At 49.0% G+C, this 67,809-nt stretch overlaps 3 protein-coding genes and 1 pseudogene across 7 annotated transcripts; 2 read left to right on the top strand and 2 right to left on the bottom strand.

The window, feature by feature from the left end:
• Positions 1 to 7,562: 7,562 nt before the first annotated feature.
• On the bottom strand, positions 7,563 to 20,528 carry GUCD1 (guanylyl cyclase domain containing 1). 4 transcript variants are annotated; one of them, XM_032876033.1, is made up of 6 exons: positions 20,310 to 20,528; positions 15,270 to 15,354; positions 14,280 to 14,445; positions 12,743 to 12,834; positions 10,636 to 10,888; positions 7,563 to 9,952 (listed from the first exon to the last, which is right to left on the bottom strand). In XM_032876033.1, exons 1-6 carry the CDS (start codon positions 20,347 to 20,349, stop codon positions 9,572 to 9,574), a joined length of 1,017 nt encoding a protein of 338 aa, XP_032731924.1. In that variant the 5' UTR covers positions 20,350 to 20,528; the 3' UTR covers positions 7,563 to 9,571. The 4 variants fall into 4 exon arrangements, with proteins under 4 accessions (XP_032731924.1, XP_032731921.1, XP_032731925.1 ...); XM_032876030.1 differs by having other exon boundaries at positions 10,636 to 10,759; positions 20,310 to 20,461; XM_032876034.1 differs by having other exon boundaries at positions 9,736 to 9,949; positions 10,647 to 10,759.
• A 705-nt stretch (positions 20,529 to 21,233) lies between these two features.
• On the top strand, positions 21,234 to 37,941 carry SNRPD3 (small nuclear ribonucleoprotein D3 polypeptide). 2 transcript variants are annotated; one of them, XM_032876036.1, is made up of 4 exons: positions 21,234 to 21,365; positions 22,993 to 23,136; positions 35,491 to 35,683; positions 37,726 to 37,941. In XM_032876036.1, the coding sequence occupies exons 2-4, from the start codon at positions 23,011 to 23,013 to the stop codon at positions 37,785 to 37,787; spliced, it is 381 nt and encodes a 126-aa protein (XP_032731927.1). In that variant the 5' UTR covers positions 21,234 to 21,365; positions 22,993 to 23,010; the 3' UTR covers positions 37,788 to 37,941. The 2 variants fall into 2 exon arrangements, with proteins under 2 accessions (XP_032731927.1, XP_032731926.1); XM_032876035.1 differs by lacking the exon at positions 21,234 to 21,365 and adding an exon at positions 21,372 to 21,536.
• Positions 37,942 to 47,346: 9,405 nt separating this feature from the next.
• LOC116878321 lies at positions 47,347 to 47,988 on the top strand (annotated as a pseudogene).
• A 9,988-nt stretch (positions 47,989 to 57,976) lies between these two features.
• LRRC75B (leucine rich repeat containing 75B) lies at positions 57,977 to 66,089 on the bottom strand. The gene is given in 6 exon segments (XM_032876029.1): positions 57,977 to 60,051; positions 61,477 to 61,592; positions 62,920 to 63,048; positions 65,577 to 65,817; positions 65,819 to 65,901; positions 65,903 to 66,089. Coding segments are annotated over 6 exon segments (1,263 nt in total). The 5' UTR covers positions 66,071 to 66,089; the 3' UTR covers positions 57,977 to 59,525.
• Positions 66,090 to 67,809: the final 1,720 nt, after the last annotated feature.

Below are 67,809 nucleotides of genomic sequence, written 5' to 3'. Positions count from 1 at the left end.
GAGCACTTCTTAACTCATTGAGGCCAAAATTGTATTAACATCAAAGCCAGATAAAGACATTGCAAGAAAACAAAACTGTGGAGCACCACCCTTTGTGAATATTGATGCAAACATCCTCAACAAAGTACAGTTGAACAATGCAAGGGTTAGGTAGGGGCGCCGACTCCCTCATAGTCAAAAATCCACGTATAACCATTGACTCCTCAAACCTTATAGCATACTGTTAACAGAAGCCTTACCAACAATAGAAACAGTTGACGAATACATATTTTTATGTTATACTATATTCTTAAAGTAAGCTAGAGAAAAGAAAATATTAAAAAATCATCATGAGAATACATGTACAGTACTGTACTATACCCACCCCAAAAAAGTCCATATATAAGTGGGCCTGTGTGGTTCAAACCTGTATTGTTCGAGGGTCAACTGTACTAATAAATTGAATCCAGCAGCATATTAAAAAGATTAATGGCTGAGTTAGTCTTATTTCTATTGTTTCCTTTAAGATAAGTTCTAAGAAATAGAATTCACTGTGTTAAAGAAACACATACATCTTGTCAAGAACTGGGAAGAATATGGGGCGCCTGGGTGGCTCAGTGGGTTAAGCTCTGCCTTCGGCTCAGGTCATGATCTCAGGGTCCTGGAATCAAGCCCTGCATCGGGCTCTCTGCTCGGCGGGGAGCCCGCTTTCCCCTCTCTCTCTGCCTGCCTCTCTGTCTATTTGTGATCTCTGTCAAATAAATAAATAAAATCTTAAAAAAAAAAAAAAAGAACTGGGAAGTGTCTGAGCTCTTACCCTGTTTGGAAGCTGACAACTTAACTGACCTCAGTTTCGTGGATGCTAGCAGAAGACATAGCACTTCTCAGAGACACAGGAGTTTAGGACAGCAGTAGCAGCAGCCAGAGTACCAGCACTGTCTTACAGTTCCCTGAGCCCCAATTCCCCCAGGACAAGACAAAAGAGGGCCAAGCAACTCCTGCATGCACAGTGGGTTGCAGTAAAAAGAGGAAGGGAAAGGGGGAGAAGAGCTTAGAGAATTGGAATCTTTTATACTGGAAAGTAAAGCATGCCTGCCCCTTGCTCTGGAGGCAGACACTATCTCTATCTACCAAGGTTGCAAGAACATCTGCACTTCACTCCAGAGGGAGACTTAGTTCCATCTTCTAAGGTTATTGGCTCTGCAAACATCCTTGGAAAGACAGTCCAGGCCAAAGGGCATTCATGGTTTTAGCTCATGCATCATGCAGAAATTTGAGAAAATGAGAGACCTATAGCAATAACTTCCAACCAATATCCATTTCTCATTTCTGCATCATCTTGACTTGTGGCAATTTCCCTGTGAGTGTACTACTCTATCAGACACTGATTAATTTGACTGACAGAGAGGCTGGACCAAATCAGTTCAATTTTTCTTGTAGGATTTCATCAATTTTATCCACAGAACTTCAAGGAGCGGAATGAGCCAACCTGAAAATTAACCTCAGTCTTACTTTCCAGGATCCTCAACCAAACAGGATGGCCAGATCCCATGAACCATAAAGGTCTACCTTAGAAAGTCAAGTGGCTGTCTCAAATATTGACCTTTCCACTTTGCCTAGGTTGTTAATCCGGGTATGGCAGGATATTTTAGATGCTGCCCAATCTTCACCTTGGTCCACAGGGAAGTCTAGGCAAGTCTGTTATCTATACCAACTTAGCCAGTGATCTAACACTGACCTGAAATGCCCTCCAGCGCCAAGATGGAAGGAAAAACCCTGATTGCTTTGGCTAAAATCAGGGGCAAATGTTGCATCACCTTTTCTAAACAGATGATGACCATCATGGAGATATCTTCTCACAGAGTGCACATAAATAACGAGTAAGTCACTGGTTCACAAAGCTCTCCTGAATAACTAAGGCTACCTCATTTTAGCGAGATCACCATTGTCTGTGGGCGACCTGATCTACTGGTGGTATTGGTTCAACAGTGTAATGGAACAAAGTCCCAAGTGTAAGAGCTAACACTATACAATTCCTAAAAGAAAACACAGAGAGAAATCTTCATGACATTGGTCTTGGCAGTAATTCCATGGATTCCGGCCCATGACCAGCATGAAAATGCAAGACACTATTCTGGGGGAAGTTGGCAGGTTACTGCCTGGCTTCCATACAAGAACAGTCATCAGGGCACACGTGGTGCCCCTAGAAAGTGTTCTTTGCAAATACTGGGGTCCCCCAAGTAGGACCTATATCAGGGCACAAGTTCATAACATCTCTGATGTGGCCTCCTGACCAGCTGGTAGGCCTTTGGTTTCCCAGTTAGTTTGCATAATTGAATCTGATGCTTGTTTTCAGAAGGACTGCCGGAGGGTAGTCAGGCCAATCTGTCCTCTTTGACCCTGCCACCAGATGGGTGACATTTGTCTTCACAGAATGGCTGAATGAATTCTATGGGGATGGGGTTGGGAAGACATCTGGCGGTATTGTGGTTGTTTTCCTGGGAGATGCAGGATCCAGGGACATCCCTGAGTTGTGCTTGCAACAGCCTTCTGGTAAGGTTAATGGGAATGGTGATCAAGCTGTGGTCAAAGCCATCTGGTTAGGAAGAAAGCAAATGCCTGCAATCAGTTCTATTTAACATGCTTACAAAAGTCTGGGTGGGCCACACTGGAGCATTTTTCATAATGAAGCCTCTAGAAGCAATTATGAAAGACAAAGATCTTTAATGATTAGTGCTCCTCCCTGCCTAGCTCCTAGAATCTGAGCTTTTTCCTATCTAGCTGTCAAAGTTGCTCTTCTTCCTCCAAAGTCATTGTGAATTCCAATAGCTGAAACATCCCCTCCCCTCCCCTGCAACCCCCAGCCCTTGTTACCCCTTTCTTAAACCCCAGCCTTTGTTTGGAAGGGCCAGGGGCAAGAGGAACAAGGGCATTTTGATAAAATGCAAGAAGACCTGTTATTTTCCAAACTTCCTCCCACTCGGGCCACCATAGGGGGTCTCAGCAAGCAATGTACTCACCCAAGTGCTCATTGTTCTTATGACCTACCCTTGTGTCACTCCAACAAGAGAATCCAAGTGCCTGAACCAAATTCAAGTTTGAAGCCCTAGGTCTCCTTTCAGCTGGGCTGTCACTTTATTTATTTATTTATTTATTTATTTATTTATTTATTAAGATTTATTTATTTATTTGAGGGAGAGAATGAGTGAGAACATGTGAGCAGAAGGAGGAGCAGAGGGAGAGGGGGAGAGAGAGAGAGAATCTTAAGTAGTCTATGCCCAGCGGGGAGCCCAAATCTCACAACCCTGAGATCATGACCTGAGCCAAAATCAAGAGTCGAACGCTTAATGAACTGAGCCACCCAGGTGCCCCCAGGCTGTCACTTTAGAACATGTGGCAACCAGGCTGGCCTGGAGTTGCTCTTAGGACAAAGAAAAAAGCAACATGCCCAGGAATCATCAAGTCTGAAGCCCCAAATCACTGTATGAGAGAGTGCGGACCAGGAAGGTGTGAAGAAGGTAGGCTCAGAGACCTTTTCTTAAGTTGATTCTGGAGGAGACTTTCCTGTGTTGGTCCCATTTCTCAATATCAGCTACCTTCGTCACCACTGCATACCGACCTGGAGGTTAGAACCCAAATACTGGTCGGTACTTCTTCTATGACTTTCTATGGGAATTTGTCTTGTGGGAATCTCTCTAAGAGGACCAAAGCTCTTTTCAGCAGCCTGAACCCACTGCAAAATAAACCTCTGGACCTCTTACATTTGTCTCCTAGTGGAGTTAAGGCTGGCATAAGAGAAGGCAAGAAACACTGAGCCGGCAGAGGGCCAACTGTGCGATTCCTCCTTGGCAAGTACTACACACTCCAATCCCTCATTGCTCAAGGAAACTGGCCAAGGTTCCAATGATCCACCTGCTTTCCTCCCACAGCTGTTTTCAATCTCCTGCCCTTCAGGCTCCAGGTAGGTCTACATCTCTGTAACTATTTGTTTAAAAGTGGTCACAACCATCTCCCCACCCAGGACCAGACTTACTACTAGTTCTTACAATGGGGCAGACATGAAACTGACCACAAGATGGTACAGGATGCCTCCTGCCCCTGGGAAGTTAGCAAGAACTAGTGTACCATCCAGCTAACTGTCCTGGGATCTACTTGCAAGGACTAAGTCTGCAGCCCCCTCCCCAATTCGTCTTCACTAACAGGCAATAGAGTGAAGGACTATTTATCATATGATTGCCATGCAAGTTGGGGAATAAGGTTTGCAGCTGCCTCTCATGGACTTCCCATTAATTGGCTTGTGAGGCCCTCATTCATCTTCCAGAAAACCATGTCTCTGTGAGCATCCCTTTGGTGCCAGGACCGTCAAGATCCATGAAGGGCCTTATTATCAAGTTGGCCTGTCACAGTTTCATGGGTGCTAGTCGAAGACAACATTCCTGGATCAGAGCAAAGGACAGTTTATTACAGCAGGAGCAGTGGTCAGAGTACCTCATTTTCTTGCAGATTCTCCAAGTCCCAGTTCCCAAGAGAGCAAGGGACGCAATGGGCTCTGTCGTAGGAGACGAACCCTGGGTTGAAAGAACCCAAATCTTTTATAATGGGCAATATATCTGCCTGTCTGTGGCTCTGAAGGGAGACACTTTACATCTTCCCAGACTACTTGCTTTACAAACATTCCTAAAAAGCTGGTTCAGAATAGTGCCTCTGCTCATGAGACATGCAGAAATATAGCCCCTAGTTGGTGGGGGTTCATCCTGCCACTCATCCTTATAAGAGTGTCTGCTGAATTCTGCATAACATCATAGGTTCAAATGCAACCTTCCCCTGAATCGTGACCTCTGATTCTGAAAAGTACAAGAAAGCCAGTAAAACGGGCAGCATTAAAGATCTGCCCTTGACCAGTCATTGACATACCTTATCAAGCATCTACTAGGTGTCAAGGGCCAGGGGCTACAGTAGTGGAGACAGGTAGACAGCACCACGTGGCTGAGGAGTGCAGAAAAAGGTACTCCTTTAAAAGGGGTGACACTGACCAGAGCTTGAGGAAAGAAAGGGCTTTGGCAGGTGAGAGGTATAGAGCGTCTGTTGTGAGCTGTGGACATCAAACCCTTGTAAATCAAGGGACTCCGAATAGCTTGGGGAGACTGACTCACCAGATCCCCTGGGGCTGGGGGAAACCCAGGGGCTGGGGGCAGATCCTCAGGAAGCAGTGGTCCGGATGCATGTTGGGGCAGGCAGCCAGAGAGAGACACAGAGGAGGGAGATAAGAGGGGGCGGGGGATGGGGAGGATGGAGAAGTCACCGGAGAGACCACTACTCTGGGCCCGTGGGAGTCTTAGCCTCCATTTCCTGGCACTGAGGTTTTCCCATGAATACTTAAGTCCATGCTGGTCCCATCCCTTGGCCCCTGGGACCCGTATCTTCCTGGTTTTCTCAATTCTGTTCTGATGCTGAAGGGTAGGGCAAATCCATGATGTGCGCTCTTGGATATTGTAGCTTGAGGCAAGTCAGCAAGGAGTGCAGGATCTGTGCTCTTCCAGAATATTGGGGCCACATGCCAGGCTTTCTACCTGGGAAGGAGAACCCCAGAGGCATGTGGCAGCCCATCTCTAGCTCCAGAACTCAGAGTCCACTTCCTGGCTCTTCTGGCATGGGCTGGGCCTATAGGGCCACCAAGTTTACGTCTGACTATAGTCTGGGCTGAGGGTTGGGAAAGCAGCAATGGTGGGCTGGGATTTAGCTCTGTCTGTAGCTCATTGAGTGATGACTTTGGGCCAGTTGCCCCCCTCTCTGTGCTGCACTCTCCACCTTGGACTAGATCAATGGTTACCCCAGTGTCAGCATATTTCACAGAATAACAGTATTACACAAGAACAGCTATGGCTAAGGGATTTGGGGAAACCCTAAACGAAGGGGGCCCCCTTACTGTAGGATTACACAGAGCCTTTCTGCACATCTTAAATCCCCCAGAGGGGACTGTAGCATGCAGTGTTTGCCCAACTGACCTGACCAGGACACCCCATGATACAGAGCTTCTCACCGTTCTGAAGGGCACGCCTCGGGATGTGCTAGACGAGATGTCTCCAGGGGCGTTTCCCAGCTCTGTTCTGAGATTTCAAAATATTTTGAGATTTAAAAAATGTTGCCACCAGACTTCCAGTGGTCCTTGCCTCCTGATGTATCCTGTGTAGAATCCCCAGTGTATTTTAGATGCAGTCTAAACATCTAAATAGAGTATTGTAGAAATGATAGGATGGCACTTCTGAGACTTGCTTATTAAAAGGCTGTGGCTTCTACTGGGTGCTTGTTTTCTCCCTCTCTCTGCATCTGTCCGGCTGCACCCAGCTCTCCCTTCTGCCCTGGCCCCTTGGCTCCTAGTGGGGCCCCTCCCGGGAATCCTCAGCCTCTGCTATCCTCACCCAGCATGTGCTGGGCGGCCGACTCCGCCCAGTACTCCAGACCTCACCCACATTTGGCCTTCCTATTTCAACAGGTCCCGCATCGCCATTTTGCCTCCCATAATTATATTCAGTATATAATTCGGGGCCGCTGAGAGGCCCCAAACCAACCTTTCCCATGCCTGTCCCAACAACGGTATGCCCATTCAGAATGGGGGCCTCTTCCCCTAGGAGGGGCAGAAGGCTCCCGATAAAGTGCAGAGAGGGGCAAGCATTGTTGGTTAGGCATGTAGCTAGAACACCTGCTAGGCTGCCTGGCGCACTCTAGCAGGGCGCCCCCGCCTCAGTTGGCCAATGCCCGGGTTGAAGGCATGTCTGTAGGGCTGCTCACCAGCTTGGAGAGGGGTCTAAGATCTCAGTCGCAGCTCCAAAAATATCCCTACAGTGTGGGGCTTGGGGAGGGGCAGAGCAGCAGTCAAGTCAATGAGAACAGAGGCCAGAGACTGGGACCCTACCCAAGAAGCCAGCTCTAGCTCTGTAAGCTCCCTGTGGGACCTGGGGCATGTCTGAGACTGCCGGATAAGGCAGGATTTCCAAACACTTCCTTTTTCAGAAGTAGAATTCTTATCAAATATAACACTAGATGAGCCCAATAGCTAGCAAATAAGGGGAGCTGCTGGTTGGGGGTGGAGGCACAGGGAGGATTGGAGTTCTGGCTGCAGGATTCCCCACTCTATTGCCTCCTGTGGGCCCCCACTGCCCCCTCACTCGATTCTGCACCCCCAGCCCCTCCTCCTGCCCAAGGCTGTGTGCCCTCCATGCCCTCTTCAAGCCATCAAGCTCATTTCTGAGGCCCTTCCATCTCTAGCACTGCCTACCTCAGCCCTGTACAAGCATGAGGGAGGCAGAACTGAAAAGCAGTAAACAGGATTCTAGTCCCAGCTAAAACCTGGTCTGGCAGGTCAAGGACCTGGAGTGGCACGTGCTTAAGCTGAGAATTTGGGAGGGAAACGAGAATTCACAAAGGCGGGCCAGAGTGCTGCCATGATTTTGCAGTGAAAATGTTTATTGAGAATGGCTCATTACAAAATATATATATATATATATATATATATATATATATATATATAATCTCTGCAATGCAAAAGATCCCTTTTGTCCCTGTGTGGCTGGAGTGAACAAAACCAACTGTCCAGTGTGGTTTCGCTGGGCCCCCAGCATGTGGACTGGGGTCACGGGAGCCACGTGCTATGGGCACTGGTTCCTGAAATCTGGATTCTCCAGCCTTGTTTCCGTGACGTGTGCGAGAACGCCTTTGCGTCCCACCCGTGACCCTCCAGGGCAGATGGCACCATCTGAGGCACAGGTAGCTTTCTTGTTAATCTTCTAGACAGGTGACCTCTAACTTGTGGCCTGCCCAGGGACTGAGCGTTTTCCACACATCTCGTGTGAAGGACTGAGGTGCTGACTGCTCTCTGGGCCAGCTGCTCCCAGTGACAGCCCCACCCATCATCCGAAGCTTCACTTCCTCATTGCTTTTTCCTTGATGCGTCTATTCTCACCACAATTTTAGCCAGATCCTTCCTGAGGAGGCCCAAACCCCACGGCTGCCACACATGGCATTCCTGGGCATGCAACCAGAGCTCCCTGGGATCCTCAGCCACCGACATTAAGGCAAAAGAGAGAAGGCCAGTCTGAAGACACTGCTCGTCTCTGAAACCAGGGGGGCTAACCTGTTGGCTAAGCAGCTAACAGCACCTCCCTTGGGGCCAAAGGCTGGATCTGGTGTTGAGGAGCAATACAGCTGAGTGGTCCGACAGCCCTTGTGCGCAGAGCCCACCGCCGCACCTCAGAGAAGCCATGGTGGGGAGGCATCAGCCAGCTGGTGGGAAGAGATGATGAGCAGGGTTTGCAGGCCAGAGGCGTAGCACCTGCCACCAAGTCATGCCTTGGGCAACAGAGGACCAAGACACTGGGGGACAGGGACAGTGTGGCTGCTGGCGCAGCCCTGCTCCTTTGCCAGGAACAGCTCACGAGGGGGTGGGTGTTCTTGGCCCCTTTGGGAATGAGCCAGTTCCCTTAGTTTTCTGGTGCAGACCTGGGTTCGAGACCCAACCCCACCATAGTCCTGGGCAAACTCTCCCCAGACTGATGGCCAGATTTTGTCTGTAAGCTGGGGGGCCCTGGCACTCAGCCCACCAGCTATTGAGTCCCTTTCTCTTTGAAAGACAACTTGGGCTGGCTGATCTGCTCTGTGCAGAGAGGTGTCAGCGGCTCCAAAGTACCTGCAATCTTGCTATTATTGTCTTACTTGAGAGGGACTCTCACTCCCCACAAGTGAAAAACTTAAATCTCAAAAAAACCAAAGCACCCCCTACACCTATAAGAAAGAAAGAAAAAAAAAGAAAGAAAGAAAAAGAAGGAAACAGCTCTAGTCTATGTTTCGTGCTGTGCTGTGTGACCCTGGGCAGGTACCACCCTTCTCTGTGAGGACAGAAGAGACCCAACATTCGGTGCAAAAGGTCCCGGCATGAGTATCAGGATGGGTGGGAGGCCCGGACGGTCTCCCACCATTGCCTCAGGAGTGCAGGCCCCAGCATACCCCGATACCCAGGCCTATGAGGCTTGGGGCTTCCCACACCCAGAGAATGGGCCCCACTGTCAGGGCTTAGGCTAGTGTCAGGAGGGCTCACAGATTGGGGGGGGGAGTCCTTTGGGACCCAGGCAGCTGCACCTGGCCCTCTGGGTCAGGTGTTCTTGGAGTATGCTCTGCACAGCCAGCTAGCAAGAGCCGGGGCCCCGTCTACGACCCAGATGGCCCTCCAATCTACAGTGCTATAGTACCTGGAAGCCGAGGGGTGGGGGGGTTCAGGGTCCTTTCAGCCTGAGGCCCAGGCCTCTCCAGAGCCCAGAAGCCTAGAGGCCTCACCACCAGCCACAGGAATGTGGGTCCACTGGGAGGCAGGAAGGAGTGGCGGCATCCACCAAAGGGCACAGGGAGGTCCATAGTACTTCTGGGGGATAGGCGGGTTGGCTACATGGTCTCCAAATACATGGACACCATCCTGACAAGTGGCATCTTCAGAGCTCAAGCCCCAGGTCTGTGGCGAGATGAGCTCAGGTTCTCCCCTGCCCTGGGTCTGGTTTGCGGGCAAGAAGGGCACCCACAGGGCTGGAAGTCCCCTGGGCATTGTTCAAGTCAGGTTTAGGATCCTGGGGGAGGCTCTACTCAGATGCTCTGGAGATGCCTCCAGCAACCAGCAGGTGCACAGGGTAAGTGGCATGACAACAGGCACAATGCTGGCAGACAAAGCATGCAAGCCTCGGGCTCCAAGAACACTCTGGGGCTTTGTCACATGGGCCGAGGCTGCAGCTCTGCATCCAAGCCCCAGCAGCTTGGGGCCTGGGCCAAGGCCTCCTGAGTTGGCCCGGCTAGGGTGGGGCAGGGTGTGAGGGCCTGGGCACACCAGCCTCCCGCTGTCAGCTGTCCAAGTAGACAAAGAGGATATCCTCATCTGTGCCATAACTGGTTCTGGCTTCCTCGAAGTTACTGATGCTGGTGCTGCACATTCCTGCTGGGGACAGGAAGGGCAGAGTGGGGTCAGAGGGTGAGGGGGGGAGGTTATACCTGCCTCAGTGACACCCAGGGGAGCTGAGGGAGGTCTGACTGTGTCCCACCTGCTCGGCCACCTTTTGCCACTCATTTTCCACCCACAGGAAGCCTTCCTTGCCTATTTTAGCCTTCATGAACTCATTCTCTGACCCTCCCCCAGTTTAGCAGATGAAAAAGATGACACCCAGAGGGGAACAAACAGCTTGAGGACACATGGGGTAAGTCTGCTAGAGTCAGGGCAGTGGGGAGCCCTTGCTGCCTCTGGAGCTGGAGCTGGGACTGGGCAGACTTCCCTTTCTGATGAGTATGCTTGCTGGCTGTCCTAGGAAGGTTGAAGGAGGGAGATTGGGGGCGGGGGGAGGAAACCGCAAAATAAGACTGAGGTGGGCCCTGGGCAGTGGTGCAGGGCTAGTGGTGTGGGAAGGACAGATGGCCTGAGCTGGTGTGGCAATGACCAGGGTGTGGAGGCCGGCTCGGCCTCCAGTCTGTGGTTGGTCTGTGCATGGCCAGAGCAGCAGCATAGATTACAGGAGCCCAGGAGGAGCAGAGGCTTTCGGGGGAAGGCAGTGAGGGAGTGCAGAGGAGTCACAGGACGGGACAGTGAATGCAGCCTGCCACCCCCTCACCGCCGCTGTCCCTGCCCACCCAGCACTCACGGTCGGCATAGGCTGGATTGTTGTAGAAGATGCAGCCGGTGGCCCGGTTGTAGCCACGCAGCACGATGAAGTGGCCCTGGTAGTCGGGGCTCCGGCAGCAGCAGCGGTGGCCACTGGGGGCGAAGCAGCAGTACTTGACCGGACTGGAGCAGAGGTCGCAGTGCAGTACCCCAGAGTTCACCAGCACGATGGCCACATGGCCCTGTGCCAAGTGCTCCTGGATGTCCTGCACACTCACTGTGCTGTGGGCAGGAGAAGGGTCAGCCAGGGTCGCTGGGCCCCGTTCCCCACCTCTCAAGTGGACCCCTGCTTGGATCACAGAGCTTGGGGGCACGGCTCATCTTCCCCACTTCCTGAGCTCCTTGCAGGGAGGGAGATGTCCTGCTTTGTTCCTGTGGCCTGGGTTCAGCCCAGGATTAAGCATGGCACTAGTGCCAGGGTGCGGGGGCGGCGGGTAGGAGGACTCTGAGTGTGCCCAAGGACAAGCCGGCCTGGTCAGGTCCTTCCAGGGGTGGCAGGAAGAGGCCACTAAAGCAGCACATGGGACCTCACCTCCCAGCCTGGCTGGTGAATTCTTTTTTTTTCCTGCTGAGCACCTTCCTTGGACAGTTACCCTAAATCACATGGGGTTTGCATTGGAAGCTGTGGGTCCAATTTAATCCCCCAAATCTGAGCCAAGTATGGCTTCGTCAGTTTCAAAACCACGTTTCTTTGAAAGGACTGGTTTTCTTTTCTTTTCTTTTTTTTTTTTTTTTCTTGAAGGCCCTAAGGCAAAAGGAATTGTCCAGGAAGGGGGAGGTCAGCTCCCAGGGGATCCCCAGTTTGGCAGAGCCGGCTGCTCCCCGAGGCAGACTTGTAGGCACTGCCCTATTCAATGCCCCACAGAAGGCAGTACCCTAAAAATCCTTCAAACTAAGAATCCAGAATGGGCAAGGGGCTGTCGGTGGGGAGGGTCCCCTAGGCTAGGGGCCTCTGTCCTCCGCAGTCTCCGCAGGAGTGGCAGCATGAGCACGACGTGGCTTGGCCCAACTCCAGCCCACAGCCGAGTCATGTGGCAGTTTGGTTCAGTTGCCTCAGCCTGGGGAAACATGCCATTTTTTCATTTGGTCTTTGAAATGAAATACCTGGCTGAGTTCCCAACGGTACGTAGCAGCGCGGGATTTCAACTACAGGGAAAAAGCAGGGGCCTGGGCCAGAAGGAAAAGCACTGTGCTCCATGGAATTAACTGGGTGCGGAGTGTCAGGTTTGGATCACAGCGTGGCCGAGCGGCCGGCGGTGACGGTGGGCAGCTCAAACTATTCTTCCCATCCTCAGTTTCTTCACTGGATGAACAGGGACAGCACCAGCTTCCCACTCAACTAGCCAGCAAGTGGCACGTGCCACTAAATGAACATTTGGTGGCTTCCCTCCCAGCATGTGCTCATGCAGTGGATGGATGCGTGGAGACTTCCCCTGTTTTCCAAACTACCTATTGTGTGGTAACATTATGTTAACAATGAAAACAGAAGTCATTCAAGAACAGGGAGACCTGAGAAGAGTGGTCTAGGGTAGCCCAGTAGGGATCTAAGCTGATGTGCCTGAGCCTGGAGAAGAAAGTCATCAGCATCTGGGAAAGTTACTCCCAGGTTCTGCCCAAATTCTGCTCTTATGTATAGGTAAGAGGGGAGACCAGCATAAGGTCACGGCAGTCTGTGGGGAGATCTGAGGGCCAGGCCTCCCTAGAGAGCCTTCACAAGGGGCTGTCCTCTGTCACTCTCCATCACTTTGCCAGCATGTTCCTTACGCTGTCCCCATTTCATTAAGGGTTCCTGTGTTCTGTCTCAAGCTACCATTCTGTGAGCAGCCTGAGGGCTGGCTAGAGTCTGTCTGGTTCACGTGTCCCTCCAGGCCATGCTTGTGATCCATCTGAGGCCACAGTTTTGTATACTGTAGTTCATGTAGCCCCACCTGTCCTCATTTTATGGATGGAAACAGTTAAGGCTCTGGAGGGCAAGTCCATGCCCTTGGCCACCTGGGTAGGATACTCCAGTTCTGCCTGACAGTAAGTACGTGGGTGAGCGAGCAAGCACACAAGGAAGAATGAGGGGAGTCTCACCATTTTTCCACAAGCACCTTGCAGGCCTTGGCTTGTGCAAACAGCTGGTTCACCCGGGTCTCCTCTGTGTCAAAGTGCTTCCTGTAGAAGGACTAAAGAGAGTAGGGCCGGTTGGAGGGGCCACCTGTCCTGGCTACCCTCACCCCCATTTGGATGAAGTACAGGGCATGTGATGGAGTTAAAGATGGTGAAAGTGGGGAGGAGCCCAGCCTGCTAGGGGCACGTGATGGCACCTGAGGCATGCCTGGGCAGAATGCTGCGTGTGTCTTGAACCGGCAGGGTGGCTGGCCAAAGCACACAGGACCACACAGAGGCACAAGGACGACACTCAGGAGATAGGTAGGCAGCCAAGCTCAGGTCAGCTCTCCCACTCCCCCAGCAAGGCTGGTCATCCTGGGTTGTGTTTCCTGTGGGCACCATCAGGAGTCTGTGGTAAATGAGCAAAGGGGGGTGGCTAAGCCCACCCAGATGCTCCTCCACAGTTCAGCTTAGCAAGGTGAGGTCCAGGGAATATACTTTGTTTGGTGTAGGGGACTACAGGGGGCTAGAGCCCCTGTCTGTGGGGGAGGCAGGAGAGACCCTGTTCTTGGGCTCTTTTCTCTGCCGTGCAGCTACAGTGATCAAGCCAGATCCATTAGCCTTCCTCCCCTGGCCTGGAAGATTCAAAGGAGAGTTAGGTTGACTGGCCCCGGCCACCATGTGAGAACCCTCTTGCCAACAAGGCCAGCAGAGCCCCTGCTCTGCCAAGTTTTGGAACCTGGGCCAACATGTGCCTCTACAGCAGGTAAGGCTGGCTCTGACTACATTGGTTGGCAGGGGTTGGGGCGGGGTGGGGTGGGGGAGTGGGTTGTGCACTGGTATCACGGTGAGGCTATCGTTTTCTTTTTCAAAAAGAAAAAAAATAGGGAAGATGGCATGCCAGTTTTTCTTCCAGAATACCAATTAGACAGCTTGAAGCCATCTGTCCCTATGACAAGAAAGAACATGGGCAAGTGGGGGCAGGGTAAGGTCAGAGCAACATTCTCCAAGGCCCTGGGCGCTGAATGACCGGAGGGAAGGAGGCAGAAAGGCAGCCTGAGATGCTCGTCTGTACACCATCCAGTGCTCTCGAAGGCAGGCTGCAGGAACCTCACTGCTCAGATGCTTTGAGCAGGCCGGACCCCAAGGTCACCTAGTCTGGCTAGATCAAAAGTCCTACCCATAGCATCTCCGCTGCTATTCCCTGGTCTCTGAGCACTTGTGTGTCCACTCAGGTGTCTGGGCCTTGACCATACCCCACTTTTATTTATTTATTTATTTATTTATTTATTTATTTATTTGATAGAGATCACAAGTAGGCAGAGAGGCAGGCAGAGAGAGGAAGGGAGGCAGGCTCCCCGCTGAGCAGAGAGCCCGATGCGGGGCTCGATCCCAGGACCCTGGGATCATGACCTGAGTCGAAGGCAGAGACTTTAGCCCCCTGAGCTACCCAGGCGCCCCGACCATACCCCCTTTTGATTACTGGACCTGGGTGAAGGCCTGGTGACTGGCTGCCCACCTGGTTCTTGTAGCCCTTGTCGACGCCCAGGGTCTGAGTGCAAAAGCGGTGCCGCACGCCAAAGTGGCGCATCAGATAGGCCAAGTCAATGGTCCAGATGCTCCTGGTGAGTCGTAGCTCCCGCAGGGCACTCTCAAACTCACCATCGTCCAGCGGGCCTAGGTACCTGTGGGTGGACGGGCTGCTGAGGTTGGCTTGCTTACACAGGGAAGCTGGTTGGGGTCACCCTCCTCCCAGGGGCCAGATAGCCACTATCAAGAACTCCCACTCCCCAGAAGATTCCATCCTTCGTCAGGAAATCCTGTATCATCTACTTCTTGGGCATGACCTGACGCTGCCTGGGGTACCATGTTGGCCCTGGAGTTAAGGATTCTGCTTCTTGTATCTCCTGAAGGTCGTGTAACTTTGGGTAAGTTGCCAACCTCTCTGGTCTCACTAGCTTCATTTCTAGGATGAGATGCTTGGATCACATCAGTGGTTTCCTAAGATTTAGGCACAGAACCCTTTTGCTGAACACTATCTGGCCTGGATTTCCAGGATATAAGACAAGTAAGGGACAGGTTACTCTGGGGTTCCTGGCAGTTGCCTGAAGTCTCCTATAAGGAGATGGCTATGGCACTCTATGCTCTGATGGTCAAGGTGCCTGTGATATTCACACAGCCTTAGTTCAACAGTTGGCTCCCTAGTGACACAGTCTTGCGGGAGCCTGAGGTTGGACGGTCCTGTGTCCCAGTGATGGGGTCACTCTGTGGACCAGGCCCAGGCACCTAGGACTTCTATGGCTATCCCCAGAGCCACCACCTGGAAGGCCTTGTCCACCTTTTGCCTGCTCTTTTGGATGCGACCAAGTCTGGATGGAAGCTGGGCCTCCTGTAAGGCCCAAGCAAGAAAAGCCGTATGGATGATGAATCCCACCCAGGTCTCTCCCTGTTTCTCCTTCCAGCCAGAGCAGATGGTATGGATGGGGAGGACCTAGGCCTGCCCACTCACCGCAGCACCATCTTGGAGCAGGCCAGGCCGCAGTCCCAGTGGTAGAGCTGCTGGATGATGGGCACGGGCAGCTGCACAAAGTCTCCTATGAGGAAACACAGGGAGGTCACAGACCCTTGACATTGTGCCTGTCACTGCCACCCCCCACTGAGGCCACAGTCATTGGCTCCTGCCCAGATCCTATAGGGACTGTTCAGGGGCCAGCAAACAGCCTTTCAGGTGCCCCAACCCATTCTCCTTACAATAGCAGTAATCTCTCCCAAACACCAGTCAGAGTAGGTCAGCCCCACACAAAATCCTCCAGTGGGTTCGTTCGTATATCTCTTAGAACAGTGCCTTCATGGTTGCTGCCCCAGCACCCTCTGCCTTCTTACCTCCCCTAGTCCTCACTGGGCCAAACTCTAGGCAGAACCTTTTCACCTGCTGTGGTCCCTTATCCCCCAGGGCCCTTGCACACCTCATCCCTCTGCCTGAACTCTCCCAGGTGCCTGACCTAACTCCTGCCTTTGGCTGTCACTTCTCCGTCATGCCTAGCCCCCCACTACATGCACTCCCAGCCCTACAGGCCTCTCTTTGAGAACACTCTTTTTGGTGGAACCTCCAAGGAGGCTGGCACAGGGCAGACCCGTGGAGATGCTTAGCAGATATTCATGTCTGAATTCGTGAGGTTCCTGGAGGTTTGCCCAACTCCAAAGCCCCCGAGGGCCACCAAAGTGTGAAGTCCACAGTTAGAAGGAGGGGAGACTGTCATGTGATCTGTGTATGTGCGACGTTAACCTAGGTGGCCTCTTGGTCTGTTCTTGCCAAATGTGTGGAGGAGCAGAAGGGGCCTGACTTCGGCGCTTTAGCCCCAGCTCTGTCACAGCCTGGCTGTGGGCTGAGCAACTGACCTCACACGAGACTGAGTCTGGCTATCTCTGAAGTGGGGGACTTTGGTCTGATTCAGTCATTCAATCAACAAATATTTCCCAAGAGCCTAGCACCTGGCATGTGAACTGAAGATGTGGTGGTGAGTGACAAGAACAGACTCCTGTCCTGGTGGTCAGGAAAAACAAGCAAGGGTAAAAGAAAAACAGAGGGCTAGGCTGGGAAAATGGTGGGGGGGGCGTGTGCCTTAGAGAGTGAGAGTCAGGGAACACAAGACAGAGGGGAACAGCATAAGATGAGGTGCTAAAGCGGGGGCCAGCTGGAACGTGGCCTACTAGAACCTCCTACTCTGGGATCCCACGAATCTGGACAAAGTTCAGAGTCTGAAAAAATGGGAGAGACTCCCCTTCAGCAATCACCACTCACTGCTCGTTCATGACACTCACCCAGCATGTGAAAACCCAGCCCACGTTGTTTCCGCATCTCAGGGGGCGGGGGTGTCTCTGGGGTCTCTCTTGAATCCACAGCTTTCGCTGTGCAGAGCTGCCCCAGAAGCCAACTTGCCATGCCAGGCCTGGTTCCCACTGCAGACAGCAACCAGAAGGGCCCTGATGTCTGTCCTGGACTTTCAACCTGCTGGCCTTGTCTGGGCAGTGCCTGGAATGGAGTCCCAAGCTCCTACTCTCCTTTGTCTAAACCCTTCCCAGCCTTCAAGGCCTGGCTCAGATGCTACCACTTCCAGTGCCTGCTCTGCTCCCAGGCTAGCCACGCCCTTTCCCTCATCTGTGCTCTGCTAGGCTGGAGTTCACTCTTCGGTTCACAGGTGAGGTCCTTGCCTGGAGCTTGTTTGTATCCTGTGGAGCTGTCATACATTCCCAGCACGCAGGGACCTGTAGCTGCTCCTTCACTGCCTTGTGCTGGCCTTCCTCCCTCCATTCCCCACCTCCAAGGGCATGCAACAGGGCCTGCAGATGGCAGGATGGCATGGGTGAGTATAGGCCGTCTGCTGGCTGAGTCACTTGAGGAGAGGCACTTGGCCTCTCTGTGCCTGCTTCTTCCTCTATGAAATGGACCACCATAGATGGCAGCCTACAGAGTGTTATGAGCACCCGGAGCAAGAGTGCATCGCAGGTGCTGACGTGAACCCTGCCCTCCATCTAGAGGGCCCTGGTGCCCTGAGCCCAACTGGGCTGAGGCTTTGTTCCCTCCTTTCCCTGACCCCAGATGCCTCTAAAAGGAACCCAGGCCATCATTCAAGGCCTTCCCACAGTTGCCTCTTCCCAGGGTTGTGGATTCAGTTCGGAGGGCTCTGTCCAGCCTGACTTCTGCCTATCCTCTTTCCCAAATTCCACCCCCAGCGACTCTCCCATCTGTACCCAGTAGCCAGAGGAATCCCAGTCCCAGTTTCCCACTGCTCTTAGGATAAAGTTGTCACTCCACATCATGGCTTGCTGGGCCCTGCCCAACCCAGGCGCCACCAGCCTCACCTTGGCCCTTACACTTCACTCACTCAGTTCCAGTTACTGTGGGAAAACCATTAGCCTTCATTCTACCCCTCTGTGCGTACAGCTGCCTCTGTCTGGAACTTTCTTCCCCTGCAGCTCTTGAGGCTGCCCCTTTTTGTCACTGGTCCTAGCTCAAATGTTTCTCCTCTGAGAGGCTTTTTTCTGACTATGCCTTTGGGGGGAAGAGTGTCCCCCTTCCCAGCATCCTGGTTGTTACCTTCACAGTACTTGGCAAAATGAATGAGAAAAAGAAAACAGAGCTACTCTGTCTCCCCACAAGACTGTAAGCTTCCTGAGGACCGGGAATTTGCTAATCTTGTTCACTGCTACTGCCAATGCATAGTATCTGAAGCTTAGCAGTCACTCAACGAACATTTCTTTGAAGAAACGAGCCTATTTTTTTTTTTTTTAAGAAATAAAATTATTACGCCCTCAATGTGTGCTATGGTTTGGGGACACTAAAGATGACTAAGTCCCAGGTCTTGCCCTCCAGATTCATATGCTAAAATAAACCCCCCCAATGGGCTAAGTGGCAAGAGAGCTCTATGCAAGGTACTATTTATTCTCTCATGATGAAATGCCTCCCTTTTGAAGAATCCTTCTCTGTGGCCAAAAACTGTCTTTTTGTTTCTCTCTACACAGGCTGTTTACTTCCCAGCCTTTGCTCTTGCAAGATCCCTTAGTCTGGAATGTTGTCTCCCATTTCTTTTTTTTTTTTTTTTTTTTAAAGATTTTATTTATTTATTTGATAGAGAGATCACAAGCAGGCAGAGAGGCAGGCAGAGAGAGAGGAGGAAGCAGGCTCCCTGCTGAGCAGAGAGCCCGATGCGGGGCTCGATCCCAGGACCCTGAGATCATGACCTGAGCCGAAGGCAGCGGCTTAACCCACTGAGCCACCCAGGCGCCCCTTGTCTCCCATTTCTGAACAGCCAAATGCTCTGGTCTCTTTCCGTCTGAGCCCTTCAATACGAGTATTTCAGGGGATCGTGTCTGCCTTCCCCACTGGACAGAAAGAATATCTCAGTGGCAGGCAGGGACAGGGTTGTATGTGCCTTGCCGAAGCCCTTGGACCAGAGCAGGCACTCAGACATGCTTGATGCATGGAAGGTGTTTTTCCAAAAAGGCCTTATCCCTTGCAGTGCCCAGGCCTACTTGTCACAACAATGCCCTAACCCCTCCCCCAAATTCCCCTCCCCCAAGCTACCAGACTATAGCCCCTCTGTTCATGGCTCCCTCCTTACTCTGAAGCCTGGGCTCTGGCACCATCTAGCTGGGTCATCTTGATGGCCAGGCTTTGACTCTGTCTGTGCCTTTCCCTATTCCCAGCTGTAAATGTGGCACAGGACAGCTGCTCCCAAGGGTCCTTGTGAACTCTGCTGCACCTCCTCTTCTTGCCCTGATCCTAGATAGATCCCTTGATCTTGAGGCCCTGTGAGGCTAAACACTTCCACATGGCCATCCCCAGTCTTGGCATGGGCAGGTCAGTTCACAGGGATCCAGAGATACTCCTGTGGGGGGCTGCAAAGGAGAGGCAAGGCCTTCCGAGCCCAGAACTACTGCCAGATGTTGGTGCCTGGAGCCAAGTGACTGTCTCACCTATATGTAGGGTCTGCCTGTAAGGCCCTGGCCTGGCTTCATCTGGCAGCTGTTGCCAAAGAAGGCAGGCCCTGGATACCTAACTCCTTTTAACTCTATCTGCTCCTGTGCAAAAGTGCAAGTAACAATGGTAACCTACTTTACAAAAGGGTCCTTATGAGGATTAATGAGGCACCCCATGTAAACAACTTAGCAGTGTCTGCTCATGGAAAGCTCCCTGTGAATGTGAGCTATTACTTCTGTGGGACTCAGGAAAGGCAAATGTCTGGTCCAAAATCACAGAGTTAGATAATTGGAAGAGTAGGGATATAAATCCCGGGATAGCATCAGACCCTATGACCTGCAATATTCACAGAAGAGACCACTCCCTGGGCGTGACACCAAGGTCCCTGATGTCTTGGGGTGAGGTCCCACCTGCTCTTGACCTCTCCGATGAGTTGGCACCTCACTTTAGTTTACTAGCACTTTCTCTTTCTCACCAACCCTAAGAGCTGGAATCATTGCTTTCCCCCTCCCCCACCCAGAGAAGCAAACTGAGGCCGAGGGCACTGAAGGTCAGTCTTGGTTTCTGCCCCAAAGGAACTCAGGCCACCTAGGGGCAGAAGGAACCCAAGGGTCAAGAACTACAGTAAGACAAAATGCTAAGTCTGGGAGGCCAGGGTAAGGGGCACATCCATTGCTCTATGCTCTCAGCCAGTTCCCTGTCCTTCTAGGCCTCAGTTCCCCCACAGTTCCCCGGAAGGAAGGTGGAATCTCCTAAGGCGCTCCAGCAGGACTTTTCGCTTCTGGGGAAGGTGCCGCCCTTACCCCGCAACCAGGACCCTCCCACCATAACCGACTTCAGAGCGGACTGGGGTCCCAGCCCTAGGACTATCAGTAAATCCCAAGTGACCCGGGCTGAGGGTTGAGCAGCCAAGGCGGGAGTGTACACCTGGCCAGGTATCGCTCAAAACTCGACAGCCCGGCCCGTGGCAGCGGTCGACCCAAGGTCGCGCGGCTGGACCCTGCCTGCACTAGGGCGGGGTCCCCCTCGTTCCCCGGGGTGAGGGCCGGGCCCTGGGGAGACACTGACCAGGCTCGAGCTGCGGCCCCGCTGCCTCCTCCGTCCTCATGACCCGGACCGCGCGGGGCGCCCATGGCCCCGGCCCGGCGCCGGCTGCAGCTTCGGCTTCGACTGGGGCGGGAGCCGGGCTGGTGCGTGTCAGATTCCTCCTCCGCTGCCACCGCCACCGCCACTGCCGCCGCCACCACCGCCAGCGCGGTGGGGAGAAGAGGAGGCGGCGGCAGGGCCGCCCCAAGCCCCGCCCCGCCCCTTCCAGGCTTCGGCTCGGGGCCCCGCCCCTTCCTTAAACCCCACCCCTTGCTGGGTCTCGAAGAAGCCCCTCCCTTTCTATTCCCCGAACTTCTATTCCTAGAGGTCCCCAGCCTCCGGATCTAAGCGGGTCCTGGCCATTGGCAGTCCCGGCTTCTGGTAACCCCGCCCCTTCCCCCAGCCCCTCCAACTCTTCGCGCAGACGCGCAGGCCCTTTCGCGCCTCCGCTCCCCGGAAGCTCCGCCCCTTCGCCTTAGCGCGGCCTCGAAGCCCTGCCTTTCCACCAGCACTGGTTCCCCAGAGACTCTTCACCTTACCAAACTCCGTCTCTGCCTGGCGGTACTTCTCGGCCACCCTCAGGTCTAAGGCCAGGTCCAATCGCACACCGCGGGGCTCCGGGAGACCTAACACTACTCGGATTTTTTTGAAGGACGGCCGTAGGCCTGCTCCCGCTCTATTCTAAACCGGTTTCTCTATCGGTACGGTGAGATACCTCGCCTTAAGGAGGACAACCTCTTACCTGGTGGTGCCGGGTTCCAAAGGTTAAATTGTGAGGGTAGGTCCTGGCCCTCAGCCCCACTGCCTGCTGCCCCCGATCCGCGGGCCCAAGCCCCAGATCCCCGCCTTGCCGTCCAGCCTGTCCCTGGTGTTAGGTGCTTGGAAACGCGAGGCCCCCGCCCCCGCCCCCGCCTTGACGGCCTGAGGATCAGTGTTTCCGGCGGCACTTGGGCCCTGTCACCAGGTCTCTCTTCCGGGGTCGGAACTATCGGAGCGGAGTCAACGTTTCCCAGCCGGAAGAATAAGAAGGCAGCAAAGGCAAGACCGCGCTCTCCACTAAGAAAAGGAAGGGGCCGGGTCCTGCGCGCAGCATTTTGGGAACGCGTGGTATTCTGGGAGCGCGAGACCCGCCATTCGCTTGGCTCACGCCTTCGCAGTCCCTGGAGTTGCCGCTGCACCGGAAGGGGAGAGTAGGCCGGAGCCGGTGAGGTGAGGCCCGGGGCAGGCGAGGGTAGGCCCGAAGCATGCGTGAGGGGCCTAGGGCTGGAGAAGGACGCGCTGCCGAGGAACTCTGGGAGGTTCAGGGGAGGGAGAAGAGCGGAAAGCCCGGGTCACTCAAAACATCTGCGTTGCCTCACTAGCGCCTGGAAGTGAATTCTCATTAGCTTTTCCCCAAAGTACATGCTCTTCGTTTTCTCTGTCTCTCCAGACCACGTTTTCCCTCACATACAGGCAATAGTCTTGAAATCATTTCTGGCTGCCTCCTTCCCCCAAGTTCTCTCCGGGTAATCCTTTCCAAAGTTGTTTGCATCTCTGCCTCCCTTCCCCTTTTAGGCATTCGTCCTCTTATGCTTTCCATATTGTTACAGAAACTTTATCAAGTTTCCTTGCTTCTAAACTGTTTAAAAAAAAAAACCTGTTTGATCCGTTTGTAAGTGCTGCTGCCTTTTTATTGGATCATTCCTTACCTATAAGCCTGCAGTAGTTCCCCACTATCTTCAGCATAAAAGCCCAACTCCTAACGCTACTTCCTCACCGAGGGAACCTGTCTTCCCCGAACTCATGTTTCTTTTCCTCTCTTGGACACACATGATGTGTTCCAGCCTTCATTCGTTGCTCATCTGGGAAAATGAAATCCACTGCTTGTTTCTTTTATTTACATGAAATCAGGTGATTTCCATGATCATGCTTTTCCTCCAGACATTTCCTGCTTATAGCACGTTGTCCCTTTGTGAACACTTCATTTTCTATTTAACCTTGAAGAAGTGGAGGGTCAGTGGGTACTTAATGAGTCAAATTAAATGCATGCCTCTTCTAGATTTGCCTAGATTCTTCGGTCTTTATCTGCATTGCCCAGTACTTCAGCCACTAGCCCAAGGCCGTTGACCTCTTGAAATGTGGCTGATGTGACTAAAGGAGTGAATGTTTAATTTTCATTTTATTTCACTTTAAGTTTAGTTAAAATAGCTATGGGTGGATTGTGGCTACTATATTGGGCAGCTCAAGTCTATATCGTGGGCTCTCAAAAGTAGTGTCATCCACAAATATGGGTTGGCAAGTACATCGTGTGGTATGTATAGTTCAGTCCCTTGTCCCCCAGCACACACACAATATTGGTTACTGGTTATTTGATGAAGGTAAAGAGGCATATGGTAGCAGGGAAGAAGATGGAAGGCACTTTTTTCTCATCCCATTAGCTTTCCCTCTCTCTAGCCAGCCCCCCCCCCAACTATTCTTTACCTTCCCACATCTTGCATGTATTTGCCAGATGAGTTCCTCAAAGTAGGGATTAAGCCCCGCCCCCCCCCCCCCCCCCGTGGAAAATAGCAGTTTTGGCATTCTTACTAAGTTCTATGGAGTGTCAGGCCTTAAGGGAAGCATGATATGTGCCATATGACTTTCTAGGCCCTGAAGGATGAACTAACTGTTGTTTCTTTCACTGTAGAACTCTTTTCCTGCCAAGATGTCTATTGGTGTGCCGATTAAAGTCCTACACGAGGCTGAGGGTCACATCGTGACATGTGAGACAAACACTGGTGAGGTGTATCGTGGGAAGCTCATTGAGGCAGAGGACAACATGAACTGCCAGGTATCCTGCTTTCCATATAAGGTTATGGGGGAAGCTTGGGCCTCTGTCTTGGAACACAGAAAGATAGTAATTGGAGGTCTTTTTGCAGTTCTTCTCTTTGAAGAGTTATTTTGGCATGCCTAATGTATGCCAGCTGTTGTTATAGTTGCTGCTGATGTGGCCATAAATGAGAGCTATTTAAAGTTTGGGTTATCTCATTTTGTTTTCTCCATCCTATAATCATCTTCCATATTTTGGGGACTTGTTTAAAAGAAGTATACTTTGGTAGAATCTGTCAGGTTCAAGACCATTCTCCATTTGCCCCTACATGTTTGTGTAACTGTTCTGCAGTTAGTGGAATCTTCCACTCACGTACCGTATTTATTTTCCATCTTTCTTGGAGGAAGAGTCTCATGTGATTATAGCAACTACCTTTTGAGGTAAGCAGATTTGGTGATAGTTTCATCATCCATAAAATAGGGAGAGTAGGATTAAAAGACTTCTGTCTACTGAATGTCTTTCCGTTAACAAATATTGGAGCAGCTTCCTCATATGGTGCCCTTCTTGTGACACTATTTTGTGTTTTACTAATAACCACTTGAGTTTGTAGAGCATTGCTTTGGCAAGATGTATCAGCACACTTTCTCCTTTTTTCTTTAAATCATCCGTTAAGAGCTTGTGCTTCAGAATCAGAGACGTGGGTTTGGGTCCTAATCATCTGACCTTGATCATGTTAATTGCTTCAGTTTCCTTGTTTCTAAAATGGGAACAGTGTTATTTTATGTCCTCTGAGACATATATACCAATGCAGAATTGTGCAAGAGATTTATTGGGGGAAATGATAATGAAGGATAAAGGAGAAGGAGTAGGAGTAGCTAGGAAGGCTTTCAATCTGTACTGGTCTGGTGCTGGGAAAAGGAGAAGGAAAAGACAGGGTTGAGTGGGAAGAGCCTTAGAGAACAGTGTGTTTCTAAGGAAGTATCAGCCAGCAGGAGTTGTTCATTAGAAGAGTCTAGTATGGGGCAGAAATGGCCTGGCTCTAGGATCCCCATTGTGATCAATCATTGGCCGGCAGCCTGGGGAGACTGGCTTCAGAGTGAATGCTGTGATGGATCCCGTAGGTCACAACTGGAGACTGTCAGCTCCTTGCATGCCTCATAGCCTGACGACCCTTGAGGGGAGATCTGAGCAAGGCATTCTGGAGATGGGGATAACACCCACACCCTGGGGCTGTTCTACAGATCAGGTTAGTTATGTATGTGCAACAAGTAGTTCACACCACGCATGGTACATTTTCACATGTAGTTTCTGTTAATGTTTTCTAGGTGAGAAAACTGAAGGTCAGAAAGGGAAGGTGACTTCTCGAAGATCACACTGCAGATCAGGTGTCTTATCTGTTGCTGTGCAGGGTTCACTTATTTACTTGTGACAGCTCTGTAGCTTTGAACATCATCTTCCTGCTAGGTGGACCAGGGGGTGGGGCCAGTTCCCTGGCTCAGGGAAATAGACGTCTAGTAACTGCAGATTTCTCTCTTCAGTGTTGATGCCATACAGGTAGATGGAGTGGGCTTTCCAAAGGTCCTCTGGGGCTTTGCCTACCTTGTCTTTGTGAGGACCCCAGTTATAGATCCAGTCTCTGGCTTAAGGCATCCTCATCCATTTTAAGGTACTTTGTTTTGGTGAATAGAATGCAAAACTGGGGGTGAGGCACTTTAATGTGTTTATTCAGCTATTTATTTGGATAACTTACTGAGTGTCTAGTGCCTCATATTGCCCATTTGTATTGTGAGGGTGTCTGAGCAGATGACTTTGGTGGTGTCTCAAATGTAGCTAGTGTGATACAAAGCGCACACCCTGGTGATAGATCTAGAATTGGGTTGCAGCCTGCTACCTTGCGTGACTTAGGTCAAGCTTTGGATCTCCCTCACCCTCTGTTCCCTCCTTTCTAAGTCAGGAATAAAAATAACACCTCAACCTCAGCATTAGTGCAGAATAAATGAGTGAATGCATGTCCTATGGGGGGAGCCAGTCACTTGCTTCCTGCTTATGTTAATCTGGTAGGGCTGTCATAACAAAGTTTCACACTGGGTGGCTTAAACAAGTATATTTATTCCCTCAGAGTTCTGGAGGTGAAGAGGTTTGAGATCAAGGTGCCACAGGGTTAATTCTTCTCAGGGTATGAAGGATCCATTCTAGGCCTCTCCTTGGCTTATAGATGTTTGTCTCCTTCCTGTGTCTTCACATGGTTTTCCTTCTGTGTAGGTCTGTATCCTGATCTCTTCTAAGGACACAAGTTACATTGAATTAGGGCTCAGTTACCTCTGTAAAGATCCGGTCTCTAAATATGGTCACATTCTGAGATGCTGAGGGGTTAAGACTTCAACAGATGAAGTTAGGATTCAGCCCATAACACTGCCCATGCCCAGATGCTGAGGCTTTGCTGGTTTTACCTAAACCTGGCTCACTGAATAAAAACCAGCAGGCACAGCTGAATGTACTGCGATAAGCCCAGCACAGTTCATTCACACATCCCCAGGATGCATAAGGCCAGTGGCTCCTGCAGTTCCTGCTGCTTTCCTTCCTTCCTGGCTCCAGTTAGTCTGCCCTTTGGGAGTGAAAGCATCCCCTTAGCACTTTCCAGGCTTTGCTGGAGGACAGCTGGAATTTAGTGTTTGCCATTTGATGTTGGTTTTTAATAACTTTGTTCCCCCCCCCCAAAGACTTATTTATTTATTTTAGAAATCATGTGTGGGGGAGAGTAGGGGGAGGGACAGAGGGAGAGAGAGAACCCTGAAGCAGACTCCTAGCTGAGTGTGGAGCCTATGGGGCTTGATCTCATGACCCTGAGATCATGATCTGAGCTGAAATCAAGAGTCACCTAACATTTTTTATTACAAAAGTGTGGTGGGTTACACAGTACAAAGATTTGGAAAACAGGTAAGAGCATCTTGCCACAACCACAATTGGAAGGCAGCTGTGCTGACCACTATACCACCAACGTGCCACAACCACAATTGGCATGGACTTTTTTTTTTACCCTAGGAACGTGTCTTGGGATTCTAGTATTTACTTTTTACTCTGCTTTTGAAAAGAGTTAGAGGTAGGGGGCGTCTGCGGGGTTCAGTTGGTTGAGTGCCTTTGGCTCACATCCTGATCTCAGGGTCCTGGGATCAAACCATGCATTAGGTTCCCTGCTAAGTGGGGAGTCTGCTTCTCCCTCTGCCTCCGCCCACTTGTGCACATGCTCTCTCTCTCTCTCTCAAATAAATAAATAAAACTTGTAAAAAAAAAAAGTTAGAGGTGATTCATTAAAAAACTATATGATAAGGTAAAAATGGACAGATAGGTCATGGTGCAGTTAACTTGGGGTAGACTGTAAAATGAAGCCAGGCAGGCAGTTAGTAACCAGAAAGGTAAACCTGAATCCCTGTACATTTAATAAAGGCATATTCTGTTCTCAGCTACTTAAAGAGGCCTGGCAGAGGGAGATCAGCAGTTCTAAGGTACGTAGTGCCCTTAAGATAAAATACCAGTTGTGCAGTTTTCCTTGGCATTCAGATGTGGGAGACATTTTTCCCCTGGGCCCTGATGAAAGGTATACAGTCTTAGTCTATTAGATAGTGTCATCAACATCCCCATACGAAATACACCTTTTGGGGTTCCTCAGATATTTTTTTAAGGTTTTATTTGTTTATTTATTTGTCAGGGAGAGCATGCGCAAAGGCGTGCACACAAGTGGGCAGAGTGGTAGGCAGAGGCAGAGAGAGAAGCAGGCAGAGAGTATAGGGTATTTATTTATTTTTTTTTTAGATTTTATTTATTTATTTGACAGAGATCACAAGCAGGCAGAGGCAGGCAGAGACAGAGAGAGGGGGAAGCAGGCTCCCTGCTGAGCGGAGAGCCCAATGTGGGGCTCGATCCCAGGACCCTGGGATCATGACCTGAGCTGAAGGCAGAGGCTTTAACCCACTGAGCCACCCAGGCGCCCGGAGAATCAGGTATTTTTAATGTAGCCCATTACCACAGCCCTTTTTTGACAGTGCAGATGTAATCTGTGCAAGAATTAACCTTAGGATGAGGTCCTTGAGATGGTGCTCACAGGGCCAGAAGGTATAGATACTTCTTTGCATCTGAGGTTTGTTTGGGAAAGCAGGGAGTCTTGTCCTTCTACTCTGTACCCCACAGCTGCAAGGCAAGCATAATCTGCTAGCCAGGGCTGTCACCTATGGTGGCATCTATAGGTGAGAGAGCCCTGTGAGTGCTCTGAGAGCATCTCCTAAGGGCTCTGTGTGTGGGGGGTGAGCAGGGCCTCTGTGGCTCTCCCAAGTGGTTTTCTTAAGCTGATTTGTGTTTGTAGCAGAGATGGGACCTGATGGAGGAGTGTATCCCATCTCTTGCCCAGCCTGGGTATGGATGATTTAAAACCAGAGGTCCCCAAATGGGGAAATTTCTGTTGTTGGTTATGTGTGCTTACCATGGTTTTGAAGCATCCTATCTTTATTAAATGTTAATGAGGGAATGAAGGGATTTTTCTTCAAAATAAAAAATATATATTTCTTAAGAAAGAATACTTCTAGTCAAATATTTGGTAAAATATTAAAAACCAAAAAAGACCTTTAAGGTGAGGAATTATGAGTAGAAATAAGCACGTTATTTTGATTTTAATAGACTAGCCTATATTTATCTAACCTTTCAGAGGCAACTTTTATGGCTATGGATTTTATTTGGTATCCAGTGTAAAGTGTCCCTGGAGCTTCTTGTGTAGGGAAGTGTTCTCCCAGCTCAGCAGTATTCAGATATTTAGGACATCTCATAATTTTTTTATGATGAAAGTTCATTGTATTTAAGCATATAAATAGTTTTTGCAAGTCAAAAATGTCCATTTCCCAATTTAAAGTGGACCCAAGTTTAAAAATGGCTAATTAACAGAAGAAAAACATGTAAAGCAGACTTTTAACATACAAAAATAATGGCCTTATTAATATTTAGACATGTAAGTTGGGAAAAGGTAAGAATTTCTAAACTTAGAAGATGACCAAATAAAATTAATACTACCAAGGGTTCCTTACCAGTCTGCCAGTAGAAGTACAGATTGTTAAATCGTTTCTGGAAAACACATATAAACGTCAGCATAGAAAAGTTCCTACCCTTTGGTGCCGTAGTTCTCCTTCTGAAAATCATTCATAGTGCTGTGCTGTTTTTGTTTTTATTTTTTTCTTAAGATTTGTTTGTTTATTTTAGAGAGAGCATGAAGGTGGGGAGGCAAAAGAGAGGAAGAGAGAGAAAATCCCAAGCAGACTCCCTGCCAAGCATGAAGCCCGATGTAGGGCTCACGCAGGACTCGATCCCTCAACCCCTAGGTCTGACCTATGCTGAAACCAAGAGTCAGACACCTGACTGAGCCACCCAGGTGCCTCTGCAGTGCTGTTTTTAATGATGAAAACCTAAAAACAAACATTTCTAATGAGTTAAATAAATTAAGATTAAACAAATTAGGGTACATTACAAAGAATATTGTTCATCTGGTCAAATAATGTGGAAGAATATTTAATGTCATGGGAAAATACTGTTGACCTAAGTGGAGAAAAATACAAAACTCCACAATATGTTCCTAGTTAAAAAAAAAAAAAAAAAGCCAAATTATAAGTGATACATAAAAATGCATTAAGTAAAAAAAAAGGGGGGGTAAAAAAAATAAATGCATTATGTTTTTGAGCAAAACCAAAGTGAGTAGTTATCTTTTGGTGGAAATTAAATGAGATTAAAAACATTTTTTAGGGGTGCCTGGGTGGCTCAGTGGGTTAAAGCCTCTGCCTTCAGCTTAGGTCATGATCCCGGGGTCCTTGGATCGAGCTTTGCATTGGGCTCTCTGCTCAGCAGGGAGCCTGCTTCCTCCTCTCTCTGCCTGCCTCTCTGCCTACTTGTGATCTTTGTCAAATAAATAAATAAAATCTTTAACACAAAAAAAACCCATTTTTTAAAGTTTTTATTGATATATATGCAGGGAGTCTTGTCCTCCACTTTGTACTCCACAGCTGCAAGGCAAGCATAAGCTGCTAGTCAGGGCTGTTGACTGTGGCAACATCTAGGGGTGACAGAGCCCCACAGAATATATATGTAGAGAGAGTGTGTGTGTTTGTTTTTGTTTGTTTGTTTTTGTATTTTTTAGTAATCTCTGCACCTGTCGTGGGGCTTGAACTCATGACACTGAGAACAAGACTCCCATGCTCTTCCAACTCAGCCAGCCAGGTGCCCCATGGGGGGATTAAAATTTTTAAGAAAAAACCTTTTTCCCCTCCCTACTTTAAAAATTAAAATATCTGGGGCACTTGGGTGGCTCAGACGGTTAAGCCTCTGCCCTCAGCTCAGGTCATGATCTCCAGATCCTGGAATTGGAGACCCCCTTCAGACTCCCAGCTCAGCGGGGAGTCTGCTTCTCCCTCTCCCTCTGCCTCTCCTCCCCCTGCTTGTGCTCTCTCTTTCTCTCTCTCAAATGAATGAATAAAATCTTCAAAAAAAATTAAAAGATGTGTTAAGTTTATGATCATGAAGTACAGTAAAGATTATTTTTTTATTTATTTTTTTAAAAGATTTTATTTTTTTATTTGAGAGACAGTGAGAGAGAGCATGAGCGAGGAGAAGGTCAGAGGGAGAAGCAGACTCCCCATGGAGCTGGGAGCCCGATGCGGCACTCTATCCTGGGACTCCGGGATCATGACCTGAGCCGAAGGCAGTTGTCCAACCAACTGAGCCACTCAGGCGTCCCAGGAAAGATTATTTTAAAAGAAGAGGCTATGTTGGGGCGCCTGGGTGGTTCAGTGGGTTAAAGCCTCTGCCTTCAGCTCAGGTCATGATCCCAGAGTCCTGGGATCGAGCCCCGCATAGGGCTCTCTGCTCCGCAGGGAGCCTGCTTCCTCCTCTCTCTCTCTGCCTGCCTCCCTGCCTACTTGTGGTCTCTGTCTGTCAAATAAATAAATAAAATCTTAAAAAAAAAAAAAAAAGAAGAGGGTATGTTACAAGTAGATAAATGAAGTCCTGGAGTTCTAATACACAGTATAGTAACTAGAGGTAACAAAACTATTATAAACATTAAACTTGCTGAAATACAAGATCTTAATAGTTCTCATCACTAGAAATTATGATTGTATGACATGATAGAGAAGTTAGTTAATGCTACAGTGGCAGTCATTGTAATATAAATGTATCAAATCAGTATACCTTAAACTTATATTGTAAACTTACATTGTAATATAAATGTATCAAATCAGTATACCTTAAACTTACACAATGTTATATATCAGTTATAGCTCAATAAAAAGACCCTGAAAATTAGATAAAAGAAGAGGGTAAATGGCCAAATGCAAAATTTCACTTCTTAAAGCAACATAATTCCTAGAAATTTGGTGGGAGAGAGTGATAAGAGTTCAGAGACTCTGCTGGAGCCAAAATGGTGTTTTGGGAGCCTTAGCAAGACCACCCCATCACTGACTGGACTGTTCAAACCCTTTTTTTTTTTGTTATGGAATAATGGTCTGTGGGAAAATGGCCTGTGCATGATTTGTTTTTGTAAAAATGGTAACCTGAGAGAACCTGTCACGTGACTGTCACAAAACTCCCCAGAATGAATATCAGGAAAGTTTTTGACATTTCTGAGTGCAGGGTGGTTGGGAATTTCTTTCGATACCCTTTCTAGCTAGAATGAAAAACTGCTTATCTGTGTGCTCTCTGTACATGCAGTGTTTTCCTCTGTACCATTCAATTCAGGATCACGTATTGGCGCTTAATATCAGCTTGCTTTGTATTTCTTTAGTCTGGGACAGTTATCCTTTTGCTTTTCTCAGCATTGACATTTTGGAAGAATAATGACCAGTTATTTGTTTTAGAATATCTTTTGATTGTATGTCTTTCTCTGGTGTTTCCTCATGGTGTGATTTGGGGTTTGTTTTTGTGTTGTTTTGGCTGTTACTGTATAAGTGATGACTTCTTCTGGGGTTGTCACTAGGAGGCCCAGAACACTTGTTTGCCCCTATTGGTGATGTTAACCTTGGTAATTTGGTTGAAGTATTGTGTGGTCTGTCCACTGTACTTTTTCCTTTTGCAACAAAGGAGAATTTTGTGAGGGAAGTTCTTGAAGTAAATATCTTGTGAGTATTCTGTTATTCATCACCACCTTCACCACCCCTCATTTAGCATCCAGTGAAGATTCTTGTTTGAATCTTTTTACCATGATGGTTACAAAAGAATTTTTTTTAACTTACTAAGATTTATTATTTATTTGAGAGAGAGTTGAGAGCATGTGCCAGGGTGGGGAGGGGCAGAGGGAGAGGGAAAGAGAATCTCAGGTGGACTCCACTGAGTGGGGCTCAGTCTCACAATCCTAAGATCACGACCTGGGCCAAAACCTAGAGTCAGATAGATAGATAGATATAGATATATATAGATACATATATAAAGATTTTTATTTATTTATTTGAGAGATCACAAGTAGTCAGAGAGGCAGGGAGAGGAAGAAGCAGGCTCCCTGCTGAGCAGAGAGCCCGATGCAGGACTCGATCCCAGGACCCTGGGATCATGACCTGAGCCGAAGGCAGAGGCTTTAACCCACTGAGCCACCCAGGCACCCCTGGAGTCAGATATTTAACCCGCTGTGCCACCCAGGCGCCCCAGAATGGTTTTTGGTTTTGACTCCATCATGCTTTCTATATTTGCTGGGTCTGCTGAAAGAGCCTTCCCTTAGTCCCCATTTATTCATTCATTTATTGTCAGTATAGGCTCATGGGTTTCTGTTTCATTAAATGGGTTATAATCTGTTACTGTTATTATTTTGATTGATTTATCCCAAATTTGTCCAGAAGCTGACTTCTTTTGTGTCTTTTGGTGTCCTTGGCCATTTGTGGGGAGCACATCCTTAATCTTCTGGAATAAGATGTTTGTTGCAGGCTCATCTTTTACCTTCCCTAACCCAGCTCTGGAATCAGCCATTTCTTCAGGTAGCCTTGGTTTCTTTTTGGTTGAGAGTAGAAGTTAAAATCCAAGATCCAGGTACTGTTTAGTATTTTAAAAGTCTTAGTTTAACTTGTGGAGATCTGTCTCCAAGAGGCTGTGTGCTTAATAGTACCAGAAATTTCCATTCATGTGGCACCTAGGTGGCATAGTGGATTAAGTATCCCACTCTCGGTTTCAGCTCAGCTCAGGTCAGGTCATGATCTCAGGGTTGTGAGATCAAGCCCCATGTCAGCCTCTGCACTTGTTGTGAGGGGGAGGTCTGCCTGAAGGTTCTCTCCCTTGGCCCCTATTCCCTACCCCCACTCTCTCAAGTACATGCTCTCTCTTTCTCTCTCTAAAATAAATAAATAACTTAAAGGGGGAGGAAAAAAAGTAGTACCAGAAACTTCCATTCATTGCATGCTTATTCTGTACGAAGCACTATGCTAGTGTTTTTTTGTTTTTGTTTTTGTTTTTGTTTTTTAAAAGATTTTACTTACTTATTTGACATACAGAGATCACAGGTAGGCAGAGGGGAGGGGAGAAGCAGGCTCCCTGCTGAGCAGAGAGCCCCATGCGGGCTGGGATCCCAGGGATCCCAGGACCATGAGATCATGACCCGAGCTGGAGGCAGAGGCTTTGACCCACTGAGCCACCCAGGCGCCCCTATGCTAGTGTTTTTTATGTACAATAGATCTTTCAGTTATCACAGGACCTCTCTGATGACAAACTTCAGATGACCAGGGTGACCAAGCATGGAAGGAGTGGATCTAAACCCAAGTCTCTGGGTCTCAAATCTCTGATCTTAACCATCATCTCTGAAGATGAGGTGTATAGTAAACCTGCTAGGTCCTGTTGATTCTAGAATTGTCAGACCCTCACTCTATCAGATTTCAGACAAGAAGATGAGTAGAAAAAAGAGGGAGGCTCTGTTATTAATGGTAAGGCAGGGGAGAATAAGGGAGGGGACCAGATGTTTGTTGAGCCCTTGCTGTGTGCCCCGCAACAGGATGTTGTGATTGATGATCCCAGAGCACCCCAACATTGCTTTACAGCCCTGGAGTTAGTCCTCTCTTGGCCCTGGATGTGTGAGGAAACTCCCACAGTTTTGATTGTATTAAGGTGTTCTCTCTCCCCCAAGATGTCATTTCAGTTGGGCACCTGGTTTATGCCACCTATGTTTCATTATGGCTATTTGGGAAAGTTGAATAAAGTGGGTGTTCCCACCTGACATCTCTGAAACCTAGTTCACTCAAGTTGTTGCCTTTGGCTTATGATGCAGACATAGCTTGGGCCTATTAACAAGCTGTACGGGTGGGCGGGCCTGTGGGGCTTTATACCCAGCACAGCCATTTCTCTGCTGGTGCTGCGAGGGAGTGCATGAGCACAGCAGCCGACCTGGTCATTCTTAGGGTTGTCATAGGAGTCAGTTGATGCTGGACCCTTTCATGCTCCAGCCAGGACACTTCCATTTGTGGACACAGTTTGTCTTGTTGGTCATACTGCACACCCTCTGTCAGGGATTCTCAAAGTGGGTTGGGGAGGTTGTAGGAGAGGAAGGGGTGAGATGTACTGGACTGTGCTGGAGAAATAGCTTAGCAGTAGCACAGCCTCCAAAATAGATGTCTTGGTGGTCATTTAGATTCATTGTTTACTGCTCTTCTAATATATACTCGATAATAGGGACAGCATTTAGACATATTTGTCTCATTTAATTTGTTCCTTTACTGTTTAAGGAAGTAAGTGGTGATCTGATGTATGGTTTCAGAATGTGGGTTTAGGGTTAGACCTGAGTTCATAGTGATTTGTAGCATTGTGTGATTTATAGGAGTTATGACACGAAATTGCCTGGGATGCTAATAAGTGCTCAGTAAAAGTTGGCTTTGTTAATCATACTTCTTGTTCAGTTGTGGCACCAGAGGTTATGGTATTTGGTTTTTGTTGTTGTTTTGTTTTGTTTTGTTTTTTGGTGAGAGAGAGAGAGCACAAGCAGGGGAGGGCAGAGGGACAAGCAGACTCCCTGCTGGATGCGGAGCCCAATGCTGGGCTTGATCCCAGGACCCCAAGATCATGATCTGTGCCAAAGTCAGATACTTAACTGATTGAGCCACCCAGGCACCCCCAGAGGTTATGGCATTCTTCGAGGCAAGAACAGGATGGCAAGGATATAGAACCTGTGTGGAAATTTAAGATACTGGGGATGTTGAGCCTGGAACAGAAGATTTTTGGGAATCTAGAGCCCTGTAACCCTGAGGGTGGAACAGGGGCAGTGGGTTGAAGCTCTATGAACTGTTCCACCTGCATGTTTAGATTTAGTGAGGATGGCCCTGGAGTGTTGTTAGTCTTTCGGCAAACCAGGTGCTCAAGCAGAGGCTGGGTGGCCAGTTAGCTCTTGGAAGAAAAGAATGAGTATAAAGTGGCAACAAGCCAGTTAGGGATCTGGGGAGACAACACCGCTCTACAATGTGGACTTTGACCTATTCTGAATAAATTATATTCTCTTTCATCCAGAAGACTCAAAATAAGCTACTTTTTGTGGTAAATATGGTCCCTGTTGAGGTCTGCACTAGCAGGTTTGCGTCCCCTGCTATGCCAAGGCGTCTGCTGGTCGGTCTCACCTCGAGGATCCCTGTCTCTCCATCCCACAGTTTAGCTATGTTGGCATATTGATCTTTCCAAAGTGCTACCCTGATCCTGTCCACTCTCCCTCTGTCCACAAGTGAGTGACCCCATAATCTCCCAAGGTGGTAACTTTGTCCCCTCTCTCAATTGTTCTGCTCCAGTCCTTGTATCCTATAGGTTCGTGCCCAAGTGTCCTGTCAGTGCAGGCTCTTGCCTCACACGATCCCAATATTCTGAGCCCTTCGTACAGGCGCTGCTGCTTGTACTTCTCAGTCCCTGGTCATTGAAGCTAGAGGGGCTCTGGTGCATACTCATGACCTTCATGGTGCCTTTTCTGTGTGTGCTAGACAGATGCAGGACAGGACATAGTTTGGACAAGTGGTTCAAAGCTGTTTCATTAGAGTTTTTCACCACTGAGAACTCTTCACATGCTGGCAAGGGAGGCAGTATGGCAGTTAGGGCTCTGGAGTCAGGCCAGCTGGATTTGAATCTGCATCCTTTCATTCTGGCTGTTGGACTTTGGACAAGTGCTTTAGGGTTTTTTGTTTTGTTTTGTTTTTATCTGTAAAAGATGGAAATGCCCATAACCTATCCTGAAGGTGCTGTGAGGACCAAGTATGTTAAGTGCTTTGCCGGCTTCTTTATTTCATGATGTTAGTTTGTGCAATTCTGGACTTCCCCTACCACCAACCAAGGCTCCCCCGTTGTGTGTCCTTGTTCTCTGTTGGTGCTGTTGCCCCGATTGATGAGCTGGTGATTCCCTTCCAGATGTCCAACATCACAGTCACATACAGAGATGGCCGAGTGGCACAGCTGGAACAGGTGTACATCCGTGGCAGCAAGATCCGTTTTCTCATTTTGCCTGACATGCTGAAAAATGCACCCATGTTAAAGAGCATGAAAAATAAAAACCAAGGCTCAGGGGCTGGCCGGGGAAAAGCTGCTATTCTGAAGGCCCAAGGTATGTGCTCCTCTTGCACTGGTTTTAATGTGTTTGTCCTCTATCTTTTAGGGAAGGGCGGGCCCTGTCAATTGCCTGGGCCTGGGGGTGGACTTGGACTTCAGCCATCTCCACACTCACTGCCACCCTACAGCCTTGGGGCCCCCACATGTGAGGGGCTGACGGCCTGATCTTACCTTCTGTCTCGTGTCGTGCCTGATCACATTCATAGGGCTTATGCAAAATCCAAGGTGCCTCCTTCGAAAGAAGAAGGGGACTCTTAAGTGAGAGACTGGAGAAGTCTCCTATAATGACTTTGTTTCCAGGAATTCTGTCCAAAGATTCTGGGGGAGCCTTGCTCTTACTAGTTTGCTGAGCAGGAGCTCTGTGGTGGGGCTTAGCTGACACCTGAAGCAGTGGGGCAACAGTTTGCAGAGAGCTCGGGGTGTTTATTGACACCCAGTATAAGTGGGGGGGGGAATGCTGACGGTAGGGATCCATTTTCATGTAAGAAATAAACAGTTTTAAGCCATCTTTACCCATTAAAGGGACCAGACTTCTGTTTTCTAATATTCTTACATTTGAAAATAAATCCTTCCTTCAGCATGTCCGCACTGATCCAGTGACCTTCCTTAGTCTGGCCTTTCTTTTGGGTTAGCCTAGTCAGAGGTTTTATCTTTGGGTCCCCGAGAAGCTCTGCTGTGTTGATTATCTAGGAAGCAAGTGCATTCATTAGAAACTATCTGAGTATCGGTAAAAAGATTTATGGTGCAGGAAAGTCACTGGATTCTCCATCAGCATCTTTTGTTGTGCATATTTTATATATGAGGTAGTTTTTGAGTTTAAAGGTGCAATAGAGTAATCCTTTATTATTATTATTATTATTATTTATTTAAAGATTTTATTTATTTATTTGACAGACACATCACAAGTAGGCAGAGAGGCAGGCAGAGAGAGAGGGGGAAACAGGCTCCCTGCTGAGCAGAGAGCCTGATGTGGGGCTCGATCCCAGTACCCTGGAATCATGACCTGAGCTGAAGGCAGAGGCTTAATGCACTGAGCCACCCAGGTGCCCCTAGAGTAATCCTTTAAGTGTCCTTCCAAAAAACTGATCAGAGAATCTCCTTGCCCTTCCTAGGTAGGTGGCATTTGTAGAACGGAAGCTCTGGACTTTTTGTCCTGGTGAAGGAATGATTTTCAGGAATACTGGTTTTCCTACTAGAACTGCTTTTCTCTCTGCTTTCTCAGGGAAGGGCTGTCCTCATTGTCACTGCGTAACTGCACCATCTTCTCTGACAAAAGATGCAACCCAGTAGCCTGTGCACTAGAAGGCACTTGGCAGTTAGTTTGCCCAGGTCCACTGGCCTCTGCCTGAGCTATCTGTATCTCTGCCGGTCCCTTGCTCTGGTTCATTTCAGTATGTGGCTGGGCTCCTGCGTGACTTTCCTCCCTCTTCATGAGGCTCTACAAGAGGGAAGAGGAATCAGTCTCCAGTTAGTAGGCATCAGAATATTTTCATCTGTCCTTCAAAGCCACTGGTCCTCTCTTAGAACTCTTGGAGTTACAGAGAACAGCAGCTTGTATGTCCTATGTATGGGGAGTGGTTTTATTTGTTTGTTTGCTTTTCTATTATGAAGCATTTTTTATTGCAGAATACCTCAAAAAATAAGAAAACCTGTTACCCAGATTTAACAGATGTTTAGTATTTAACTATTTGTTTCAGGATTTTAAGTGTGAATTAAGTTCATCTGTTTTGTTTTATTAACTCACCCTAGGCCAGTGCTGGGAATTCATCTTTTCTGTGGTTCTCAGGCCTGTTCCCCAAACCACCTAAGCTCTCAACACCCTGACTCCCAGCCTCATGTTGAAATCAGTGCTGGACTGGAAGGCACTCCAGCTCTCGTTCCCCTGCAATGAGGAAATGTCATGGGGTTGGCATGGTATTGGACCAGGTGGCTTTTCAGGCCTCTTTTGTGCCAGTGTCCAAGGACCCTGGCTGCTCCGTGCCATGAGCATTTGCTAACCACACTGACCTGGCCTTTTCCTTTCTTTCCACCTTTCAGTGGCTGCAAGAGGAAGAGGACGTGGAATGGGGCGTGGAAACATCTTCCAGAAACGAAGATAAATTTATCTGTTGAACAGAACTTTGCCGTTATTTTTTCTTTTAGGTTATCTGTGTTCAGGGGGGTGTGTGCTTATGTATATGTTCTAGCTTTTCTTTTGACATCTTTCTCTTTAGATCAGGGGAAATGTTAAACTAAATAAATATGGTGGTCCTTCTTGTTGTTGTTTTTCTTTTCTTTTCTTTTTTTAAAGATTATTTATTTATTTATTTGACAGACAGAGATCACAAGTAGGCAGAGAGGCAGGCAGAGAGAGAGGGGGAAACAGGTTCCCCGCTGAGCAGAGAGCTCGATGTGGGGCTCGATCTCAGGACCCTGAGATCATGACCTGAGCCGAAGGCAGAGGCTTTAACCCACTGAGCCACCCAGGCGCCCCTTTTTTTTAAGATTTATGTATTTGAGAGAGAGCGTGCTGGGGGTGGGGGTGGAGCAGAGGGAGAGAGAAACCCAAGCAGACTCCATGCTGAGTGCTGAGCAGGATGCCAGGCTCAGTCTCATGACGCTGAGATCACAACCTGAGCCAAAACCAAGAATCAGACGCTTAAACGACTGCGCCACCCAGGTGCCTCTGTTGTTTTTCTTTTTGAAGAAATAAGGACTGTGTGTTCATTTTGGAGTTTGGTGTTCTGTTTGCTTTGGCAGCGGGTTAAATTTTGACACCCAGGAAGATATCCTGGGAGAATGCCAGTACTTTGAAATAGCACAGTTACTGGTAAGAGTTTAAGCTACTGTTTGAGGCCAGTTGCTGGTTAAACCCTCGGAGAAACTCCAAGAACACACAAATGTGGAGATACCATCAGCTCAGCATAAGCAACATGGCATGGGTGCTCCTGGCCCGTGAAAAAGTCCACCATTCTGATCTTCGTAGCCTGGAAACCCTAGTGGCTCAGCATCTGGCAAAAGTAATCTAAGCAGCCAACACCTGTGGCTCCTGCACTGGCTTATGAAGTTCTGTGGTGATTTGCGGGGACAGATTCTTAGGCATTTGTCAGAGCATCTCAACATGCAGTGGCATGGTCCTGGCTTTTAATTAGCAGAGGTAGAGAGGACGAGGCACGCAAAGTGAATAACTGACAAAAACACAGAAAGTAGAAAAGCAGACTTGAAGTCATGCACTGAAAACAGGTCTTGCCACAGGTTCAGTATAGGATGAACTTCAGTAAAAACTATTAAGAAAAGGGATTGATTACCTTAGAACGTCGCACATGGGACACACTGTTCAAGTAATAAAAGAAGAAAGTCCAACACATCTGTTAACTAGGCATCAAGTAGGGATTTTCTAACAAGCTTTGCTTTACAATCATGACCCTACCTCAGTGTAACAGACCTTGCATTTTTCTTGAAATAAAGAACTAAGGCATAGGCATCAGAGTGTTGGTCAGATACTGCAGCCACGTAAGTAAGGCTTCAGAGACCCATCCCCCAGCGCAATCCCTGTACCTCTTGCTCCAGCAGCCCCAGCTCCTCTGACATTTGGACGAATGCTAATGGCCCTGCAGGCTCTGCTTCCCCGGTGGAGGGGCTCCTGGACTGGGCACTATTTCCAATGAACTTCGTGTGAATGGAGTTAAGAGTTCGTTTGTTTAAGGTTTGACCAAGAGTTAATGTATTGTTCCTGATAAGAAAAAGACTTGTACATTGAGTTACATAGGGAGTGGAATCTCTCTGAAGTGTTTTAAATGATTCAGGAAGACACTGTGATACCCACTACCCTGCATGGATTCCTTTCCCTCTTCTCTGCCTGTGACTGTGACTTACAGGCATTGATTTATTGACTTATTAATGAACACTATTGAGTTACTCGTATAGTGAGTGACAACAGTAGTTTTCAACATCGGTTTATGGACCTTGTTAGAAATGCAGATTCTAAGGCCCTACCCCTAGAGATTGCGGATTAATTGGTCTGGGGCTGGGCCCAGGAATCTGCATTTTAAGCAATGCCCTTGCCACCCAAGCTAGGTAGATCTGATTTAGTAGATCTGTGGCCACATTTTTTTTTAAAAGATTTTATTTATTTATTTGACAGAAATCACAAGTAGGCAGAGAGAGAGAAGGGGAAGCAGGCTCCCTACCGAGCAGAGAGCCCGATTCGGGACTCGATCCCAGGACCCTGAGATCATGACCTGAGCCGAAAGCAGAGGCTTAACCCACTGAGCCACCCAGGTGTCCCTGTGGCCACATTTTGATATCCCGGATTGTTCGAAAATGTTATGCTAGTATGGTCACTGCTTAAATCATCATACTTTTCTAGTAAACAAGACTTAAGTAACACATTATACTTCACACATGAATTGCATTCTAGTTCTAAAAAGCTGACTGGATATGGTTTACCTTAGGAACCATGCAGGAATACCAGTCTTGCATGATTCTACATGCAGTAAAAACAACTGTAGCCCTACCTAGGTCCTGAAAAGTGGAGTTCCCATTTATGGTTTTTTTAATGTGCACCGTAAAAATTTGGAAACTTAAAATTTTTTTCATAAAGGTTTTATTCATTTGAGGGTGTGGGCGGGGACAGAGGGAAAGGGAGAGGCTGAGCAGTGAGTCTGATGTATCCCAGGATCCCCAGATCACGACCTGAACGGAAGGCAGACTCTTAGCCCACTGAGCCACACAGGTGCCCCCCAAATTTAGAAACAAATTAACAAAATACGTCTTTTTAAACAGTTTTATATCCTGCATTTTAGGAAGAAAATCTGTTATTTTGCATTGAAAAATAGTTCTGCAAGGTTTGTAGGAAAAACAGCAAACTTCCTACCCTATCTGCCCTTCCCCATTTTCCCTGCTTCACAGTATTCCCTTTCAGGTGTTGGCTGGTCAGTTTAGTTTGCCATCAGGTCTCAATTTAAACATGTGCATGGGTAGTGATGTTTGCATTGTAGGCATTACTGTTTGACTTTTCTCCCTCCTGCCCACCATGCCTGTACTCCCCATCCCCCCCATCTCTTCCTGATATATTCTAGTTAGATCATATATTTAGTGTTTGCATGATTATGATGATACTTAAATCACAGCTGAGCCACATAGTGGATGAAGTTACCACAGAGCTTTCATTTCCGTAGAATTAATATTCCTCTCACATTTTTATTAGTGATTAGCTTAGTTTTCCGGCCACTTGTCACTAATTCAACCCAAATTCTGTAAGGACATTAACACATTATCTATTTTACCAATTTCTTGACCAGCCCTATCTGGATTGGCTCTCCCTTGTGCTTAACATATTGCTGTCATCGTGGGCTCTCCCCTGCTGAGTCTTCTGTTTGTGTCCCTTCCTCCCCTTGTTTTATTACCTCATTCTGGTAGACTGGCTTGCAGTAGAAGGGATGTATGGAAAGTAGTTTAAGGGAATCGCATGTCTGAAAAATGTCCCATTCTCTCATACTTGATCAGGTGTGAAATTCCAGTTTGGAATTCATTTTCCTTTACAATTTTGAAGGCATTGTTACTTTTCACTTACCATCTAGTGTTGCTGTTAGAGGAGTCAAGCCATTCCGAGTTCTGATTCTTTGTATGTGACTCTCACTTCTGCCACTGGAGTTCTGAAATTTCATGGTGGCATACCTTGGTGAAGGTCCATTTCCATGTGTTGTGCCAGGCCGTTGAACCCTTTCAGAAGGGACTCTGGTCCTTCACTTCTCGGAAACCCTCTTGAATTTGTTTTTAATGATTTCCTTCCTTTAGTTTTCTGGCTTTTCTTTCTGGAATTCCTGTTCTTCAGATACTGGATCTCTTGGATTTATCTCTGCGTTTCCTATTTTTTCTGCCCCTACCACCTCCCATTTTCCTGGGGTTTTTTGGTTTCTTGTTTTTTTTTTTTTTTTTTTTTTTTCTTGTTGTTGTTGTTTTTCTCCCCTGGATCTCCTTTATGGAAGATTACCCATTGATTCTCTAACTATTTTTTTTTTAAGTTAGGACCTCATTCCATGATTGCAATATCTTATCTCTGAGAACATTGATATGCTTTGTCAAAGCTTTCATCTCCCTGTGTGATGTTTTCTTTAACTTTTTTTGTTTTGCTTTTAGTCTTTAATGTTATGAAAGTCTTTTCATGTTATACTTAGCTGCCTGGCAATCATTGGTTGTCTGCTTGTATTTACAGGTGGGATATTAAGAATAATAGGTGTTTATAAGATGAACTGATTGAACTTTTTTTGGCAAATCACTAATGTCCATACTACTTTTAGGACTTTGCTCTTGGACTGGTCAGGTTTCCTGGAATAAACTTCCAGTCTCATGTCTGGAGGGTTTACCTTGAACTATTGCTGGCCCTGTGGGAGCTCATGAAGGAAGAGGGCTAGAGAGCTTCAGCATTCTAGTATGCCCAGATTCACTTGTCTTCTGGGTCTCTGAGAAGACTTACTACTCCAGAAACCTCCTTGCTCTAGAGAAAAAGCTTCTAACTTTTTGCCAAGGTTGGGGAGGAGCAGTCTCAAGATCACATGGAGGTCTGAATTTTTTTTTTTTTTTTAGGATTTATTTATTTATCAGAGAGAGTACAGGCGAGTACACAAGCAGGGGGAGTGGCAGGCAGAGGGAGAAGTAGGCTCCTCACTGAGCAAGGCTGTGAGACTCCATCCCAGGACCCTGGGATCATGACCTGAGACAAAGGCAGATGCTTAATCAACTAAGCCACCCCGGGATCCCTGGAGGTCTGAATATTGATGCACATTCTCTCAAAAAACATATTTTTGACAACATGAAATCAGGGAGATAAATCATAAGAGACTTTTAATCATAGGAAACAAATTGAGGGTTGCTGGAGGGGAGGGGTTTGCGGGAAGGGGTAACTGGGTGATGGACATTAAGGAGGGCAAGTGATGTAATGAGCACTGGGTACTATATAAGACTGATGAATCACTGACTTCTACTTCTGAAACTAATAATACATTATACGTTAATTGAATTTAAATAAAATATAAAAAATATTTTGTTTGAAAATATCTTAGTCTAGGCATGCCTGGGTGGCTCAGTCAGTTAAGCATCTGCTTTCAGCTCAGATCGTGATCCCAGGGTCCCTGGATTTAGCCTGCTTGTCTCTCTGCTACTCCCTTCCTCCAGTTCTGCTCTCTCTTGCTATCTCTCTCCCTATTAAATAAATAAAATATATATATATATATATATATTTTTAAAGACTTTATTTATTTGACAGACAGATCACAAGTAGGCAGAGAGGCAGGCAGAGAGAGAGAGGAGGAAGCAGGCTCCCCGCTGAGCAGAGAGCCCGATGCGGGGCTCGATCCCAGGACCCCGGGATCATGACCTGAGCCGAAGGCAGAGGCTTTAACCCACTGAGCCACCCAGGCGCCCCAAATCTTTTTTAAAAAATGAAAGTATATTAAGTCAAAAATGGAAAATCACTTGGCAAGATCAAGATACAGAGCAAAGAATGATGTCAGGCAACTAGACCAAGATTTAAGGGATGGATTCTGGTTCTGATTACCTCCACTACTTCTGTCCGAGCCTCTGAGATGTTACCTGTGCAAGGGAGGGTTTATATTCAGTTGATTCACTGATACTATGTCAGCCTGTATGCTCACCTGCTGGGTATTCCATACACTCTTTCTGCCTCTGGTCAAATGGAGAGAAGTGCATGTATTTAGTCTCATGCCTGAAAATTAAATAAACCCCAAAAACTGAAGGAGAGGAGTCCCTAAGAGATGGGAAATAAATAAGATGGGCTTACTACTGCCTTGTGAGAGTTTTTTGCTGTGCAAGTGGACTGAAGTGGACCCTACAAATCTAGCTGGGTTGACGGGTCTGAGCTAGGACTTCGGATAAGTTGAGGCAGCTCATGTTCATGAGACAGAATACCAGAATAAAGCTGCACAGAGAATCCAGGAGACCTGCTGAAGGGCCCTCCTGAGTACTCAGAATATTGATCAGCACAAGAGTGTGAAAATAACTGAGGCGAAAGAGAGACTCTCAAAGAGTCTCTAAGAGAATGATATTTTGCTAAGCTCTCTAATGCTGAGTCTCAAAGAGAACCATCAAAAAGAATTATAACAGTGCCTGGCATAACACAAGGCTGGGAAATGTTCCTGTTCCCACCAGCCAGTTAAAAAATTCACAGAATAGTGGGTAGACCATTGTTTGAAAGTGTACCAAGGATTTTGTTTTAGAATTTTTTTTTTTTTTTTTTAAGATTTTATTTATTTATTTGACAGATAGAGATTGCAAAGTAGGCAGAGAGGCAGGCAGAGAGAGAGGAGGAAGCAGTCTCCCTGCTGAGCAGAGAGCCCGATGTGGGGCTCGATCCCAGAACCCCAGGATCATGACCTGAGCCGAAGGCAGAGGCTTTAACCCACTGAGCCACCCAGGCGCCCCAAGGATTTTGTTTTAATCAGTTATAGTAAGTGCTCGTTTCGGCAGCACATATACTAATTAGTTATAGTAAAGTGACAGACGTGGAGACAACTGCCTTGAGAAAAGGTGATTACAGTTTCCAAGAGGAGGGAGCATGTCATGCCATTCAGGGTCACGTGAAGAAACCCCAGAGTGAGTCAGGAGGCAGTACATGTGAACGGAGAGCATGACCCAGAGCCTTTAACTTGGGGTTTCCATAGGGAAGGAATGGGCAAGGTAAGGTAGGCAAGTTTGAGTAAGCTTAGAGTTGGTTAATTCAAATAAATTCAGAGGGTTCTGGGCTATAGGAATGTTCTCTAGTTGTCCATAACCTGTCCCTGATGTGACTTAGAACAGAGGAAATACTGGTTTGGTATGTGAGAATTAGGTAAAGGTGGCTGGAGTTACAGGTTGATTAGTAAATTCCTATATGAAAGGCTCACTCTGCAGGTGAATTGTTCACTGTCTAGTAATTAACCAACCCTGGAAGGGCAGTCTCCCAGATTGGCAAGGCCCTCTGCCTGCTGCTTCCCATGCTTGTGCTCTCTTTCTCTCTGACAAAAAAATAAAATCTTTGTTTTTTTTAAAGATTTTATTTATTTATTTGTCAGAGAGAGAGAGCACAAGCAAGCAGGGTGGCAGGCAGAAGCAGAGAGAGAAGCAGGCTTCCTGCTGAGCAAGGAGCCCTATGCAGAACTCGATCCCCAGGACTCAGTCATGACCCAAGCCCAAGGCAACCACTTAACCGACTGAGCCTCCTGGGCATCCCAATAAACAAAATCTTTTAAAAAATTAAAAAATTTTTTTGAACAAAATTTTTAAAAAGATAAGGTATCCAAGAAAGTCGTGCCTCATAGTGAGGAATAATTAGCTCAGGACTGAGCATCGCTCAGGACCCACATCAACAAATTGTAAATACAAGACTCGAAAGGATAAAACTGTTTCCAATTAGAGTATCCTAGAGCAAAACTCAACAAGATTTACAGGAATATAAAAATACCACGCACATTACAAGGTAAAATTCTGGCATCCAATCAAAGATTACCAAGCATGCAAAGAGGCAGGAAAGCACAACCCGTAACAAGAACAGTCAAAGCAGATCCAAAAGTGACCCAATTGTTAGAATAAGCAGAGAAGGACATTAAACATGATTTTAACTATCTCATATATTTAGAAAATTAAGAAGCAGGGTTCAGAGGGTTTGAGCATCTGACTCTCGATTTCCGCTCAGATTTTAGGGTTGTGAGATCAAGCCCTCCTGCCCCCCAGTTGGGGTCTGTGCTCAGCAGGGCGTCTGCTTGAGAGTCTCTCTCTCCCTGTCCCTCTGCCCCTTCCCCACGTGTGCACTCTCTAAATACATACATACATACATACATATATATAATCTTTTTTAAAAGAGGAGAGGCATGCCTGATTTAAAAAGACAGGGGAGGTGAGGGGAATGGGGAAGGGAGGAGAAAAAAGGAAGAGGAGTAAAGGGGAGAAACTTCAAATTGAACTTCTATGGCTGGATGAGATCAACAGCAGATGAGACACTGCTGAAAAGAAAAGATTAGTGAACTTTAAAGCACAGCTGTAGAAACTATCCAAAATGAAATGTAGAGGGAAAAAAAATGCAAGAGAAAAAAACTGTGAGACAGCTTCAAGACCTCATCTATGCAGAGTTGGAGTCCCTGAAGGAGAGGCGATGACAGGGACAGAAAAACTATTTGAATGGCCAAAAACTTTACAAACTTGATGAGAACTATACGCCCACAGATCCAAGAAGCTAAATGAACTTCAAACACAAGAATCATGAAGAAAACAACAACAAAGCATATCGTAACTCAAAACCAGTGAAGAGAAAACATTTTAAAAAGCAGCTAGAGAAAAAGTATGTTATAATCAAAGGAACAAAGATAAGGATAACATTACTCATTGGAAAGAGTGCAAGCACAAAGATCTTTAAAGTGCTGACAGAAAAGAAAAAAACCTGTTAATCTAGTATTCAGTACTTGAGAAAAAGCATCTTTCAAAAATGAAGGCAAAATAAAGATGTTGTATAAGCCTGTTATACAAAATATGATAGAGGACATCCTTTGGGCATTAGGAAAATTATACCAGATGGAAATCTGTTATCTACGCAAAGGAGTAAAGATTGTGTTATCGGGTTTATGACATACGTAAAAGTGAAATGCGTGACAATATTAGCATAAAAGCCAAGAAGGAGGAAAGGAAAGCTTGTAAGATTCTTATATCAGAAATAGTATATTACTTGAAGATAAGATTGTGATAAAGATATATAATATAAACCCCAAGCAACTCAAACGAAAGAAGCCAGCACTCAGATGTCCACAGATGATAAATTGATAAACAAATGTTGTATCCGTACAATGGAATATGATTTATTCATAAAAAGAAATGAATTACTGATCCATGCTACGAATGGATGGACTTTGAAACATGCTAAGTGAAAGAAGCCAGACATAAAAGGCCATGAATGATTCCATTTAAATGAAATGTTCAGAATAGGCAAATTCATAGAGACAAAACAGATTAGTGGTTGCCACAGACTGGGGAAGTGGGAATAAGGAGTGTCTACTTGATGGCAGTGGGGTTTCTTTTATAGGGTAACGAAAATGTTCCGTAATTAGTGAGGATGGTTGCACAACAGGGATAATGTACTAAAAGCCACTGAATTGTGCACTTTAAAAATGGTTAAAATGGTGGGACACCTGGCTGGCTTAGTGGGTACAGTGCGTGACTCTTGATCTCTGAGTTGTAAGTTTGAGCCTTATGTTGCGGGTAGAGGGTACTTAAAAATAAAATCTAATAGGCGTGCCTGGGTGGCTCAGTCGTTAAGTGTCTGCCTTCGGCTCAGTTCATGATCCCAGGGGGATCAAGCCCCGCATTGGGCTCCCTGCTCGGCAGGAAGTCTGCTTCTCCCTCTCCCACTCCCCCTGCCTGTGTTCCCTCTCTCGCTGTGTCTCCATCTGTCAAATAAATAAAATCTTTTTAAAAAACTAATAAAAATGGTTAAAATGGGGAATTTTCTATTATGTGGATGTTACCTCAATAAAAAAAAGTTAAGCCAACAAAAAGAAATGTATTATGGATTCATAAATATTCTAAAAGAAGGCAGAAAAAGAGGAAGAGGGAACAAAGAACAGACCGAACAAATAGAAAATAAATAGCAGGATGATGGGCTGTCAGTCATGGCCTCTCGAGGGCTCCGATCCCATGCTCCCGGCTGTGACGCAGAGGAGGCTGGTGATGGCCGCTGTGGAGGCTTTGCCCCAGTGCCCAGAAGAGGCAGCCACTTGTGGTCCCGAGGTGTGCTGGAGGCTGAGGGGTGGGAGAACGCGGCCCCCTGGGAGTGGTGGCTGGGTAGGGTAGGGAAGGAAGAATGAGTAAGGAGGAAAACAAAGGATGGAGGGGACATGCAGATGCCAGTAAAGTACCATCAGGAGCTGTGCGCGCCTGGTTTGGGAAACTAGTCCCTTAAGTAAGGAAGATATAGAATTTAAACCTTGTCTCACAAATGTGTGGTAGAGCCAAAGAAGACAAACAACCAAGGGTCATCTGAAATTGTCCTCTCTTCACTAATAATCCCAGGACAAAGTTGGAGCTCACTCTTCAAGCATAAGACTTACAGACGAGCTTGATATAAAGGCTTGGGCTGACTGTGTTGTGAAATGGGCTGCAGAGGACCCGTATAGCTTCCTTACGAAAGTGGTTTCCGCCCTTACTCCATTGTTTCTAGCAAATGTCATACTGTCCCGGAAACTGGCCAAGATGATTGAGGCCAGGGAAAAGGAGCAAAAGAAGAAGCAAAATCGTCAAGAAACTATTGCAGAAGCTAAGTAATTAAAAAAGGACTGAAGGGATGAACAGCATCTTACACCCAGAGGAAAATCACTTGAAAAATTATGCAGCTTTGCAAGGGCCCATTAAGATTCCTTTTCTGTTTTTTATGACAGTGATCTGTAGTAAACGAAGTCTGAGCACATCAAAGAATCATGTTAAGTTGTGACTTCTCGTGCAGCAGCTTCTAGGCTTTGGTGTAGTTGTTGATGGTTATTGTAAATTGGCACTTATTATGCTATAAATTCTTTATAACTGACTTAGTCATTTGCCATTTTGCAGTTTATTGTACTGAGAAAACATCCTGTGGAGAATAAGGACTATACATTATGAACTCTATTCAAATAATGGCTTAGAATGGAGTCCTTTTCTGGATGAAAGGAATTGAGAATGTAAAAATCAGAACTATCTTGAGGTGAAAAGTGTGTTTTGGCTGAAAGGCATATAATATATTAATTACATATTTTATCATTATTGCTTATTTCTTGGAATAGAATCATTTCTGGCTTTCTCAAAGCCAAATATTAACCAATGATTATTTCTGTGTTCTACATTTTTCTCATTTTTTTAGCCTTTGAGATACTTATCAGACATTCTGTATTTTTTTTTAAATCTAATTTTATGAAGAATGCTTTTATTGAAAATGTAGAATACCACCTACCGGGTAGAAAAAGTTTTGTATTAAAGAACATTGCCATTTTCTTAGAGATGTCTTGTTGAGTAAAATAACACTATGACTTAAAGCTTGCAGTAAAGGGATGCCTGGGGTGGCTCGGTCGGTTAAGCGTCTGCCTTTAGCTCAGGTCGTGATCCCAGAGTCCTGGGATTGAGCCCCACATTGGGTTCCCTGCTCAGCAGGGAGTCTGCTTCTCTCTCTCTCCCTCTGCTCCTCCCCCTGCTGTGTGCTCTCTCTCTTTCTCTCAAATAAATAAATAAAATCTTCAAAAAAATAAAGCTTGCAATAAAAATGCAAGCCTTGTGGTACTTTGGAACCAGATTATTCTTTCTTGTGGTAAGTAGAAATGTGAATTAGTTAAAGTGTCTTATCAGACAATTTGCTAATTATATAGATGCCACCTTTGTGTTTTTTATTCCATTCTTTGTTTTAATTTATTTAGTAGTGATGTTCTATATGTTGATCAAACAGGTTCATGGTGAAAATTAAAAATTCAAATTTCTTGTAAGGAATTCTTAAAAAGTAAGAAGTCATGTTTCAAGTGGTAAAGAAAGGTTTAACATTTGGGAAGACTTTGTTCATCGTACTAGTAATTGGGTGAAAAGGGTAAATTATGTCAAAATGAGAATGTGTTAAAATTAGAAATAAAGAGCTAAAGGATATTTCCTTCAGTTAAGTGGTACAACTGGAACTTTTAGTATTAAATACGGCTTTTAGGGGCACCTAGGCGGTTCAGTCCTTAAGTGTCTGACTTCAGCTTGGGTCATGATCCCAGAGTCCTGGGATCAAGCCCACATCGGGCTCCCTGCTCAGCAGGAAGCCCGTTTCACCCTCTCCTACTCCCCTGCTCTTGTTTCCTCTCGCTGTCTCTCTCTCTCTGTCAAATAAATAAATAAGATCTTTAAAAATAAAAATAAATCTTTTTAAAAAATCTTTTTAAAATTTTTATTTATTTGACAGAGACACAGCGAGAGAGGGAACACAAGCAGAGAGAGTGGGAAAGGGAGAATGTTTTCATAATGTTTTCCTCACCTCTGATAATAAATTTTAAATTACAAAAAATTGTCTAAGAGCTTTAATTTAAAAATGAAACTAGATATTGAAATAAATTTGGGTGCCCGAGTGGCTCAGTTGGTAAAGCGTCTGCCTTCTGCCTTCAGCTCCAGTCGTGATCTCAGGGGCCTGGGATCGAGGCCCGCATCTGGCTCCCTGCTCAGTGAGGAGCCTGCTTCTCCCTCTCCCTCTGCTTCTCCCCCTCTGTTTGTGTTCTCTCACTCTTGCTCTCTCTAAAATAAATAAATAAACAAAATCTTAAAAAAAAAAAAAGGGGGGCGCCTGGGTGGCTCAGTGGGTTAAAGCCTCTGCCTTTGGCTCAGGTCATGATCTCAGGGTTCTAGGATCAAGCCTTGCATCGGGTTCTATGCTCAGCAGGGAGCCTGCTTCCCTTCTCTGTCTCTCTGCTTGCCTGTCTGCCTACTTGTGATCTCTGTCTCTCAAATAAATAAATAAAACCTTAAAAAAAAAAAAGAAAGAAACTTGATACTTTTTTATAAAGAGAAAAGAATAATGACCTATGAATAACCATTCTAGGGGTGCCTGGGTGGCTCAGTGGGTTAAAGCCTCTGCCTTCAGCTCAAGTCATGATCCCAGGGTCGTGGGTTCAAGTCCCACATCGGGCTCTCAGCTCAACAGGGAGCCTGCTTCCCCGCCCCCGTCTGCCTGTCTGCCTACTTGTGATCTTTGTCTGTCAAATAAATAAACAAAAAAAAATCTTTAAAAAAATTTTAAAAAGATCTCAGTGTTGTGAAAGAGCCCAAATGTTCATCGACTGATCAATGGATAAAGAATATATGGTGTATATATACAATGGAATATTACTCAGCCATCAAAAAGAATGAAATTTTGCCATTTGCAGTGACATGGATAGAGCTAGAGCGTATTATGCTAAGCGAGATAAGTCAGAGCAAGACAAATACCATATGATTTCACTCATATGTAGAATTTTTTTCTTTTAGGATTTTATTTATTTATTTGACAGAAAAAGAGAGAATTCAAGTCGGGGAGAGGCAGACAGAGGGAGAGGAGGAAGCAGTCTCCCTGCTGAGCAAGGAGTCAGATGTAGGGCTTGATCCCAGGACCCTGGGATCATGACCTGAGCAGAAGGCAGACGCCTAACCAATTGAGCCATGCAGGTCCCCCTCATATGTGGAATTTAAGAAACAAAACAGATGGGGGTGCCCGGGAGTCTCAGTCCACTAAGTGTCTGCCTTCCACTCAGGTCTTGATCCCGGGGTCCTGGGATGGAGCCCCACATCAGGCTCCCTGCTCAGTGGGGAGCCTGTTTCTCCCTCTCCCTTGCCCAACACGCCATCTGCTTGTTCTCTCTCTTTGTTAAATAAATAAATAAAATCGTAAAAAAAAAAAGAAAGAAAGAAAAGAGACAAAACAGATGAACAGATGAGAAGGGGAAAAAAAAACCCAGAGTGGAAAACAAACCATAAGAGACTCTTAATGTTAGAGAACAAACTAGGGTTTGATGGAGGGAGGTGGGTGGAGGATGGGTTAAATGGGTGATGGCTATTAAGGAGAGCACTTATTATCATGAGCACTGATATGTAATGATGAATCAGTAAATTCTACTCCTGAAACCAGTATTACACTATATATTAACTAACTAGAATTTAAATAAAAATTAAAAAAATTTAAAAAGCAGTACCCAACTATAGGCTACCTGTAAGAAACAAACCTTAAATATAAAGACACAAATAGGTTAAATGTAAAAGGATGGAAAAAGATAATACCATTGCTAACAACCAATCAATAAAAACAAAGCTGGAATAGCTATAGCTATAATAATATTAGAGAAGTAGGTTTCAGAGCAAGAAATATTACCAGGGGGGCACCTGGGTGGCTCAGTTGATTAAATGTCTTCCTTTGGGTCCGATCATGATCCCAGGGTCCTGGGATCGAGCCCCACATTGGTTCCCTGCTCAGTGGGGAGTCTGCTTCTCCCTCTCTGTCCCTTCCCCCAATTTGTGCTCTCTCTCCCTCAAAATAAGTAATTAAAATCTTCAAAAAAAAAAAAAAAGAAATATTATCAGAAATAATGGTCATTTCATAATGATGATAGGGTCAGTTAATCAAGGAGCCATAACAATCTTAAATATTTATTTAACTAATAATAAATCTTCAAAATGCATGATGCAAAAAATGCAACTAGAAATAGACAAATACAGTTACAGTCAGGGGTGTCACTTCCCCTCTCAATAATCCATAGCTCAAGTAGACAGAAAACCAGCAAGGATATAGTAGTCAACTTGATTTTGATTAACACTTAATAGAACCACCCAACAATAGCAGGATTCTCAAGAGCACATTCTTCTCAAGCGCACACAGAATATTTACCAAATTCAAAAGGCTTCAAAGCCACACTAACTATGTTGTCTGACCACAAGGAAATTAAATTAGAAATCATTAGCAGAAAGATCCTTGGAAAATCTCTAAATATTTGGAAACAAAATAACACACTTCTAAGTAACCCGTGGATCAAAGAACCAAAAGAGAAATTCGTGTTTTGAACTGACTTTTATTTTACTCATTTTTTAAAAAGATTTTATTTATTTATTTATTTGAGAGAGCGCATGGAATAGGGGCACGTGCTCAAACATGAGCAGGGGAGGGGCAGAGGGAGAGGGAGAAGCACACTCCCCACTGAGCAGGAAGCCTGATGGCAGGGCCCCAGGATCATGACCTGAGCTGAAGCTTAACCAGCTGAGCCACCCAGGCACCCCGAACTGACTTTTATTTTTATTTATTTATTTAAAAGATTTTATTTATTTATTTGCCAGAGAGAGAGAGAGAAAGAGTGAGCACAGGAAGGCAGAGTGGCAGCAGAGGCAGAGGGAGAAGCAGGCTCCCCGCCGAGCAAGGGGCCCGATGTGGGACTCGATCCCAGGATGCTGGGATCGTGACCTGAGCCAAAGGCAACCGCTTAACCAGCTTAGCCACCCAGGCATCCCTGAACTGACTTTTAAATGGAAACACAATGTATCAGAATTTGTGGGATGTCACTAAAACACAGCTTGGTGGGATGGGGGAGCAGGACCTTTATGGCAGTGTATATCTATATTAGAAAAAAAAGAAAGGTCTTGAGGCACTTGGGTGGCTCAGTTGGTTAAGCGTCTGCCTTCGGCTGAGGTCATGATCTCAGGGTCCTGAATCGAGTCCTACATCGGGCTCCGTGCTCAGTGGAGAGCCTGCTTCTCCTTTACCCTCTGCCAGATGCTCTACCTACTTGTGCTCTCTCTGTCTCACTGTCAAATAAATAAATAAATAAAATCTTAAAAAGAAAGAAAGGTCTCGAATGATCTCAGCTATATTAATACCAGACAAGAAAATTCATCTAAGAATATAGAAAAAAGGGGCACCTGGGTGGCTCAGTGGGTTAAGCCTCTACCTTCGGCTCAGGTCATGATCCCAGCGTCCTGGGATCAAGCCCCGCATCAGGCTCTCTGCTGAGCAGGGAGCCTGCTTCCCTTCTTCTTCTCTGCCTGCCTCTCTGCCTGCCTCTCTGCCTACTTGCGATCTCTGTCAAATAAATAAATAAAATCTTAAAAATATATATATAGAAAAAGGGGTGCCTGGGTGGCTCAGTGGGTTGGGCCTCTGCCTTCAGCTGGGGTCGTGGTCCCAGTGTCCTGGGATGGAGCCCCGCATTGAGCTCTCTGATTGGCGGGGAACCTGCTTCCCTCTTTCTCTCTGCCTGCCTCTCTGCCTACTTGTGATCTCTCTCTCTCTGTCAAGTAAATAAATAGAATCTAAAAAAAAAAAAAAAAAAAAAGAATCTAGGGGCGCCTGGGTGTCTCAGTGGGTTAAAGCTTCTGCCTTTGGATCAGGTCATGATCCATGGTCCTGGGATCGAGCCCCGCATCAGGCTCTCTGCTCAGCAGGGAGCCTGCTTCTTCTTCTCTCTCTGCCTGCCTCTCTGCCTACTTGTGATCTCTGTCAAATAAATAAATAAATAAATAAATCTTAAAAAAAAAAATCTAGAAAAAGGGACACCTGGCTGGCTCAGTCAGTGGAGCATGTGCCCCTTGATCTTGGGGTTGTGAGTTTGAGCCCCACGTTGGTTGTAGAGATTACTTCCAAAAAATAAAAAATAAATTAAAAAAAAAGAAGAGCCAATGAAACCTAAAGTAAGCAGAAGAAAAGAAATAAAGATCAAAGTGGATATCAATGAAATAGAAAACAACCATAGAGAAAATCAAGATCATAAAATTGATAAACCTCTAGTCAGACTGATGAGGAAAAAAAAAAAAAAAAAAGACACAATTACCAGTCTTGGGAATGAGAGAGATGACTACTACAGATTTTACAGATATAGAAAGGGAATATCATGAAAAATGTTATGCCAATAAATTCAATAACTCAGATGAAATGGACAAATTCCTTAAAAGATCCAAAGTACTAATACTTACTCAAGAAGTAACTAACGTGAATAGTCTTATATCTATTAAGGAAACTGGAATTGTAGTTGAAAACCATCTACAAAGAGAACTCCAGACCCATGTGGCTTCACTGAGAAATTTTACCAAATATTTAAGGAAGAAATAATACCAATTCTCCATAAACTCTTCGTAAAAAATTGAAGGGAATAACTTAACTCATTCTACGAGACCAGCATTACCCTGATAAACAAAACCAGGCAGGCAAAGATATTACAAGAAAAGAAAACCATAGTGAGGGGTGCCTGGGTGGCTCAATGCATTTAGCCTCTGCCTTCGGCTCTGGTCATGATCTCAGGGTACTGGGATCGAGCCCCGCATCGGGCTCTCTGCTCAGCGGGGAGCCTGCTCTCCCCGCCCACCCCCCAGCCGCGCCTGCCTCTCTCTGCCTACTCGTGATCTGTCAAATAAATAAACAAAATCTTTAGAAAAAAAAAAAGAAAAGAAAACCATAGTGAGATACTACTACCCAAGAGAAAAGGAAATATATGTTCATGCAAAACCTTATACATGAATATTCATAGCAGCTTTATTTGTAACTGCTAACCACTGGGAACAACCCAATGGTGGTACGTCCATCCAATAAAATATGATTAAGAGGAACTACTGGCATATATAACATCGTGCAAGCCTTAAAATAATTACACTGAATGAAAGATAAAAGAATACACCCCGTATTCGTCCACATTTCTAAACTTCCATATATCTAAAGCTATAGAGGTGTCTAGCCAGCTCAGTTGAAATACTGTGTGACTCTTGATCTCGGGGATCGTGAGTTCAAGCCCCACATTAGGCGTGGAGATTACTAAAAGTATAAATAAACCAAAACAACAACAACAGCAGCAAAAACCCCACAAAACCCTCTAGAAAATGGAAACTAATCTAACAGGAGAGCAAGCAGGTCAAAGTCACTCCTGCTGGGGAGTGAATGGGCAGGGAGGGATAGGAAGGATTCATTGTCAAGGGGCACAGGGAAAATTTTGGAAATGACAGACATCTTCACTGTCTTGATTGCAGTGGTGGTTTCATGGAAGTCAAAAAGCATACCATACTGTACACTTTTAATTGTAATACTTGTTGGGGCACCTGGCTGGTTCAGTTGGTTAAGTGTCCTGACTCTTGGTTTCCACTCAGGTCATGATCTCTTGGGTCATGAAATGGAGATTAAGCCCCTTTAGGGCTCTGCGCTCAGCAGGGCGTCTGCTTGAAGAGTCTCTCCCTCTGCCCCCGTCCCACGTGCCACGCAAGCAAGCACACACGCACATGCACGCATTCTCTCTCTCTCTAAAAAATTTAAAATAATAAATAAATCCCCCCAAAATATTGTCACGCTTATTATGTCCACTTTATTAGATTTCAGTTGTACTGCAATGAAGGATCATTTAAAAATACAATACAGTTTTGGGGGCACCTGGGTGGCTTGGTCGGTTAAGCGCCCGACTCTTGATTTCGGCTCTGGTCATGATTTCAGGGTCCTGATACTGAGCCCAGAGTCGGATTCCGTGCTCAGCTCCAAGTCGGCTTGAGATTCTCTCTCTCTCCTTCTGCCCCTCCCACACTCACATGCATGTGCGCGCTCTCTCTCTCTCTCTCTCTAAATAAATCTTTTTTAAAAAATTAAAAAATAGGGACTGCCTGGATAGCCCAGTGGGTTAAGTGGCTGCCTTCGGCTCAGGTCATGATCCTGGGGCCCTGGGATAGAGTCCCCCAACAGGCTCCCTGATCAGTGGGGAGGCTGCATCTCTCTCTGCCTGCCACTCCCTCTGCTTGTGCACTCGCTCTCTCTGACAAATAAATACATAAGTTCTCTTTAAAAAATTAAAAATTAAAAATACAGTTTTAAGAAATTAAAATTGGAGTATACAGTTGGGAAAGGAAATACTGGTTTTCACTGATGATTGGCAACTATCCCTAAGAGAGAGGAGGAAGTGTGTCTTCCTCTCCTTCCAGAACCCAGAAAAAAACCTCTGTGCTAGGCTGATATCAACCACTGGGTTCAGCTGCCAGAGATTTTGGATTTTTAAGATGAAGACTCAGCAGAGGCTGACATTTGCTGTAAACTCATATCAGATGCACCTTATCTGGGCTCAAATATTCTCCCTTCCGGGACAGAAAAGAAGTTCCCAAGTGTTGGTCACAGAGGTCCTGTGGAGCACAGGTGTCTTACCTACATGTCTCCCTTTGATGCTCTGAACATCCTGGCAAGGCAGGTTTAGACTTGAGGAGGCTGATGCCCAGGGAGGGGAAGGCACCTACAGTTGTCCCAGGCAGACTGTCAGAAGTGGGAGTCGATACTACATGCCACCCCCCACCCCCGCCCCCGAGTACAGGGCTAGGCTTCATTCAGCCCTTTGAGTACTTCGGAACCCACTCCCCATCTGTCCCTTTCAATCCTGGAGAAGGGCAAAGCCTGGGTCCTCACCGCTCCCCTCTCCACCCATTCTGCATGCAAAGAAACAGGCTCAGGGAGCTCCTGATTGGTCTTGTGGAGTGCGGGGAGTGTGGGTGAGGGTCTCTCCCACTACAGGACACCCACCATCAAACCCTGTGTTCTCCTGTGTCAAATCCTCAGCCCCTCGGATAGCTGTGGGACAGGCAGCATCAGGCAGGCGTTAGCATCACAGACAAGGTGGGCCTCCTGGCTTACACCCCGGCTCCTCCAGTTTCTAGCTCTTCACCTTGGACAGATCACTTAACCTCTCCCTGTGTCAGCTCCTTACCTGTAAGTGTGAAGAGAATTCAAGGAGTGTGAAGCCATCAGAACAGTACCTGGCCCATGGAAAGGCTACAGGAACGCTCTCTCTAAATAAAGGGCTTCAGCTCTGCCTAGTCCTGAGGGTCTGGGCCCCTGCCATTCCCAGCCAGGGAGCCCAGGGTGGAGGCCCCGGGGATGCTGAAGAGGGCCTGCCCTGTGCCTCCCTTTCACCATGCAGCAGGCACTTTCCAGACCTTGTCATGCTCTCTCCATCAAGATAAGGGGGGGGCTTGGTTCACCTAGTTCCCAAGATGAAGGAACAGGCCCCAAGAGGACACCACCGTGGGTGACAGGACTGCGACCAGCAGAGCCTAACTGCCTCTAAGACTGGGCCTGGGGCAGGCCCATCTGCTGCCTCTAGGGTCTGGAACTCAGGCTGGAGCCCACCTGGCGGGGGCTCTCTGCCCACCAACCTTCATGGCACAAGCCCCCTCCTCCTGGAGTGTCCCTGCCTGTAGTGTAGCCGGTGGCCATGAGGCCCTGACGGCAGGGCCCATGAAGGGGCTGTGGACACCTGCCTGGCAACAAGGCCAACCCTCTTCTCTTGAGCTGGTTTATGCTCGAGCTCAGCTATTGCATCGCGTGCCTCCGTCTGAGAGGCGGGGAGATTGAGACCAGCTGCCGCCGCCTGAATTCTCCCAGAGCTCGCCTGGTGACACCCTGCTCAGGTCGTCACACCATTCTGGCAGGAGTCTCTCCCAGCAGCGACGTTGCAGGTTTGTGGGCTGGACTGGGGCCAATGGTGGGCAGGGAGCAAGGGGAGCAGGAGGGCGGCGTGGGGAACAGAGAGCTTGGCGTCTCTCCAGCAAGGAATCACAGGAGAACACGGCTGCTTGCCTGTGACGGACTTATCAGCCTGCCCAGTACAAAGCTGGCTTCTCCATCTTTCTCCTCTCCGCTGGCCCCTCTCACCTCCCATTCCTTTTTGCCTTGTTCTGGGGAGCCTGAGCCCCTTGTTCTGGAGTGAGGGCACCAGAGACACTTGTGTGGCTCCCAAGCCGATGGGCAGGCCTATGTTTTTAAAACAAGGAGGACTGAGAGGGCCCCAGGATGGAGGGCTGAGAGCTGGACGGGACGATGGAGAGCCAGCCCTATTTAACACAGAGGGGAAAAGGAGAGCCCCAAGGCCGGGAGAGAGAAGCCCTGGCCAGGGCCCAACAGCAAGTCAGAAGCAGAGCTGGGCTGAACCTAGTGTTTTCACACCCTTCCCACCACCTCCAGATAGGGGTTCCTCCAAAAGCAGCCAGGCTGGCAGGGGCCTATCCTCGGGGTGGGCGGGTAGCAACAGAAGGCGCTTTCTTCTTCCCCACGTCTTGCCTGGTCCTAGGACAGAGCACCGTGCCGTCCTCACCCTTCTTGGCCATCACATTTCTGGCCCAAGAGGCTGTTGTATATCTGGCCGACCTAGAATCCGTGCTGAATCATGGTCCCCCCATGGGCGCAACTGTGGAGGAAGGTCAGTTGGTGGGCTGGGTATGCAGGCCCAGGGAGGAGCCCCACCTTCTCTTTGGCCTGGGGCCCCTCTCTCCCCTCATCAGGTCTCTCCTCATCTGTGAGGATCCCCACTGCCTCAGACCTGACCTGGCTCTGCATGGGAGACTTGGGCCGCTGGCTTCCCCGCTCTGGGACTCAGTTTCCCCCAGGACCTCTTTAAATTTCTTCCTTGTCTTTGCCCTGCCCAACTCCTAGCTGGGCTGTACTCCAGCCCTCCACACAACACTGGGGGCGGGGTGGGGCAACCATGGCTTTAGGCTCTGATCTGGAGCCTGCCCTGATGGATTTTGGGGGGAGGGAAGATAGCCTCCTGCTGGGAACAGCTACCCCTGGGGCAACCCTAGGAACACTCCACCCCCTATCTCTTGCTCCTGGTTGGGCCCACCTCCACCTCCTGCGCGCTTTCTTGGGGTCTACCAGAGGGAAGGACTGTGCACATGGGCCTTCAGGCCCTGGAGGGAACACACAAACTCTTTGTCTCTGGTCTCAGGTATCTTCTAACCCCACAGAGTTACCCACTAGGTACAGGGAGCCTTGTGGGTTGGTACTAGGGGTGGTGGGCAGCACGCAACCTGCGGGGGATGAACCTTGCCTCCTATCAGTGTAGTCTTGTCCTCAGCCCCGGGGGTCCTGGGCTCAGGCACAAGATTACTGTGGGGCTCTATTCTGAGCTTTGCCCCTCTGTGGCCTCCCCACTTGCTCCTCTCCAGGCCCCACACAGATGTGATGGTCAGGTCCCTGGCGGCCTCCTCTAACTCCCCAGCCCACAGATGGACCCAACCCCACACCTGGGTGTCTGCCCAGGGAGCACCTGGAGGAAGTCAGTGTGAGCTCGGTCCCTCTCTTTCAGGTGACACTTTGGCCACCCCTTCTCCCAACTCCAAAAGCATGGCTGGCACTAAGTGGCCCTGAGGTCCACGGTGCAGAAAGGCTGAGGCAGAAGAGGGCATCACCATTTACTGCAGGATGGGCCCAGCAGGTGCTGGGTGCTCCCTGCTGAGAGAAGCCTGACACTCCATCCCAGGCCGAGCACATACGCTGGATCCCTGGAGGCCTGGAGGGCCTCCATCGCCCCCATCCCCCGTGCCTAGGAGCATTGGCCTTCTGGTGGGAGATGGATGGTGGGTCACCTCGTGCAGCAGGCCTGGGGCTCAGACCCTGGCCCAGTGGCTGCAGAACCCCAGGTGGAGGCAGCAGAGCTGGCCCCAGACACGCCACCCTCAGGCTCAAGGTCCAGGCCCTCGTAGATGGTGGGGAGTGAGGTGCGCTGGCTGAGCCGCCGGCGCAGGCCAACCAGCAGGGGCTGGGGCAAGGAGGCCACGTCCACGTTGTTGCCCAGGTCCACCCAGGCCAGCGCGGGGAACTTGGCAGAGTCCTTGATGGCCTCGGTGAGCTCGCGCGCAGTGGCCCTTGTCAGCCTGTTGCCGTTGAGCAGGAGCTGGGTGAGGTGGGGCAGTGACCAGAGGCTGGGCAGCAGCAGGCGCAAGAGCTCATCACTCAGCCCCGTGAAGCTCAGGTCCAGCACCGTAAGACCGGCTCCCTGGCTTCGCAGGTAGCGGGTAATGTGTTGCACGTCCCGTGCGGATAGTGGGATCCCCGAGAGGTTCACGGTCTCCCCTGCCAGCTGAGTCATCTGGAGACTGTTCTTGAGGCTGTGGGAAGGTGGCAGGCAAGGATGGATTGAGCAAGGGTCCACGGCCCAGGCAAGTCCCCACTGGCTGCAGAGAGTGACCCGTTGGGGCAGCCCACCAGGTGGTAGGGGGACTGGGCCCTGCAGTCAGGCGGCACTGGGATCAAACCGCTACTTCCTACGTGGGTGGCCATGGGCAATTCTTGGAACCTCTCTGAGCCTCAGTTTCTCCTTTGGTGAAAAGGGGACCTGGCTGTTGTGAGGAACAAACGTCCACATGTTAAGCTTCCCTAATCCGTTATTATTACAAAAGCCTACTGCGTGCCTGGGTCACCACATGTGTTACATCTAGAGTAAGAACAATGATCCCATTCTGCAGAGGGGCGAATGACGCTCAGAGAGGTGACGGGACTCTTCCATGGTCACATACCACTAGGAGGGAAGCCAAGTCTTCAAAATGAGGGTCTCTGACTCCGGAGCCCACACCTTTTTTCCCACGCCTCCTCTAAGGTTGATCCTTTGTGGGTAAAGATAGATGTTCCTATGAGGGTGACAGGCTATCAGGCTAGTCCCCCCGGCTTTGGGGACTAGAGGAGGACAGGTCCAGAGTAGCAAGAAGGGAGGTGTTGGTAGGTGAAGGGCCCCTGTGTTCTAAGCTGGAAAGGAAGTTTAGAGACCGAGAAGGGTCCCCCCTAACTCTGGAACCCCCTCTGGGTCTCTCTTGTCATTTGAACATGGCCTACTATGCAGGGAGGCAGTGGGACCAACTCCAGTGCCCTCACTCAGCATGGCAGGGAACAACCCCATGGGCTCTGGGCTCGTCATGAGCCATCAGGCTCGAAGTATGAGGAAGCAAGCAAGGGAGAGCACTGGGGCTGCGGTTCTGGGTCCCTGGACCTGGGTGTCTGCAGGCAGTCCTTAGGCTGCATCTGGCCATGGAGCTGTGATGGAGTGACTGGGAGGGGGACCCACAGCAGAGCAAGTTCTCAGGATGGCTATGGAGGCCTTCACTTCAGGCAGCCTGGCAAAGGCTTTTCAAAGAGCTGTAGGAAAATCAGGGTCAGGTGTGGCCTTGGGCAAGCCACCTTGCCTCTCCCAACCTCAGTTTCCTTTCCTGCGAAATAGGCATCATGAGCCAGAATCCGTCCCCCTCACAGCCTGTTGAGAGGATCCAGCGGATGTCTGCTGAAGTCACCTTGGCCCTGGGGTCGGGGCCAGGCCCTGTGACAAGCCAGGGATTGAGGGGCAAGTGAACGGCAGGAGGCAGGTCACACAGAGGGTTGCAGCTAGGCTTGGGAAACATTCCAGAGCTTCGATGCAGACAAGGGTGAGGGGCTCACTGGGGACAGGCTCAGGGCCCCGCTGCCTGCTGAGCTGCCTCTCCTGGTTGGCCTAGAAAGGGACCCTAAGGGGCCACAAGGTAGGGCTGTGGCTGGGCTCCCCTTACCAGCTCTGAGTCTTCCTCCGGGGCAGGCTGGACCCTCGCTGCCGCTTGGAGTGAGGGGTGAGGTGGTAGATGAGCTGGCGGCAGATCTTATCTGAGGATTTCCAGAGCTCATAGTCCTGTCGGGGGGCAGTGTTGTCAGGGTGAGGCTGAGCCCCATCCCTCCCCCCTCATGGGCCTTGGGGATCCAAGTGTGTGCCCCAGCACATGACTCATCATGGATCGCTGAGCTGCCCACTAGCCTCCCCCGCCCACCCCCGACCCTGGCTGTAGCCTGGCCCAGAGCCAGGGGAGGCTGCCCGCTGGTAACTGGACAGGCTGGTCCGAGGCCCGCAGTGCCAGGCGGGAGGAAGCCCAGACAATGGGCCCTTGTTCCCTGTCCTCAGGCCCAAGGCCAGTGTCTCGGGCTATCAGCCGGCTCCCTGCCCACCCTCAGCGCTCCCCGGGGGACTTGTCACCAGGGGAGGCAGGACCGGGCCCCTCCAGGGAGCCCTGCTTCACTGACGCCACCCTCAGGGAATGGGAACCAGCCAGGTCAGCACGCTCTTCTTCCTCTCACTCTCCAAGCCTGCCTGTGGGGCCTGGGTCTGGGCTGCCAGGGCTGGGAGGGTTCATGGTTAAGGTACCACCACTTGGATCTCTCCTGGGCTGAGGTGGGCCCTCGTAGAGATCTAGCTCGGAGGACAAACAGGGATGCTCTGTTTTCCTGGAGCTGGCACTGAGCACACTCCGCTATCCAGCACTTTCTTCATCCCGTTCCTCTGTCAATAGTGTGTACGCACAGCAGCAAGCCCTGCCCGTCGCCATGTGGCTCTTGGCTAGCCTCAGAACCCCTGGGGACCGCTGTGTATAGATGCAGGGGTCTGGAGCTGGCTGTGCCCATAGCAGGCACCCTTGTTTCACACAGAGACTCACTGTGACTGTGGGGTGGTGGCCGTGTCAGGAGCACAGCATGGGAAGGATGCTCATGGGAAGGATGTTGCCGGTGCCCCCAGAGTGGGGTTTGGAGCGGATGTGGTGGTTTGGGAGAAGGGGAATGGAGGCCCCAGGTGTATCCATACAGGATGGGGACATGTGGACAGGGGTTCCAGCCTAAGGTGGCTCTCTTCTGGCCCCAGGAGCTCAGAGGCTGGGAGTTTGTTTCCATCAGATTTGTCAGAACATTCTATGTCCCAGTGTCCCTGTGTGGTGTTCTGTCTGGGTCCCAGGTCCTGGAGCCCAGGAAGCAGGTCTACCCAACACACGACTTTTGGAGAGTAGGAAAGCACAGCTCACGTGTGTTCCTAGTACACTGAACCTGGCCTTAGGTCCCAGTGAGGGACATTAACCTACTTAAGGCCTTGAAGCAAGCCAGATGAGGACGAGGCTCCTAGCCCCCAGCCCTGGGCGCTCCTGGTCCCTGTTAGCTGCGTTGCCCAGTCTGAGGTCCGTGTCTACAGGCCTCACCGTTTTGGGGCACTGCAGGTCCCGGGCCAGGTTCACAAGCAGGTCATGGGAGATGGGGTCCACCAGATTGAGGAAGGCCACATTCCTGTAGAGGATGTCGGTGAGGAGGGTCCCCTCGAGGCCCAGGTCCTGTGAGTGGTGAGGAGAGTTGAGTGAGCGGAGTCAGGCTCTCCTTTCTCCAGGCCCTCATCCAAGCCAGCTCCTCACATCTGTTCCCCTCTCTTGGGCTCCCTCCTTGATGCTTGCTGGAGTCTCTTCCCAGGCGGCAGTGGGCCTGCTGTCCAGGGGCAGTGGGGACCCTTTGGATGAGGAAAGTGTCAGTGCATCGGGCCCTTCAGGGAGGTGCTAAGGAGGTTCTAAAACCCTTAGACTATTTTCCCTGGAGGGGAAACATGGTACTGTGCCACCTGCCACCTCTGGGGTTGGGCTTATCTGGAGGGTTCTTTGGGGGCTTCTCTGATAACCCCCCAGTGCCGCTGTCCTACAGCATTCCTTCAGGACCCTTTGCCTCTCTTCCACCTATTCCCAAGGTCTCCGAGTTCTGGCCGCCATCTGTTTGCTGACAGGTGCAGGCCCCATTGTGGGGGACGGACCTCTCTCTCCGTTCAGATGTCCGAAAGGCAGCTCAGACTGGGCGTGTTCACCTCCTGCCTTGAAGCTGGCCTTGCCTCCTGTGCCCCAGCTCAGTAAAGGGCATCACCATTCCCACCATCCCAGCAGGAGCCCAGAACCACCCTGCACTCTTCCCTCACCCTTCTCTGCCCAGCTCTCCCTCCCTACTGCTCAAGGAGTTTCAGGCCTTTCTACCTAACAGCCTCCTCCTGGGCCTGTTGCCTCCCAACAGCCACCTAGTTCCAACCCTTGGGCTGCCAGAGCCAGCTCCAGGAAACACATACCTAAGCTCGACCCTTAACCCCTTTGGTGGAGACCAAATGCTCTCGTATAACACTAGAGACTCAGGCACAGCCTGGCCTTCCCACCCTCCCCAGCCCCCCAGTCTCTTTTTCTGGCCTCCATGTCTCCTACCCCTCACAGACACCTCACCACTGGGCCTCTGGCCTGACCTGGCCTCCCTGCCTTCAGTCCTTCAGACTTCCCATAGGCCTGGTCTGGCACTGAACACCCTTTTAGAGTAATTCTGACAAGCTGATGGGACAGGTGCAGCCAGGAGGGGCCTCCAGACCCCTGGGTCCTCCCCAAGCCAGAGAGTGAGACCCTCTGTGCGTAAACCCCCTGTGCACAGGAAGATAGGCCAGGTGGGAAGGCCCAAGGACCATAACTGCAGAGTCCCCACGGCTTGTGGGGCTGGACAGCCCCCTCTTTCGATGGGAATCCTGACCTCTGAGACATGAGGGGGCAACATAGCTGGTTTCCCGGCTTTAAAAAAATGTCCTGCTGGCGCCTTGGGCTCCAGATACCATCACAAAGATCTGTACCTCTGGATGGTCTAGCTGGTTGGGTGCTGCTTTGCTGTTTGCATTTTAAAACACCATTCAAGTTACAAATGCCAGCTAGGGAGGATCTAGAAGAGAGGTCTAGCTGGTGAGCCCAAGCTGACCCATACAGGGCCCCAGTCCCACAGCCAGCCTTCTGCTGGTCTGGACAGCTCCTCTTAAAGGGCCAGCCCCACCTTTCCAGCCCAGTGAGCCTAGATAAAGGAAACTCAGTGCAGCAAGGGGTGGGGCTGGGAGACTAGAGGTTGAGCTCTGGCTTCGCTGCCCCTTAATTTTCTTGGTGGCCATAGGCTTGCCACTGTTCTCCAAGCCTCAGTTTCCCTTCTCTAATCATCTACCTGCAGGCCAAACACCCGCATGGCTGATTTCAGATTCCAGGATGGGGCATATTGGGGCAGCAGCTGCTGTGGGGGATGGGGACATGGCCAGAGAGGAAAGTGGCTTGCCCAGTGTTGATGCTGGGACCAGAACCCATGTCTCCTAGGGCACCCCAGGCTGGCTCAGGTACCCGGTGTGTGTGGGACCAGAGGTGCACCCCCCCACCCCCACCCAAGTCCAGATGTGCTGTTGTGATGTACAGATGCCAGTGTATGTACTCAATGGGCGTGACCTGCCTATCAGGAGGACGGGTGGTGTGAGTTGTAGCTGCCATAATGTCACGATGAGATGGCACCGGCTGACCAGCTGGGCTGTCACTTTCTGGGGTCCTCTCTCCAGGGTGCTGTGCAGTGAGTGCCTCCCTTCACCCTGGAGGAGCCAGGAGCTGTCCTCTTCCCCTTGCCCCTCAGTACAAGACGTGTTCCCCTCCCTCCACTCCCTTGCTGCTCCTCCCAGCCCTACTCTTCTCCTGCCAAGGCCTGAATTTGGGTTCTTAGCTCCAGGCTTGGGGCTCCCTCAACACACACAACTGACCTCTCCAACCCCGGAGAAGTGGACTGCAGTCACGATCCCCGTCTCCACACTCACAGCCCCCAGCCCACCTCCGCAGCCCCGCCGGCCTCCACCCCAGCCCATTGCTTTCTGTGCCTCGCCCTCTCGCCCAGACAAGACCCTTCAGCCGGTCGCACCCTTCCCTTCGGAACCCTCCCGGCCCGCGCACGCAGTCTGGGGCCAGCCCTGTCTCCCGCGCCCCGGGCCAGCTCCGCAGCACCTCCCGGCCCCTCCCCGGCCTCCAGCCCCGGGCCGGCCCGCTCCTTCTCTCGCCTGGCGCAGGAGGCGCAGTAGCTGCCGGGCGCGCTCGGGCCGCCGCTCACGGAGCATGGACTGGATCTCGCGGAGCCAGCGCACCCGGCGCTCAAAGGGCGCGGGCCCGCACCCCGCCGCCGCCCCGGCTTCCGAGCCCGCCTCGGGTCCTGTCCGCCGGCCCAGCCGCGCCCCCATGGCCGCGGAGCTGCCGGCGCGGAGCTGGAGGGAGTCCCAGCCGTCTGCGCACCGCCCCCGGCCGGGGCTGCAGCGGGTGGGGAGCTCGGGATCTGGTGGTGCGCGCCCGGGCGGGGCCGCAGCAATGGAAGGGAGCGGGGGGGGGGGGCGGTTCCTGCTGGGCGCCCCCGCCCCCGAGCTCCCAAACACTCGGTTCGGGAGGTCTCGCTAGGGCCCGCGCTGGAATGGGCGCCAGAGCTATGTCGCCAGGGCCCGGAGCGGTTGGGGGAGGCGCTGAGTCGGGGCCGGACGAGGTGGCGCTTGGCCATGGCCTCCATGCTGACTGTGGAACAGTCGCTTTGGTGGTGCAAAGAGCACTGGACTCGGAGTCAGGGCGGGCTGTGTGGGGATTCCGTTGCCAGACTTAGGCAGTACCATCAGCTGCCTTCAGGAATTTCCCCGGCAGTGGGCGATTGTAGTAACTGACCTGTCCAGCATAGATGTTCCTGCTTGACAAATATTTACTACCCCTCCCTGCCTGGCTGGGGGCAACTGTGGGCAGGCTAGGTGATGCGGGCTCCCTGTGACCCAGGCCTGGGAGATTGGGGGAATGAAGAGTGCTGGTTAACCCGGAGGGCTAACTCTGCGTGGGCTGGCAGGGGGTCAGTTGCACCTGCCCCAGGCTTGGGTCTCCCAGCTTGACAGGGGTGCGGAGGCAGTGTGAGGAGGGGGGTCCTGGCTCCTCCAGGGATCATGTTTGAGCTAGGGACCTACCCAGCTCTAGGAGCCTTCTTGGGGGCGTACTCTCCCCTACTGGCCCCCCAATTCTGGGCCCTCACATTCCCTGGGTAGGGGACATTTGAGGTTCCAGACCCCCAAATCCCACAGCAAAGAGGGTGTGTCCAGCCCAAGAGGACAGGTGCAGGAGGGGTGAGCACAGACAGGGTATGTGGGCAGTGAGGTGTGGCCATCTGAGGGCACATGGTAGGTGAGGGCAAACTCAGTTCCTCTTTTGGGTTAAGTATTGCCGTCCAGGAGCGTGTCTGGGGACAAGGTGCCAGGTTCTGTGGTTCCTCGGGGCTGAGCCTCTGGTACAAGACAGAGAACAGCTTAGTGTCCTTGTCACTTGACTGTCCACTGAACCCCGACCCCTGTTGTTGCTTGTTTGGACGCCCCTGTTGGGACTGCTCCTGGGGCCTTTCTATCCTGGGCCCCCTTCTCCCCTGCCATCTGCCAGCTGGACCCAGCAGCCTCCACTACCCCCCTCTGTAGTCAGCATTGTCCTGGGGCCACCTTGGCACCACAGGTTTCCTTCCTGGCAAACCCGCATGACCGCTTGGCCTGCCTTCCTCCAGGGCCCAGGCGCTGTTGCTGACCTGACGTGGTGGTGACGGGACCAGAGACTTAAGCAGCAGCCACTTGCCCCAGGGACCTCTGAGACCCCGGTCCAGAGCTGACAGCCTGGTAAGAAACCCCTCCCTTTCCTCTACATCCTCAGGGCTGGACCCAGAGCTGGGATGTCTCCCAAATTCTGACCACATCCTTCCAGAGGCCGAGCCAGGCCTGGACATTGTCCCCTCAAACATGAGAAAGCTGAGGTGGGGGTGTGGGGGGGTGGGGAGGGAGGGGGCAACCCAGCCAGTGACAGGTGGGGGTGCTCAGAGTTGGAGTCCTGTGGAAAGCAGAGAACTGCCCCCAGCCCCACCTCTGAGGTCCCACCCCACTCTCTGTGTTCTTGGCTGAGAGATTCCTGGAGGACATTTTCCCAGAAAAAGAGGGAGGTGGCGTCTGGGCCTGGATCCCTGGATGGGCCTCCTTCTGCCTCCTTTGGGGGTGGTTAGGTTGAGTTGGCTCTTAGGGAGTGTTTCTGGACTAAACTGAATTGGGCAGGAGGCCCCCGAGACAGAGCTGTGCCCTCAGGCGTGGGGGGGGGCAGCATTTCCCCTTACTAATCTCCATGTATATTTAAGTAAAGGCCTCTCTCCCTGGAATTGCCTTACTCAGTAGGTCTCTGTTTGTGGAGACCCCATTGAGTGGGTGGGTCAGGGGTGGGGGGCGGGTGTGTGCTCTGATCACC

This window comes from Lontra canadensis, unplaced genomic scaffold, assembly GCF_010015895.1.
Source record: "Lontra canadensis isolate GAN:19392208 unplaced genomic scaffold, GSC_riverotter_1.0 scaffold57, whole genome shotgun sequence".
Lineage (NCBI taxonomy): Eukaryota > Metazoa > Chordata > Mammalia > Carnivora > Mustelidae > Lontra > Lontra canadensis.
The sequence above is the reverse complement of the archived record's forward strand: the minus strand, read 5'-3'. Positions and strand labels throughout refer to the sequence as shown.

Coding starts and splice junctions, on each gene's coding strand:
- SNRPD3 (XM_032876036.1), top strand. CDS start 23,011: ATGTCTATTGGTGTGCCGATTAAAGTCCTACACGAGGCTGAGGGTCAC. Junction 23,137..35,490: donor AGGACAACATGAACTGCCAG/GTATCCTGCTTT, acceptor ATTCCCTTCCAG/ATGTCCAACATCACAGTCAC. Junction 35,684..37,725: donor TGCTATTCTGAAGGCCCAAG/GTATGTGCTCCT, acceptor TCCACCTTTCAG/TGGCTGCAAGAGGAAGAGGA.
- GUCD1 (XM_032876033.1), bottom strand. CDS start 20,349: ATGAGGACGGAGGAGGCAGCGGGGCCGCAGCTCGAGCCTG. Junction 15,355..20,309: donor GGGGCCGCAGCTCGAGCCTG/GTCAGTGTCTCC, acceptor GTTTCCTCATAG/GAGACTTTGTGCAGCTGCCC. Junction 9,953..10,635: donor ATGCCGACCGTGAGTGCTGG/GTGGGCAGGGAC, acceptor TCCTGTCCCCAG/CAGGAATGTGCAGCACCAGC.